Source organism: Crinia signifera, chromosome 1, assembly GCF_055691185.1.
Source record: "Crinia signifera chromosome 1, ASM5569118v1, whole genome shotgun sequence".
NCBI lineage: Eukaryota > Metazoa > Chordata > Amphibia > Anura > Myobatrachidae > Crinia > Crinia signifera.
Genome location: NC_139217.1, coordinates 80577533 through 80649621, shown reverse-complemented (window position 1 = coordinate 80649621; position 72089 = coordinate 80577533). Strand labels below are relative to the sequence as shown.

General features: G+C 44.5%; 2 protein-coding genes across 3 annotated transcripts in view; both read right to left on the bottom strand.

The window, feature by feature from the left end:
* Positions 1-2692, bottom strand: part of SLC10A4 (solute carrier family 10 member 4) — a 21718-nt gene extending 19026 nt beyond the window's left edge. The window contains exon 1 of the mRNA XM_083168076.1: positions 2047-2692. Within this exon, the coding sequence (XP_083024202.1) occupies positions 2047-2546 (500 nt within the window). The 5' untranslated portion in view covers positions 2547-2692. The remainder of the gene's footprint in view (positions 1-2046) is intronic.
* A 32390-nt stretch (positions 2693-35082) lies between these two features.
* Positions 35083-71738, bottom strand: SLAIN2 (SLAIN family member 2). Of its 2 annotated transcripts, XM_083168070.1 has the most exons (8): positions 71147-71734; positions 64687-64829; positions 58403-58570; positions 51140-51304; positions 49086-49445; positions 48099-48236; positions 39003-39285; positions 35083-36638 (listed from the first exon to the last, which is right to left on the bottom strand). In XM_083168070.1, exons 1-8 carry the CDS (start codon positions 71545-71547, stop codon positions 36572-36574), a joined length of 1725 nt encoding a protein of 574 aa, XP_083024196.1. In that variant the 5' UTR covers positions 71548-71734; the 3' UTR covers positions 35083-36571. The 2 variants fall into 2 exon arrangements, with proteins under 2 accessions (XP_083024196.1, XP_083024197.1); XM_083168071.1 differs by lacking the exons at positions 35083-36638; positions 39003-39285 and adding an exon at positions 40915-43396 and having other exon boundaries at positions 71147-71738.
* Between the last annotated feature and the right edge of the window lie 351 nt (positions 71739-72089).

Genomic DNA, 72089 nt, shown 5'->3' with positions numbered 1-72089 from the left:
GGAGATAATTCAAGAGACTGGGAGCAGCACAAGCAAAATCTTGGCATCAGGAATGGGAGGAAGTAATCAGTTGGAATCAGGATAAATGGAATCATTTGTAGAGTGAAGAGGGCAGACAGGAGTGTGACTGGAGATAAGGTCAGAGACGTTATCCTTTTATTTATATGACGCCACAAGGTGTCCACAGTGGGACACATATGATATCCCTGACGGCAAAATAACTGATCTTGGCATGACTATACTGACAATACCAACATGGGCTCTGTAAGTAACCTATCCCTCTCCTCCTACCCCATAACCCTCCCTGCTTGTGCCTAACCCTAATCCTCACTCCTGCAACCTGACCCTCACTGCTAAGCATAAACCCTGCACCTGCCACCTAAACCTAACCCCCTCCCCACAGTCTAACCCTAATTCCCCCTTGTAAGTGTCTAAACTTAGCTACCCATCCTCTTGGCTTACCCGCCTGCTGTCCTGGGTGCGTGCAATCTGTTTGTTGTGGGTACATACTAAAACATCAGTCCCGGTGCGAACGTAGCCCTGAATAACCTCCAAGATGTAGTATGGTAGACTGGAAATATATTGTAGTTACTGGTAAAATTTGGACAGTAAAAAAACAACCCCCCCCCCCCCCCCCCCAGCAAGTGGCACCCCTAGGCAAGTGCCTCAGATTCTTATGGGTAATAAACCACTTGTAGCCTAAAGTAAGTTAGATAGATGACTTAGGTGTCTATGTACTAAGCTTTGGAGACAAATAAAGTAGACAGAGATACAGTACCAGCCAATCAGCTCCTAATTGCTGTGTTTGAAATATAACAGTTATGAGCTGATTGGATGGTACTTTTTTCCATCCAACGCTTAGCACATATTGGGGGAGAGTCTCTAACAATCACGGCCCAGCTCCGCCCCCCTTCGCCGCCCATCACATAGATAATTATCGCACATGTTCTAGCATATGCGATAATTATGACAAATGACAGCTCTTGCGTTAAGAGCTGTCCTTTGTGGTGAGAGTAGCCAGGTCCCAGCGGGTCCCGGTGGCTCCCCCTCCCTCCCTTACCCAGCGCTGCTGCTGCTGCGCCGGGCTCTCCTCCTCCCTGCACCCAGAAGAGGATCATAGTGCAGGGAGGAGGTCACAGGTCCGGGCAGCACAGCTCTGTGCTACCCGGACACAGGTGAGGGGGGGTCGGTGTGGGTTGCGGTAGAAGCCCATAGGCTTCTATGGAGCATCACCAGATTTTTCTGGCGATGCCCCCCGTCACGGTAACCCGGCGGGGGATGCTTAGAGCATCCCAAAATGCGGTAAAAACCTTGTTATTTTTTACCACTTTTTAGTTTAGAGAATCTCTCCCATTGTCTTTAATTATCACAACAAATAAATAACAACAGTAATAAATAAGATCTAGTCCAATGACAAAATGTTGAAAAACAGTGATCTTTTTCAATTCATTATAACTAATGTGTACATTCTGCAGAAATATCTGTATGCAGCCATATACCTGTTACACTGACCTGTGCTGTATTCTGTGACAGGCTGCTGTTAGTGTGCACCTACAGTACTATGGAATACCCCTGGCAGTGTATTGCATGCAGTCACACAGCACAGTGAGGTGTGGCACAATACATGAGCACAGCAGCTGCAATGGTGCAGAATACTGAAGGTTAAGCAGTCTGTGAATTGCAGATATTCAGTGGAATATTATCTCAGGAAGTAATAGAATGTCTGAAGACCATTCATAACTTCTCCAAACACAGTAATGCAAACCCTGCCAGTGTATCCATCAATCCGCAATTACAGGGATGCTACTTTTCTCAATGTAACTGCAACAGGGCAAAGGACAGCAATTAATTACTGAGGGGGAGATGTGCTAATCCTTGAAAGCGATAAATTGGAGAAAGATAAAGTAACGCCCAGTTGGTCCCTAACTGTCATGTTACATGGCAGTTAGGAGCTGAATTGTACTTTGTCTCTCTCCACTTTTATCCCTTTTCTGGGTTTAGGTACATCTGGCCCTGAGTTCTTTATATCGACAGTTTCCAATTTACCTGAGGTTCATATCTCCATTCACAAGCAGAGACATGATGTTGGACAGATTCCCCCCTGGACAGCAGCCACACAGCAGTACGGCTATAGCAGCTACTTCATTGAGTTGAAAGATCAGAGCCAGGAGGAAAGCCACCAATGGCATGAGAACAAACTGACAGATGAGGGCTAGGAGAACCCCAATGGGTCTTCTCAGGTGTCCACCTATCTGGCTTACTTCCACTGTGCAGCCCAGACCCAGCATAGTAACACACAGAGCCACCCCAACAAGGACACTCAGGCCATGGTTCAGTGGGCTATCCCAGAATGGGGCAGAGGTAGCCAGCTGTTCAGGTAAAGCCTTCTGAAGCATGACAACCATGCTGCTCAGTTCTGTCCTGTCATCTCCAATAAGATCAGGGTCAGTAGCAGGATCCAGTGGTGGCCTCTGTGTGAAGTTGTCCCCAAAGTCCCATAATTGAGAGTCAGTTGCATCCATTGAGCTGGCACTTGAGTTCTCCATTCTCTGGACTGTGATCAGCTGTCTCTTTCCTTGTTTCTGAATGAACTGCTGCTACCAGTGAGGGGGAAGGAGGTGGAGGCCGGCCGGCTGCCCCTATCTCATCATCAAGCAGCAGCCAGACAGTAATCTGCCCAGGATCCAGCACACTTTCCTCTATCACATCTCATGCAGGCACCCACCTCGCTGTCCTTGCCACACCCCCTCCCAGCAGCTCATGCATACAACCAGTTGATGGTCTGCTTGCACTGTCTGTCATACAAGCCCAATAGCAATTCTGATGGGAGCAGGTCCCTTTCCAGACAAGTGTGATCCCCAACATAAACCATTACCAGCACTGCAAGTACATACAGTATTTATTCTGTGTGCAACAATTATTACAGTGAGATGAAAGTGCTTGAAGGATAGCAGAGCAGCATTCTGTAATAGAATCACAGTAATAAGACTGGAATATGACTTCAGGGCTGTTACAGCTCCTTGTGTACCAGATGTTCAGAGGGTCCTGATGAAGCACAGGGACAGCCTGCCTGCCACAACCCCTCCACCATGTGTACAGTATGTGTATAGTAAGGGAAATGGCAATATTGCAACTTACTTTATTTTTAATTCCTATGTTTTATTAGAAATACATGGATGATTTCCTTATTTAATTTAATATATATTTATATGCACATACACATATATATGCAAACACGCATGTCGCCTTTCAAGGACAACCATATGTATAGTAAAGTGCAGGGTTTTTTTTACCTGTCATTTTAATGCCATCATGATTGGTTCTTGTTCATTATTTGAGAGGGTATTATGTTTTTTTGTTTACATTTGTAGCCATTTAATTGAAAAAAAAAAAAAACCCTGTAAAGAAAATCATGGAGGTGTGTGTGTGTGTGTGTATGTATGTATGTATGTATATATATATATATATATATATATATATATATATATATATATATATATATATATATATATATATATATATATATATATATATATCTCTATATATATATATATATATATATATATCCTATTAATGTTGTTGATTGATATGTTTCTGGCCGCTGACAGCTATTGTATGCTTACTGAATGCTACATACTGTAATACCACAAGTCCGGTTTCCAGACAGACTGTGTTTGTTCTGCTGTAGGGAAAACCAAGCCACAAAACACAGAAAATAAAATACATCATTGTAAATGTAACTTACAGATGGTTTCATGTAGTCATATTTTATATTTCTGTCATATTTTATAGGTTTGTAATGTGCATATACTGTAGTCCATAATAGTAAATGGCTGTCAGGTTCTATTAGGCTATTGTAGTGATTACAGTGTACATATGCAGGCATTTTATGGACTGAAACAATATTAATTATTATTTAGAAGTATTGGAGCCCCATAACCTGAATGACTGGGCCCCTGCCAGAACCTCCCCTCATTCATTCATTCTATAGATACAGTTACAATACGCAGTGCATTATGGTGGTCACTGGTCAGTAGTATACAAGAAATATACACAATTAGTCCAATCCTGTTGGCTATTATATCAATTAGAAGTAATTGGGGCACAAAACAGGATCACACTGATTGCAATTACCATAAGGTTAGATCAATGAGGGAGTCAGATCTGGATGATTAGCCAATTGTTTCGGATAGAATTGGTCCAGGTAGGGCAGGCATGTCCAAACTACGGCCCTCCAGGTGATGTGAAACTACAAGTCCCATCATGCTTTGCCACAGTTTTGCTATTAGGGAATGCTAAAACTATGGCAAGGCATGCTGGGATGTGTAGTTCCACAACAGCTGGAGGGCTGCAATTTGTACATGCCTGAGGTAGGGGCATGCTGATACTATGTTTCCTCTGGGAAGAAGGCTTGACTGGGCAACGACTCTTAGGAACAATGTGATAGAAAACTCAATTAAACCCTGAATAACAGCCCCCAGATACATGCACCCCATTCCTGTGCAATGACCTCTGACAACTCTGCTCACAGCTCTAACTGGCTGCCTATCAGGTCACTCACAGCCTCCTGACAGCTGAGCTCCCCCTAGTGCTCTGCCTGGGCACAGCTCTTTAATACCTCATTGCAGCCACAGCAGTATCTGGGGGCTGCCCACATTTATCAGACCCCCAGAGTGATGGAAATTGGGGTTGGAGCGCTTAGTCGTGCCCCTCCATGAAACATTGCGCCTTACAATGAGGCAACATTATCTTTTGCCACCATGTCATAGGTGTGCGTATTGATTCATGCTGTCACACTGGGTGTCACAAAAGTTAGTGACGCCACTGCCTCAAAGCTCTCACTGGCTGTCTGACAGGACATAGCTCTGTGTTAGGCTGCATCCAGGGGTGTAACTAGATATTCATAGGCCCCATAGCAAGAGTTTGTAAGGGCCTCTTATTTAGCAGCTGATGGTGATACATATATGTAAAACATATTACTTAAACAGCAAAGATGGGCAAACGCAAATCTGGGCCCCATAGCAGCTGCACCCCTTGCACCTATGGTAGTAACACCCTTGGCTGCGTCTACATATTGCATTTTAGCAGGATGTAGTTGAGCAAGATCCTATTAAGCAGGATACAGCTTCTTGTGTCTACTACACATTGTGTTATAGCTGGATGCAGCAGGCTTGTGTATATATCCTCTTGAGTTAGCATCCTGCTAAACAGCTCCTGATCGACTGTATCCTGCAAATATGCAATGTGTAGACACAGCCATAGATTTAAATGTGCAGGCTCCGACCTGTCAAGACACAATAATGTGTAGACACAACCTTATCTCCACTTGCTCTCCCTGACTGTCTGCTAGGACACAGCCTACCTCACAGCTCTCATTGGCTGTTTGAAAGGACATCGCTCCCTGCCATCTCCTCTCCCAACTCTGATTGGCTGTCTGACATGACACAGCTCTCTGCTATCTCCCCTTACAGCTGGATGTCTCAAAAACCAAAGCACCCTGCCACTTATCCTCACTGCTCTCACTGCCGGCCTGAAAGGTCACTACCTCTTACCACGTTCCCTCACAGGAGCATGGTCACACATGAAATCCTGATTCCTACCTGACAGTGGACACACATACCACCTCCCAACTCACACCCAGGGGTGGATTTAGGGGGTGAGGGTACCCCTAGACACGATAATAATGACCGCCCTCCCCCTAATTGTATTATTTTTCATTGATTTCTTATAAGCCCTTATTTGATAATAGCCAATTTAATTGGATTAATAAAAAAGCCACTAATTGAGACTTTGACTTTTTATTATTTATTCATATTTATTTACTAAGTAGGACAGTTTACAGGGGCAGTATCTGCATGTTCTATCCATGTACATTCTATATAAGATGGAATATGATACAGTACAGTGGATATTTTGCAGTTACCGGTACATTTCGGGCTGACAGTACCGTCACAAGCATCCAAGTGCCACTCCCAAACATATGCCGCCCGTAGCTACGTGCCTTACATGCCTAATGGGTAGTTCGTCTCTGCTCACACAGATACCTCCTTGTTTTGCTCTATACATCACAGTCATTAGGCTGACAAGACAGACACAAGTCTTTCTGCAGTGAGTGGAGTCTCTAGAACTCTATGTACTAGTATAGTGATAGACTATAAGGGCGCTGTCATGGCCCGGCCAGGGCCACGGCACTTACCTGTCTGGGTAGCATGATTGCAGGCGGAAGCTGCGGGAGTGTCCGGGCTGCGGTGTCTCTCCTCCTGGCTCCGGTATGCGCACCATGCTAGTGCAGGAAGTTCCCTGCTGTCCGTTGAGCATCACCATTTTCCTGTGGACCACTAATGAGAATTCGGCTGTTAGGCCGTCGGCCAATCAGCACAGGACAGAAAGGATACAGCTAGATCACTGTCTCCAGGCCAACACCAGTGCTTCAGTAGTCATTCCCCTGGAAGGATCAGCATCCTGAGGTCCCATTAAAGCAGTCCAGTATCCTGGTGAATTCTTCCGGTACCAGATTGTGTTTCTTCTGTTATTTTCATCCAAGTCCGGTCCAGTATCCTGATGAATTCTTCCTGAACCAGCTTGTCTTCTTCAAGTATCTTCGTCCAAGTCTGGTCCAGTAACCTGGTGAACTCTTCCATAATCAGATTGTGTTCTTCTTCAGTATTAACTAGGGGGACCAACCATCCCGGTTTGCCCAGGACTGTCCCGGTTTTGATTCGTAAATCCCGCGTCCCGGCCAAACCCATCCCGGGACGCGGAAACTCACGGTTTTAAGTAACTCAAAATGTTGGTGGATTCATGGCAAATGCCTGAATCCACCCCCCCCCCCCCCCCCCCACGTGGCAGACCTGATATAATACAACATGAAAGCAGAAGTTGTGCGGTGCCCAGGTGCCGCTGCGCCGCAGATGCTCAACTGCTCCCGCCCCGCACAGCATTACTGGGACTGGGAGTGTGGGAGGGGAAGCTGTTACGCGGTGGACGCCTCCCCACCATTGGTGTTAGTGCGGCCGCCAGGTGACCGCGCCCGCCCTGCACAGCATTACTGGGAGTGTGGGAGGGGACGCATTGCCGGCCGGCAACGTGACTTTGGACAGTCGGTCGGGCTGCTACTACTGCCCTGGTACCTGCTGCTACGCACCTCCACTGCAGCACAGTCACAGTGGCACACGCAAATGTGCCACTCGGCCACGCGGATGATCCAGGACAGTCCTACTCCTACCGACAGCACTAAACACGCTTCCAGACAATACACTAGACTACATTTGTTTACAAGGTAATGGTAATCTGCTTTTCATTTGATTATACCACCTCAATTTAATTTACTAATGCAATCCATTTTTCATGGGTCTATTATCTTCTGCTATCTGACGGCAGTTTCCATGCACAAATTATAGATCCGTTATTCTTAGAAAACACGGATCTCTGTCATACAGTAAGTAGTATGGTATGAGACCATCTATATATACAGCGGGTGGTCTCAGATGTATACACTATGGGTTTCTGCAGTATATTTCTTTCATGTTATGTACACAGCCTTTGTGTGGTACCTGACTGCAGATATAAAGGGTAAAATTTACCAAGATGGGTAATACACTTCACAGGTCATGTTGCTATGGGCAACCAATCACATCCTGTCTACTTTCTTCTAGAGAGTGGTAAATAAATAAGAAGTAGCTTCTGATTGGTTGCCCAGAGCAACATGACCTGTGAAGTGTATTTAGTAAATTTCACCCAGAGGCCCTTATTCTGGTTGGAGCGGCCGGCCCGTACGCGTACGTCCCGGTGTTTTTCATGATCTGCGCATGTGCAGATACGCTAATGCGCCGGCGCGAACACTCCACAACGCTTACGGCCGGGTCTCAACGTGCGAAAAAACCTGTACGCGAGTGTACGGGTAATGGGGGCGGCGTAGGGGCGTGTTGATGGGAGCGGCCGAAATAATGAGGGAAAATGGGCGTAAATATGGGCGTACACGGGGGTGTGCACCAAAAATGAGCGGTGCTACTACCGCACGATCGACTAAGGCACCGTTCATTTCGGACACAAAACAGGCGGCCGCCAACCGCCAGCTCAAACCACCCCTACAGATACCGCATGCCAGCGTGCGCCTGGGTTTGCTAATTTACGCTGATTACTACTCAAACACATACACCTGAATGTAATAAGCAATGCTGCAGTCTATTAAGTCCAAACCATGATTTCACTACCTGCAAGCCACACACAGCACTCAAACACATTGGAAGCTTATGTTTCTATACTTCTCCACATTTAAAGGTTTGTTTAATTTAAGGTAAGAATCTTTTTATACGCTAAGGTAGGTATTTGCTAAACAGTTAGACACATTCACTACGTGCTTTCATAGACTTTACGCAGTAGCACACTCAATCTACACAAGTCGACATGTGTCAACGTTTTCACTGTAACATCAACATAAGTTGATCTAAAAGTAACAGCAATGTGGGGACACATAGATAGTGATTAAAATTCCACATTAGAACATAACAAATATACATGTAATGAGGGTTAAAATGTTGTTTTATTAGGGTCTTTATTAAGGTAGACAATTGAGTTAATAGAAAACAATAATTGAATAACAAATAGATTAATTAATCAATTGTCAGAATTCTAGTTGAAAGGCAAGATTTGCAGGTCCATATATGTGAAGGGTATGCCAGCGTACACGGACGTACGCTCACTCTCACGAGCGGTGACATAAGCTGAGTTTTCCATTGAAAACAATAGGGAGCCGTCCGTGCAAGCTGGCGTACGCTCAGATCTCCGCAAGAAGTCGTTGGGAAGACGGACGAAAGACGTCCGTAAACGGCGCCGTACGCTCAGTTGTACGCCTGTTGTCGGAGTGCAAGGGCTGGGCCGTCCGCGTACGTTGCCGTACGCTCATTTGTACGGCACTCCCCTTCTACGGTATTTCTGCCCGTACGTAAGCGGCTGATTTGTGGGTGGACCTAACCCTAACGGCCGCGTACGGCTAGCGTGCGTTAATGGCGAACGTACGCACGTTTGGCCGCTCCGATCAGAATAACCTCCAAAGTCTTTCCGAGATGGAGGAGTGTCCAGTAGATATACCAGATATTTCAGTCTTCTGCCATATTTGTGAGTGCAAGAGAAGCCACCATAGGTTTCTATATGGATTGCTATTGAGCTCAAGAAATGGGCAGCTCTTCAGTCGACGTTATACTGTATACAGTATATAATATTCTCTGTAAAGCCCTACAGATTATGTGTGCACTATATAAATAACTGTTAATAATAAGTAATAATACTGTCACCATGAGCTTACAGAAACTTCATACCGGGTGCAAAAGGAACAGGACACTACGGGTGACATTTAATAGGATGAGAGATTCAAAAAGTGAGAGATTTGGTAAGAAATCTCCAGTTTTTTTAAAGTGACAATCATTTACACTGCAAATCAAACTGGTTTTGCTGTGTAAATGATTGCCGCTTTAAAGAAACTGGAGATTTCTTACCAAATCTCTCACTTTTTGAATCTCTCATCCTATTAAATCTCACCCCTCATGTGCAAGAGGCCTAGAGGCTACAAAAGCAGCATATGCAAGAATCATAGAGACTACAAATGTAGCTATGTGCAAGCTGCTTATAGACTACAAAATGAGGCATGTGCAATTGGCCAATAGGCTACAAATGTGGCATGTGCCAGTGGCAAACGCAGGATTTTCAGAAGGGGGTTTCCAGAGGGGCGGAGCAAAGCACGGAGATGGACACTTAGGTGACTCAGTATATGCCGGGTCAGTTAAAGTATTATAGATAGACCAAATGTATATAAATAATAATAATAACAATAATAATACACACACATATATATATACATACATAAATAACAGCAGTGTAGACCCCTGGGCATAGCAATGTATTGGGGCCCCTACCTATCCTCCAGCGGTAGGGGTGGGGGAAGCTTTGATGTCCTGCGGGTGGTAGGGGGTATTATATCAACCGCTCAGCATGTAGGGCCTGGATTAGTAATTTCCACTAATTACCCCTTTACTGCACAGATGGTGGGAGATGGGGTGGGAGAAGGGGGCATTGGGCTGAATGAAGGGGCCCTGATACATAACTTCCAGGGTGATAGAGGATGTTTAATATGAAGAGGAGGGGTGTATAGTGGAGTGGGCTTATTATTCATAATTTTCTGGTGGGAGGACAGCTTGCTTGACTGCAGATATCTCCAGTTCCCAGAAATAGATTTCTTAGCTGGAAGGCTGATATCTCTGGTTCTGGGAACAGTAGAGACAAGCTACTAGTGTCACTCAAAGGGGGAGAGTCCCAGCTTTTGGAATATACCCTGAGAAAAAATTTAAGTCAGACAGAACCTGAAATATCTGACTGGGAAGAGCAATTAACAGGCTTGGATGGGGACAACTATTTTGAAGTCAGATATCTCCGGTTCCCAAGGGCCGATTTTTAAATTTCTTGTACCCATGGAAAGAGGGGACCCTCAGCTTTCAGGCTTGGGCCCCTAGACTCCTGGGGGGGGTTCTGGGTACTCAGAAACCCCCCCTGCGTGCGCTACTGTGTGCAAGTGTCCAATAGGCTACAAATGTGGCATGTGCAATCATCCAATAGGGTACAAATGTGGCATGTGCAAGCTGCAGTTTTTTATAGGATTTTCGGTAAAAATGGCTCCATGAATAAACCTCACACAGTATGTCACTGATGTATAATACAGGACCTTCAATATTTTTGCATTACAGCCGTTATGTGTCAGTGGGCCTGATTCAGATCTGATCGCATGGCTGAGAACAGGCACAGCACCCGACTATCAAACTGCGTATGGATGTGGGCCGCAATATGCATGTGCGATGCCCGGCTGCGATTAATTCCTGCAAATGTTTCTGTTCACTAACTGTTCGCCAGGTGATTGACAGGGTGCCAGCGAGTGGGGTGCCAAGAAAGTTGCAGGACGTGCCATAAAATATAAACACTGGAAAAGTTAGAGAAAACGCAGGCGTGTCAAAGCATGTTAGGGGAAGGGGGGGATGTCAGTAGCAGGCTGGATATACTGTACTGGTATTCATCACACCAGCTGAGTAACTCCCAGGCTACGCGGCGGCTGCGATGAATGGTACCCAGTGTAAAAATCATTTGATGGTGAGCAGCTTCCGGGGAGATTTGGACATTTTCACTCAGGCTCATACGTATTGGAGGTTGTGCAATCAGGTCTGAATTAGGCCCAGCTGTGTGAGCAATAGGCTGCGAACAGTTAATCTAAAACGTTGGTTTATGAAAGGGGACAGGACCCTGTCTGTGCTTCTGTGTCATTTATCACAGCTCTGTGAGCACACATAAAGAGACCGGCTCCAAGGCATCTAATATCTCCTGCTCCCGGAGAACTAAAGGAAAACATAACGTGAAAAATCTGTGTCTGTCCGAGTGAGAGTCAGAACTGATAACACACTGCATATATATATTATACCTAATGCTGCTGAATATCATATGTCCTATCAGAAACTGCTTAGTACCAACATTGCAACATTGTAATGGGGCAGATGTAATAAATGAGGGTTTTCAGAGACAAAAATGATTGGCGGCTTTGACTGATGCACTTAAAAGGACAACTGTAAAGAATGTTAAACAAACCTGATATAGTATTTATTATGCCGCTTACAGACATATTGATGGTAGATCTATCGATATATCGGACGTTCAAATGAAGGGACGATATATTGGCCAGTGTGTACCCAGCTTGGGACACAAGTTTTTAATGGCGTCTGAGACAATGAATGTATGTCGATGTTACGATATTTTATTATGACTGCAGACTTTTTAATTGTGTCTATATTTTGGTTGTCGGCATTTTGACTGTCAACACCTATTAATTTAATGTCAACTTGTCTCAATACAATTGTTGTTCTTTTGATCGTTATACACAGAAAGTTCTCAATTGATGTCATGTCCTTGTAAAACTCAATAAAAATTATATTTGCAAAAAAAAAAAATTTAATGTCAACATTATGACTGTGTTATCTTTACTGGGGGGGCGCTGCCGAAATATGTTAGTTACACCACTGGTTGGAGACGCATTTTTGTTAGTTACGCCACTGGTTGGAGACCCCCCAAAAAAGTACAGGCCATAGAAAAATGGTACTGCACCTGCCAAAAAGGTACAGTTAGAGGGTATAAAATAACTCACCCAAATCTAACTCTCTCTGCACATGTTACATCAGCCCCACCTGCATACCTCCCAACTTCTTGTAAATGCGAAGCAGGACCCTTGTGTGACATAGTCGTGTTCTGTGGCCAAAAGGGGGCATGACCTATGCAAATGAGGGCAGTGACATATGCAAATGATGCCACCGCTGGGCCATGCCCCCTTTTACATCCGCTGTGTTGCTGAATAAACGCTGTGTGCATGCGCACAGAATCTATTCCTTCAGGCTGGGGGGACTCCCAACTGGGCCCTCCCGCCGCGGGACACTTCCGGCCCTGGGCGGGGGATGGGACGTCCCAAAAATCTGGGACAGTCATGCGAAAAACAGGACTGTTGGGAGGTATGCACCTGCAGTGCAGCATGGTTTTCCCATTTTGAGAACAAATTTGTCCTCCGATCCGGGCCCGTAGTACAAATCTGACTGAGCACCATTAGAAACCTACAGTTTAAACATTCAGCACAGTGGTGCCTGATGGGAGCGAACACAATCACAGGCAGGCTGGATAGATGTGTGGATACACTTAAGATTCTGACATGGTTACTGACCTAATACAAATAGTTTGAGATGACATCCAGGCTGCATCCATCTTCCCTTGCAGAGTGGGATTAGACAGCACTGACAGGGTAGTTTGATAGAACAGGGCATGTAAACAGATGCATTCTGTCAGCCTCCTCCACAAAAACATCCCATTAGGAAAGCGTCAGAGATCCCAGAGCCAGGATTAATGAGCATTGATATGAGAATCTCACAGTGGGACACACTAGTCAGTTGATGGAGCCACGTGGTTACCTGGCTATATGTGTGCAATTACAAAGCTGCTTTAGAATATATGGCACCTGTCACTGAGAATCTAGACAAACAGTGTATGTCCAAAGCCATGCCTTATTTCTCTACAGAAACAACATTACTCAATCAATATTCAGGGAGAGTTTGTGATTTGTGGGCACATATGCAGCAGTGAGCCTTAGGCCTGGTCCCCTTTATCCTCTCCATAGAACATGTGGGTAATTCAGGTGTGCTCGCAAAGCACATTTGGTTACAGTTAGATTTGAGTGAGAGTTTCTGTGCAGAGTAAATATTGGCTTTATTTTTAAACTGCAATATACTGTAGTGTAGATATCCGTTTGAAGTACACAGCCCACCCAACTAACTCTCCCTGCACATGTTACATGACATCTGCCCCACCTGCAGTGCACATGGTTTTTGTCCATTAGCAAACCAAATGTGCTTTGCGAGCCAACCTGAATCACCTCCATAGTAATAAGGGATCATCTGATCATCCCGTTTGGATTTATCAGGACATCCCCGCAGGCTATCAGTATTCTCCTTTTCTCTCCTCTCTAAAACCCCAACCGATGCTGGCTGCGGACGATTGTAACAATAGTGGTCTGCCTATTGACCTAATAACCCAGACCGATTTTGATTGCCAGTCTTTCTTTTTGAATAAACGGTTTTATTGGTTTTTAAACTAAGGTAATACAAAGTAGAAAGTGAGGGTAAAATTTGCATGGCAAATCCCTCATACACCAGCAATAAGAAAATACAAGGAAACAACACTGCGATTTGTCATAGTACAGAGTCTGAAAATGAGACCTACTGTAGCAACAATGTTTGTGGACAGGGTCTCTAGGAGACTAAATGTATGGGCAATTTGTACATGGTGACAGTTACATAGTTACAATCACGACCCTCAAGAGCATTTAAACAATTAGACAGCTAATTATGGGAGGGGGGGGGGGGATAACTGTAATCTGGTATCGGAGCAGTCCATAAAAATGAAAAATACCCATCCGGGTACTCCAGTTTCCTCCCACGATCCAAAAATATACTGGTAGGCACATTGGCTCCCATGAAAATTAACCCTAGAATGTCTGTGTGTGCGTGGTAGGGAATATAGATTGTAAGCTCCCCTGGGGCAGGGACTGATGTGAATGTTCATACAGTATATACTCTGTGTGCGCTATATAAGACACTGTTAATAATAAATAAGAACTAGGTCTAGGAGCTTACACGTGGGGGTGGTGGTAAAGACGACCACTTGTTTTATCTAACATCAATGGGGGTGGGATGTAAAGACAATGAAAGTGAGAATTAATATACAGGTATACCTTATTCCAGAAGCGTCTGATTTTGAGACCATCCCAAAAGCAGTTTTAGAGTCAGCCAGGGATCTCCCGCACCTGGAGCAAGATGAGTCAGCAGAGGGATCAAAGTGTGGACGGGGGCATATATGCCCGGTGTATGGATCTTCCTGTAGCTATGCAGAGCTTAAGATTCGTAATGTAGAGGCATAATTACACAGAACCATGTCTGCACAGAGGACTCTTGATATCTTTTTTTCTCATGAGTTAGTGAGTTTATAGGGCTTTGAGGGGAGTTTAGTCCATTTGTTTAGGAGTTCTGTTATAGCAGAAGATGGAGAATATCTGGTTTGCTGCACATAGTCCCCTCACCTTCCATTGAAAAAATAGGTTGTTGGATAATGATGGGGGGAACGAGGGTTTGCCCCAAAAAGTGACACAGTAAGAGGCAGTGTGGTTGCATTTTTGTGTAATTTGACCCAACTGAGGTAAGTATCGTAGAATAAAGGGTGGCGGCGAAGATGTGGGGGAGGTGATGAGAGATTTTTTGGTGCGCAGTAAAGCGTTTAGTAAGTATGGCTGGAACAGATCCGAATATAGAGTATAGTCGGTGTACAGTAGGTGCTATTACCCAGAATCCATTCTGACGTACATCTTGGGAGAATAGACATGAAGTAAGACTAAGAGGAGAAATCTGGGGTGCGGTGCCACTGCTAGATTTGTCCATAACAAGATTGCTGTATGAAATCTTAGTTTTTTTTACCGTGCCATAGAAAATGAGTGATTGCCCGTCTTAGGCGTTTTTATTTGAGAGATGTGATACTGAAAGGGAGGAGTTGCATTACATAAAGGAGTTTGGGGGAAATAATATATTTAACGACTGCTATTCTACCTAGTAAAGACAATGAGAGGTCAAACCACCATTCCAATATTGTGCTCATTTTTGAGATAGTCGACTTAAAATTGAGGTCGTAAAGCAGATCTGCTTTCTCTGGTACCTGAATGTCAGGGTATTTAAAATTGTGATTTTGTGATTTTAAGTGGGAAATAGGCTACTATGGTCGTTAAGGGGGGGGGGGGGGGTTTGTAAAGGTAAAAGTTCAGATTTAGATATATTTATCTTATATCCTGTCACTGCTCCAAACTTTGAAATTAACCGTAATATTTCCTGTATAGTGGGTACGGGGGTCAGACACTAATAAAAGCATATCATCCACAGTGAGACTTTGAGTTCCACCTTCTCAATTTTTATACTCTTATATACGGGAGATATCTGGAGATATTAGGGGTTCCAAGGCTATTGAAAATAATAGAGGGGATAAAGGGTATTCCTGTCTGGTTCCCCTCTCAATAACAAAGGGGGGAGAAAGGAAGCCATTACATCAGGGGTCTTCAACCCATGGCCCGTGGGCCACGAGTGGCCCGCCGAGTAGTTTTAGGTGGCCCGCCAGTGAATTGCGTTTTTTTTTTTATTAAATGCCGTGCTGATTAAAAAAAATAAAAATCCTTTCCGAGCGCTGTCCCCTTAAAATCCTTCCGCACGCTGTCCCATTAGCAGTGGGAAGCGGCGGAGGTGGTTGTGCTGGCTGGGGCGGGTGGGACTGTGGGCGAACATGTGCAATGTGTACTTCCTGACGCCGCGCACCCGTCCCGCCCATGTCCTTTCAGACAGCCGGGAGACTGGAGTGAGTGTGACAACCACTGGCAGCCGTGCACCTGTCCCTGCCTGCTCCTTGGCTGTTAAGACAGCCGACGCCGCCAGCAGCAGCCCTCTGAAGGAGACCTCTGTAAGGGACACTAAGGCAAGTATCTCAGGAGAGGGTGATGCCGGCTAGCTACCGTGGTGCTGACTAGGGGGGAGGGGGGGGGGCTGGCAGTGCAATGTGGCCCTGTGTATGGGGAGGGTGCTGACCATGGGGGAGGGGGGCTGGCAGTGCAATGTGGCCCTGTATAAAGGGAGGGTGCTGACTATGGGGGAGGGGGGGGGGGGGGCTGGCAGTGCAATGTGGCCCTGTGTATGGGTAGGTTGCTGACTATGGGGGAGGGGGGCTGGCAGTGCAATGTGGCCCTGTGTATGGGGAGGGTGCTGACTATGGGGGAGGGGGGCTGGCAGTGCAATGTGGTGCTGACTAAGGGAGGGCTGGCATGCTGCTCAATGCAGTGCTGACTATGGAGGGAAATACTAGGGCATTTTGTGAGGGACACTACTGGTGGCATTTTATGAGGGACACCATTGATGGCATTTTGTGAGAGGCACTGCTGGGGGCATCATATGCATAAGCAGGAGTATTGGGGGCCTTATAGTGCAAGGTGTAATGGGCATCATGGTGTGAGACATAATGTGCAATGGGCATCCCGGTGTGTGGCATAATGTGCAATGGGTATCATGGTGTATGGCATAATGTGCAATGGGCATCACGGTGTGTGGCATAATGTGCAATGGGTATCATGGTGTATGGCATAATGTGCAATGGGCATCACGGTGTGTGGCATATTGTGCAATGGGTATCATGGTGTGTGGCATAATGTGTAATGGGCATCATGGTGTAATGGGCCTTCATGTTTATATGTCACTGTGCGGCCTTTAGACAGCCAACTTAAGCGTGGAAGGACAACAACCATTCCTGCGGTAACCAATGTCTGGTCATGCAGGTTGCAAAAGTGAGATGTCAGGTAATTTTTTTCCTGCTAGTTCACACTCTTATCATTAGACCACGCCCCTTATAATTAGGACACACCCCTTTTGGGAGCTTGCCTGCGGCGCGCACAATTTCTTAAATACCAAAATATGTATGGAGGGCTGCATTTTTATTATGTTCGCACTGGGGCCCTAATTGTTTAGAAATAGCCCTGGTGCAGACTATATATTGGGGGCAGGTTTTATGTGCATGGGCAGCTGTGCCAACTATCTATGTGGGGGCTGTGCTGGCTATCTATTAAGAGCTGTGCTAAATACCACAGTAGAGCTTAGTGGCCCTCGGGCTTTGTTGAATTTTTTAATGTGGCCCACCCTGTCTTAAAGGTTGAAGACCCCTGCATTACATGATATCTGCAATTGGGGGTTGTGATAGAGAACACAAAGTGTGTGGATAAAAGAATCAGGGAAACCAAAATATTTGAGGGTGTGGTATAGATGGGGCCATTCTATAAGGTTGAAAGCCTTTGTGTGGCAATCAGGGACAGCAGTGGAATGGCTTGGAGAAAGGGCAGCAATGACTGTCCAGACATTCACAGCAGAGTGCCGACCAGAGATAAAGTCGGTCTGGTTGGGGTGGATAATGGAAGGGAGAATCAATTTGAGGCGGTCAGTGATTATTTTTGCCAAAATTTTGTCATCTAAATTCAAAAGGAATATTGGGCAGTAAGGAGAGGTCTCACCCCGGGCTTAGGCAACATTTTTAATACAGCAGAGTTAAAGTGTGGTGGAGGGGAGATAGATGCAAGGAGAGCGTTAAAAACCTCGACCAGAACAGGGCTTACATCAGCTATCATTAACTTATAAAATCCTCCACAATAACTGTCAGGTGTAGGGGCTTTGTTGGGTTTTAAAAGTTTGATAACTGATTCTACTTCTTCTATTGTTATTGGGTCAATGAGGTGAGTAGTCATGTCAGGTGAAACAGTGGGGAAAGTCAGAGTTTCCCATAGTAGTGAAGGATGGGAGAGAGGGGAATGTGAGGTTTGGGAAGGGGAGGGGCCAGGAGATGCATCCTGAGCTATCACAGGAGTGAGTGTGTCAGCAGTGTGTGAGGTGGATGAGTGAAGTAATGTAGAATACAGCTCTTTATAGAACAATTGCATAATGTGTGCTATTTCCTTATTATTTTTAGTGAGAGAGCCTTGGGGGGCTTGGAGAGGATGTAATACAGCGGGTTTGACAGTGCATTTCAGTAGGTTAGATAGCAGCTTGCCTGTTTTGTTGACGAATCGGTGGAAGTTATAGTTTACTGAGAAAAAATTTCTCACCCATTTCTGTAATATAGCCTTCTAACTGTGTCTTGGCCACAGGCCTGGTGACAGGGGGGGGGGACTAGGGGGACAACTGTGATGGGCCTCACGATTTTGAGGGGCTACAGAGGCAGACAGGGGTGTAGGGAGGGGAGGGTGGCTCTGGAAGAAGTCTATTATGCACCGCTAGGGCCGGCTGGACAGTAAAGCTCCATCTCCGCAGCCCCCACTAGTTCTAGTCTCATTCCAGGCCAAAGAAATCAGGGAGGAGGAGGGGGGGAGGTAAGTGGGATGAGAGAAAAGTAGATCTAGTGACAGCCCACAGGTGAGGAATAACTTCCTGTGAAGTAAACCATTATTGAAAGTGAGAGAGAAACGGTAACATAAAATGGCTCCACCATCCAACCCTTTCCCTATAGCATGGGTCTTCAACCTATGGCCCTCCAGATGTTGTGAAACTACATGTTCCAACATGCATTGCCACATTTTTTCCTATAAGAGCATGCCAAAACTGTCAGGGCATGCTGGGAAATGTAGTTTCACAACATCTGGAGGGCCACAGGTTGAAGACACGTGACCTATAGCAACATGAGCTATTATAAGTCATCCCCGGTCCCACAGGTCATCAATCTACAGACCTGGGTGGTGGGGTGTAGGAGAGAGATGGAGGGAATACCTGATAACAGGTTAGAATGTGACCCCTAAGTAGTAAGAAAGAAACACTTCAGGTATAGCTACGGGTATACGAGCAATTAGAATATCGGAATGCAACAGAGTAGGCACATAATAGAATTTAAATATCATCAAGGCACTTAAACGGAGACTGGAACAACAAAACAAGTCCTGATTCCAGGAGGGTATGTCCAGAGGGAGACAATGTGAAGTCGGCGAGTAGCTCAGGCAGGGGTTTCGGAGATGTCATCAGAAGCAGAGCAGGAGAGTTCTCTTAAATACACCGATACATGGAAGGGGTTGGAGAAATCTTTAAATGCAGACCCATCGTATATTCTGGGTATAGCCAAATTTTTGGCCCTTGGAGGCCAATGCTGATCAAATAGGAAAGAATGCCTATCTGGCCTTTGACTATTCAGCTGAAAAGTCTAGAAAGATATAGAGCTTATATCTATAGGGCTCCCATAAGCTCTATATCTGATGTTGCTAATCTTGCGTGAAGCAGACCCTATTTCTACTTTATGTAGGTAGTTGAGGCATTTGAATAGAGTGACATGGGGGGGAGGGGTTTGTTTGGGGTCGGTGTAACCTTTCAATAACCATGTCCTGGCAAACCGCTTCTATGCCTAATAGTGAGGGGAAAGTGTTGCGGAAAAAGGGCCTTATTCTGGTTGCTTCGCAACCGCTCTGCATTAGCATGGGAACTGATGGTGGCGCTGTGCACCCAGGACAGAGTGCAGAGGCGGAGAGGGGCGAGGGGTGGCCGGCAACCCCATTAGCATATGGGAATGCCCAGTGTTCCCATGAGAGAGCTGGTTGTTCTCATGCTAATGAGGCCATGACACAGGGGCGGGGGCGGGCAGCTTACATCACCGGATGTCAGCTGCCCACCCATTTCTTTCCCAGCGTGACTTGAGAGTCGCTTTTTTTTTTTTAAATAATAGATTTTTATTAGGTCACCAAAACATAGAACAAAAAGTCACGTTGTACAGATACAAGCCATATGATAAATTTACATATTGCAAACATCCAGAAGTACATGTGATAAACCCGCAACTATCTCTAGGTGAAAGAGCCCCAGAGATGTCAATATCTAAACTAAAGTTGGGGACCTAGGTTATTATAAGTAATAGTTTGATCTAAGGAAAGACAAACATAAGAAGCTTAAAGAAAGAGAAAAAAATGTAAAGAGGGAAGGGAAAAGGGAGAAAAAAAAAAAAAAAGACAGACACATTAGGGGAGAAGATACCAAATAACTCACTAGAAACCATCATATCCATACATGGAGCATATGTTGAGGGGAAAGGAAAAAATTTCAAGTTATGCGTCAGGTGAATGTGGCGGGGAGTTAAGGGCTGACATTCCCCAGACGTTGTCACTAGAAAGGGAAAGGTTGTGGGATTCCCTATATTCAGACCATTTGAACCACTTAAAGTGAATCGATGAGGCCTCAGAAGAGTATTTGACGTTTGCAGTCTCAAAAAGAAAATGGCTATGGACCTTATTAGCCACATGTCCCACTGGCGGTATCGCTGGAGTTTTCCAGGCTTGGCCGATAACAGCTTTAGTGGAAATTAGAATATGTCTTAAAATGTATAGGTCACTGCCCTTCAGCTGCTCAGTATGATGTAGTAATGCTAATATTGGGTTAGGCGGGACAAGTACTCTAAGGACCGTACTAATAAAGGCAAAAATCTCCATCCAAAAGGGACGAATCACTGGGCAATCCCAAAAAATATGATAGATAGAACCCACATCTCCACAGTTTCTCCAGCACAGGTTGGAGGCACTTGGCCATATAGCGTGTAATCTTTTAGGGGTAAAGTACGTCCTATGACAGAGCTTAAAAAACATTTCAGCATGTTGAGTACATTTAGACATCCTAAACCCAGAGTATAGAATAGAGTCCCACACTGCTTCGTCAAAGGTGGTATCGAGGTCCAATTCCCATTTTAACTGAGCAGGTAGCTTGCCCTGTTTAGAGCTATCTGTCAAGTAGTCATACCATCTAGAGATACCGCCTCTATGCGCCTGAGGGGATAATTTGGAGGACAGAATTTTAGGAATAGGCGTTATTAAAGCGAAGTCCCTATGTGCAGCCGAAAGCCAATGCCTAACTTGCAGATACTTGTAAAAATCATTTTTAGATATTCCATACTTCTCCTGAAGAGAAGAAAATTGAAGGAGAGACCCTCCCCGCATCATATGGCCTAGGGAGGTAATACCTGTGGATATCCAACCATCTAAAGATAGATTAGGGATAAGCCTAGAAATAGCATTGAGGGATAGGTCTGCACTAGGTAAAACAACATCTTTGTTGGTAGCGATCGCCCCACCCCACACCTCCAGAGTTGCCTTGATGGCTATACCCAGCCCCTGCCAGCTCGGGACAGCCCGGGGAGGGAGCCATAACAGATCGACAAGTGGTATAATCGGGGAGAGCGAGCGCTCCAACACTACCCAAAGGTTTCGGCACTTTAGGTTCAAACCAATCTCTTGTCTGACTAAGTAGGCAGGCTGTGTGATATCTTTCAATATCCGGATATGCAAGCCCACCCAGACATTTTGGTAGGGCCATAATCGCCCTAGATAGTCTGGGTTTTGATCCCTTCCAGATATATTTTGAGAATAAGGCATTGATTTTACAAATCAAGGATTTGGGAGGTCTACTAGGTATAGCTTGAAAAAGATATAACAGTTTGGGGAGAAGGATCATCTTAGAGGAAGCTAATCTGCCCAACCAGGAAATTGCGTGAATGAACCATTCAGTTATTAATTTTTCAAATGATTTAAGAAGTGGCAGGAAGTTGCATTCAATCAGGTGGGCATCTCTTGCTACATGTACTCCCAGATATTTAATTGACTTAGTTTGCCAAGCGTATCTATATTTGTCTTTGAGACGTACTACCACCTCAGCCGGGATGTTTAATGGGAGGGCCTCCGTCTTGGTAGTATTTAGCTTATAATAAGACACAGAGGCATATTCCTCCAGAACTTCATGTACAGCGGAGAGGGAGCTCTCAGGTTCCAGAAGACACAGGAGTACATCGTCCGCACATAGACAGATTTTATGTGGTATTCCTCCGATGCTCGGACCTTTAATATGTCGAACTGATCTAATTTTTTCAGCGAGTGGCTCCATTGCTAAGACAAATATTAGCGGAGATAGGGGGCACCCTTGCCTAGTTCCATTAGATATGTAAAAGCTAGATGAGAGGCAGCCATTTACAGAGACCCTCGCGGAAGGGCAAGAATATAAGGCAAAAATGGAGTCTAAGATTCTACCTTCAAGGCCAAATCGTAATAACACCTCCCGCAGATACCCCCAGTGCAGCCTGTCAAACGCTTTCTCGGCGTCTAATGAGAGGAGCAGCAAGGGGGTCTCAATACGGTCACAAACCTCCAATATGCCAAAGACCCTTTGTGTATTGTCCGGGGCCTGTCTGCCGGGGACAAACCCCACATGGTCAGCTGCTACCAATGAGGGAAGCAGAGGCGCCAGTCTATTGGCTATCTTGAGAGTCGCTTTTATATGCGTGCACCTTCCACATCTTTTGATGGTCAGTGACCATATGGTCGGCCCCAGATAATTAGAGGCAGCATGTGGCTGTAATTATCAGCGTCCTTAGGTGGCAGAATATCACCCCTGCCTCTCTAAGGTAAGTGTCAGATCCCCCGGTCAGTGGGACCCACCCTGCTCTCTGCACTGGGCTATTCATTCAACATTGCTCAAAATGGCCTGCAGGAGGGCCAGGGGATAATTCCTTTGCTGGTTTGGGCTGCCGTGGGCCCCTTAGTTCTCCTGGGTCCCGGCAATGCACCTGCTGCACCAATGGTAGTTCCGCCTCTGCTTCCCATACTATATTTGCACTTTCTTCCTTTCTTTCTGTCTTTGCAGTTAGTGGCAGATGCTGGGCTAGCAGATCAGTGCCTGGCTTATATGCTGGAACTTCATTTCTTTAGAGTCCGGATATGAAAAGTGAAGCTGGCCAATTGGAGCATGAAGCTGGGAATCTGGAAGAACACAACTGGCCAATGACTCTGACTGTCCTTGACGCTTTGAAATGGTTGTATGTTCCGTTCTGTTTCATTCAGCTTTGTTGGGAAACAACATATTGAGGAAGAATGATAATGATCTCTGCATAGAGAGATTTAATATCCACCTGCCCACAGAGTCTGCCTCAGATGTGCTGCTAGATGAATATAAAACAGGGCATGACGTGATGTCTACACAAGAAAGCAAGAAGATGGCAGGTGATTGCCCAGTTATATACGGTTATATGGACATAAGGTCTAAGGTGATATCTGCATGAAAATTCATCAGCCAAGTACAGTGGTGGGTAAATGTGTGTTCAGTACAATGTTATTTCTGCATCCACTGAAATCCACATTGGCTGTACACTGTTAGGTTAAGGTTAAAGTAGTCAGTTAGACAGAGACCCTAATGTCACTGAGCTTCTAAGCTTGGAATGGGTATGGGTCATAGGGTGGAGAAGAGGAAGGTCAACATGCATTGGTTTGACCACTGAAGGTCAACATGCACAAAGGTCGAAATGAAGGTAAGGTCGACACAACCATTAGGGCAAGGTCGACTGTCAAAATGTCAACATGGGTCTTTCACTTTTTTTATCCTGAATGTCGACACAGCCTACATGGACACTAAAAAGTGCACCGTATCCCCTTGCATGGCTCGGCACACTATTTTTTTCTCCCACCACGCCCTAGTGGATGGTAGGGCATGAAATACTGCCTGTCGGCACATGTTGGCTCCAAAAAAAAGCATTGCGACCTTTTGACTGTGAACCTAGCCCAAGTCGACCTAATGCATGTGTCGACCTAACCCCATGTCAAACTTCATGCATGTCAACCTTCAGTGGTCGACTCAATGCATGTCGACCTATTGACCATATACCGCTTGAAATGTACATGGCCTAATATGGTTCTTTTGAAGAACCTTTTTTTGTATTTTTTTGGAAGTTCTTGATCTGAATATTTAATCTTAAACCCTGTATACACAGAGCGATGGGAGATTTGTGCTGAGCAATCTAGTTAAGCACAGATCACTTAGCACACAGCACTGCACTAGCGATGTGTGCGGAGTGATCTGTCACTGCTCCTGTTCTCAACAGAGAGAACACTGCACACGCTGTCGCCAGGGGCTATACACATGGAGCGATCCGTGCTCCATTTCTAAGCGATTTAATCAGATCACTTAGAAATGGGGCTGGAATCGCCCTGTGTGTATGTCCATTTACATTTACTGCGCATACCTTAACCTAGATCACCACCAGGGGGCCATTGTGCAGACTCTAATGATGCGACGGTTCACTAAACTGCTGGGGGCCACCAAGCAAAGGACAAGGCCTCCATGTACGCTGGGTCCCACCCCGCCATGTGCCCACAAAATTTTCAGGGTACATCACTAAATTGTGAGCTTTACTCTACGGAGTGAAGAGCTTGCACAGTACCGGCTGCCCCCAGGCTGGCAAGCCAGGTGAAGGCCATCCAGGTTCTGGGCTGCATCGGCTGAGTGTGACGTCACGCAGATGCAGTTTCCCTCCTCCAAGTGGTCTGGAGCACTCCCACAAAGCGGTATAGTCTGTCACCCCCTCCCTGTTGCACCTTAAACTGAGGTCACAGCGAGAGGATGGAGGATGGCCTGGTGCCAAGGAGGGCAGCACATGAAACACTTCTCTCCAGGAAAAACATCAGGGACATTCTGCAAAAGTTACAGGGATTGGACTGCTGAGGACTGTTGTAAAGTCATTTTGTCTGGTGAATCCCCTTTCAGATTGTTTGGTGCATCTTGGAAAAAAAATGCATAAGGACAGGTGAGTGCTACCATCAGTCCTGTGCCATGCCAACATTAAAGCATCCTGAGACCATTCATGTGTGGAGTTGCTTTTCAACCAAGGGAGTGGGCTCACTCACAATTTTCCCCCAGAACAGCCATGAAGAAAGAATGGCACCAAAACATCCTCCAAGAGCACATTTCCCAACCATCCAAGAATTTGGTGACACACAATGACTTTTCCATCGTGATGGAGCACCTTGCCATATGACAAAACTGATAACTAAGTGCCTCAGGGAACAAAACATCATCATTTTTGTTCAATGGCCAGGAAACTCTGCAGATCTTAATACCATTGAGAACTTGGAGAACAATCCCCAGGTGGACAAACAAAAACCCACAAATTTCATCAAACTCCAAGCATTGATTAGGCAAGAATGGGCGGTCATCAGTCAGTATGTGGTCCAGAAGTTGATTGACACACATTTTATTTTCAATAAAAGCCAATGTAACGGGCACCGGCGGTACATTCCACTGCCCATCATCATGATGCTCATCGCATATGTACTGACAAATGTGATGAGCAACGCAAAGGGCAGCTCTCTTGATAAGGGTTGCCCTTTGCAATACCCGTGGCTGCCTGGACTTCCTGGTTTTGTAACTGAAAGTGCAAGCGCAGAGACACTGGCGGCTATAGGGCATGCTGGGAGGGATCTTTGTCAGATCCATCACACAACAGCGCTGCAGAGCCCACAATTTCTATGGTGTTGAGCCAGCTATGGCGTATCCCTTCGCAGAGACGCCCCGCTGGAAGGGACTTTAGTACATTTGAAAATGCTATAAAACCACATAAAACATCAGTAATGTTATGGAGTCTACACACAGGGCCACACTGCTGAGCGATCTGAGCAATGTATATGGCGCAGCACACAGCGCTGCACAGCTAAGTATCAGCGATGTGTGCTGAGCGATCTGTCAGAGACAGTGTTCTCTGGTGAGAACACTGGCCCTGACCGGCGATCTAACTAGGCTTATCCTGCATGCAGGATCTTAATCGCTGGGGCGATGCGCGTGACCACTCATCGCTATCGCTATGGCCCCTACACATGGAGTGATGTGGGGTCATTTTCTAAACGATCTAGTCAGATCAGTAAACAAAAGAAATAAGAAAGTCCCAATCTAGAAGTCCTTGCAGCCTCAATATTGATGGAGGATCACTGGAAGGCCTCCTTTTGTAGAACAGGAAAACAATATTGATGGCACTTGACTCTGTAAAGTCGACGTGATGACAGATGGTGATGAATATTTGAAGTGATGTTCATAAAAGACAGCAGCAGCAGCAGCTGTCGAAACGTATTTGCATACAAAGTGACTGATCTTCTTCTAGCCTGGCTATGTGGCCTTGTCCACCCATGGCCACTGCTCAGGTACTTGCTTTTATTTCGTTTTTATTGTTTTTAAACTTTTTGTTAATAAATTTACTGTGATACTGAGATGGTATCCATCTCCTCTATATGGGCCTTATTCTAGTTCACTCTTTCTGACAAAATCATTCTTAGATGGACAAAACCATGTGCACTGCAGGGGGGCAGATGTAAAATGTGCAGAGAGAATTAGATTTGGGTGAGTTATTTTGTTTCTGTGCAGGGTAAATACTGACTGCTTTATTTTTACACTGCAATATAGATCTCACTTTGAAGTAAAACCCCACCCAAATCTCTCTGCACAAGTAACATCTGCCCCACCTGCAGTGCACATGGCTTTGTCCATCTAAGAAGGATTTTGTCAGAAAGAGTGAACTAGAATAAGGCCCTATATCACTCCACACACGAGTAAGCCTACTGGTGATGTTTAAGAGGAACGTCTAACAAAGAAACAGTTATAGGTGGTTCTTTACAAGCCGTGCTGTAAGTACAGTATGTATCTGTTAGACCCAGCTTCCTCATGTGGTGATACCCTAAAGAAACCTTGATAGATATGGTATTTCACGCCTTTCTGTGAGTCGGGTATGCCATTCAGGTTCCCCATTTACTTGTAGTGTCTGGAAGTTGTCGAACCCATAATTTGCATATTCCCTTTTTCTTCCTGCTATGTAAAAATGGCATATGGACCCACACTAATGAAGTTATGAACAATTGATCGGATATAAAAGAAACCATTATAGAAGTCCACATGCCTATCCTTTTGTGAGTACGGTACACTGTTTCCTGACACCTCCCCCTTTTTTTGGTATCTGGCACAGAAGGTGTTCCTGTAAAAGAAACCAATATACACGGGATCTCACTATTTTACTTGTGAGTACGAGACCACTCATTCTCCCCTCTCCCTCACATTTATTGAGCCATTCAGAAAATCTCACACATCGATCTAGTCAGATCGCTTAGAAAATGGGCTGAAATCGTCCTGTGTGCAAGCCAGTGTGTGCAAGCCCCAATAATACACATTTCACATGGCACAAATAATTGCTGAGTTGACCCGGGTCTATGTGCGATGTAAAAGCACCACAATCAATAACCTCAATAACCCGTATTTAAACCCGGGAAAAAAGAAGTGTTATACACAGGTCAGACCCGGGTTGTGCATTTAAAACTGCAGACTCCCATTTTTTCCTTGCTCTGAGCAAAGAGTGCTGATTGGTTTCAGTTTCTAGTCAGCTGAGGCCTTTGGGGTGCAGCATCCCAAAAATCTGAAGAGAGAGCCCCCATATTAATGGTTCTCACTAAACATACCTTAACTAATAGCTACCTGCCCAGAGCAACCCCATAATGCTCCATGTGGCATGTCGGAATAGCATACCCTCCCAATGCTAATACCCTTCTGCCTCTAACAACAGATATATACACTGGGAAATTTAGTTAATTGATATCACGCAGGTGCTTTCAAGGGAGTCTCCACCCACCTCTGTACAGTCACCATCATAATGCATGAACAGAGGCGGATTTAGGCCTCATTGGCCCTAGGCAAGAAAGTGGTTTGGGGCCCTCCTCTCTCAAATAATCCATAGCACTATATTTTTGCTGCTGATTGCATGCACCAAGGTACTCTAACGATGCCATTTGCACAGTCTACCGCGTGAACATTGGTATTGTGTACAATTCTGAATCAGGATGTAGGTCTTTTAGAAGTAAGCTTAATATCTGTGTCACAGTTAAAGTAAACTGACTGCCCACATACAGTGGATGAAACCATTTTGTGTGTCCAAACATTTTTATCCTGACAAAGAGATTTGGGGTGGCCAGCACCATGTGATGTCATGATGTCATGCGGTAGTCACACAATGCTCCTCTGGGAACAATTTGGATGTTCAGCATATTTTTATGGGGCCCATTAGGACCTGTTGGGCCCTAGGCAGGCACGTAGGTTGCCTTGTGGAAAATCCACCTCTGCGCAGAGAGAATCCATCAGCCACTTGCACCTGATGATTTCCCTGCTTCCTGCAATGAACTTTGACCATATAAACCATAGTTGCCTACCCTCCTGCATTCTGCAGGAGACTCCCTGAAATAACAGCAATCTCCCTCTCTCCCTCATTAGTCTAGCAATCTCCCTCATGTCACCTAGCCCACACTACAATGTTACATTTTTGGGGAAAAAAGGATTGAGAGATAGATACGGTTACACTGAATCATCAGCACCATTTCCCAGCACTTTACAAAGGACAGTATCTCTTACTAACTGCTTTGGGGATCATCTACATTTGGATATAAGTCATTTTAAAAGATTCCTCTCAGATGTAGCAGTGCACACCCACGCTTCTAGGTGCCACTTTCACAATCTCTTCACAATCTCTCCATATATGGAACTAGACACGCCCTTTGGGTGGATCATGGCACGCCCCTCAGTAAGGCACTTTGCAAAATTCTATTACCAAATATAATCTCCCTGAAACTAGTTTTCAAAAGTAGGTAAGTATGATATGAACCATATAAACCTTCTAACAATACTTAAAATCACTTTGCTATGCTCTAAATGTTATCAAGTGTACATGGAAAATAGTAACCTGCAGCACCCTCTAGTGGAGATGGGTTTAGGAGACCAATACTGTATAATACTGTTGTCCAAACACAGATAGTGGAGGATGGAGTGAGTAATCATCTCATCTAGGGGCACACATATTCAAGAATCGTTCCCAATAATTATCATTTCTTATTGCTAATTATCACTAAAGGTAGTCATATTTTAATATTTTATTCCCAGGGCCAGAACACATCTGTGTCATTCCGTTGCAGATAACCCTGAATTTCTAGGGACATGGGCAATAATTCAGACCTTATCGCAGGACATATTTGTTCTCAAAATGACCAAAACCTTGTGCACTGCAGGTGGGGCAGATGTAACGTGCAGAGAGAGTTAGAAACGTAAATTGCAGTGTAAAAATAAAGCAGCCAGCATCTACTCTGAACAGAAACAAACATAACTCTGGTGTGGTATAGGGCTCCGACAGTGAGGATACCGACTGCCGGTGCTCCGACAGGGATGCGAGCACAATGAAGCCCCTTGTGGTCTCGCTGTGATTGGCACGGTGGCTCACTACGCTCGCCACAGGTTATATTCTCCCTCTATGGGGGTCGTGGACCCCCACAAGGAAGAATAGCCCCTGTCTGAGCACCGGCAGTCGGGATCCTGACTGTTGGGATCCCCACTCATCTGGCACCCAAATCTAATGCTGTTTCTGCATATGTTACATCAACCCCACCTGCAGTGCAGCACAGAATGGTTTTTGCCTATTTTGAGAACAAATTTGTCCTGCGATCAGGTCTGAGTTAGGCCCTTGGTCCATTAAAAAGAGCCATGACTAGAAGTCGACCAGAATGACACCGCCATTGGAGGGAAGGTGCAATGACATGCTTTGCCAAGCATCTGATGACCTACCTCTCCTTCCACCTTCCTCAGCCTGGATGTGATAACGAGATGATACTTGGAAAAAGTGAAAGGAGACAGGACTGAATTGGGGTGGTATCTCATGTGAATCGACAGCATGGCATATAATCTGAATGGTTATGGTATAGGGCAGGCATGTCCAAACTACGGCCCTCCAGCTGTTGTAAAACTACACATCCCAGCATGCCTTGCAATAATTTCAGCATTCCCTAATAGCTAAACTGGCAAGGCATGATGGGAATTGTAGTTTCACAACAGCTGGAGGGCCACAGTTTGGACATGCCTGGTATAGGGGGTTGACAATGTCTAGGTCACTAGTCAAAAGGTGGACCACTAATGGTCAACAGTGACTAGGTTAACACCTAAAAATTGTCAACATACCATAGGTTGACAGAAGGTTGACACAACCTTCTGTGTTGGTGTCAACCATGTCCATGTCGACCAAGCTTAAGGTTAACAGAAAGACACAGTCAACACCCAAAAGGTTGACACTCATTTTTCATGTTTTTTTCTGTGCCAATTTCGACAGGTGTACCGCGTCCGCTCGCCATGCTTAGGGTACTATAGTATTCTCACTCTGTGCCCACTTGGATAGTAAAGTATGAACCAAGTAGGTCTACCTTTTGAGCGTCGACCCTGTTGATGTTGACCTTAAGATTGTGTCAACCTAAGGTATGTCGTATATTCGTATGTGTCAACCTAGCCCCTGTCGACCAATAGTGGTCAACCTAGACATTGTCGACCCAGGGACCAGGTGAATTGGCAGCAGCTATTCAATTCAAATATCTATCCCTATGTGGCCAGTTAACGTTGTATGCCGCACCGCGCATGCTGCCAACTGACATTATATGCCGCACCGCGCATGCTGCCAACTGACGTTATATGCCGCACCGCGCATGCTGCCAACTGACGTTATATGCCGCACCGCGCATGCTGCCAACTGACGTTATATGCCGCACCGCGCATGCTGCCAACTGACGTTATATGCCGCACCGCGCATGCTGCCGACTGACGTTATATGCCGCACCGCGCATGCTGCCGACTGACGTTATATGCCGCACCGCGCATGCTGCCGACTGATGTTATATGCCACACCGCGCATGCTGCCGACTGATGTTATATGCCACACCGCGCATGCTGCCGACTGACGTTATATGCCGCACCGCGCATGCTGCCAACTGACGTTATATGCCGCACCGCGCATGCTGCCAACTGACGTTATATGCCGCACCGCGCATGCTGCCGACTGACGTTATATGCCGCACTGCGCATGCTGCCGACTGACGTTATATGCCGCACTGCGCATTCTGCCGACTGACGTTATATGCCGCACTGCGCATGCTGCCGACTGACTTTATATGCCGCACTGCGCATGCTGCCGACTGACGTTATATGCCGCACAGCGCATGCTGCCGACTGACATTATATGCCGCACTGCGCATGCTGCCCATTGACATTATATGCCGCATTTTTTCTGTATGAATGATTCAATAATCTAAACTAAAATAATCATCTATTTTATTTGTTACACCCATCATAATAGTCAAGTAAGGCAGCTATTGCAATGGGAGACTGCATATTACATTAACACACATACTACTAATGCCCACCATACAGTCTACCTAAAGATATAAAACATGCATGAGCCACATGCCCAGCACCCATGTAGCATGTGCATGTCAGGTGTGTTCCTGACACCGGCGTGCTGCTCTGCGTAGTGTTATATGGTCAGAGGTCAGGCCACAACAGTCTGCACCACTGCCACCTGCCACTCTCCTGGTCGCACCATCCACCCATGTTATGTGCAGGCGGCCAGTTTGAAGAGGCGCGGGCAGGTTTTTAAAAAAAAATTTTTTAGGGAGGGCAATCCCAGAACTGAACATTTTTCAATCCCAAATCCCGGGATTAAAAAAATGCCCTGGGATTAGCATCCCTAGTTGTAAGCGGTGTGGTAAACAGCAGGACAGCATCCAGTACATTGTACAGGTAGATAGAAGTTGTTGGTTTTCCGGTCAGACCAGTGAGATCTCCATTATGTGCTAGGGCTAACCAGTAATTCTGGCTCAATTTATTGCTAGTAAACAGAGTCTGTAATTAATGATCTTGAATCACACAATGATTGAAGCCGTCATTATGTTTGAGGTTGAAGAAGATAACAATCAGGATAATGTCACTGACTTCCAGTCTGAGCACGTTCATCATATCATTGAAGAATTAGGATGTTAAAAAAAAAACAAAAAAAACCCAAAACCCACCAACCTATAAGGCATCAATTTCCTTTCTATACAGTGAACAATGGCGGTCAGTGAACCTGTTTGTATAACATTATATATGTATGCCAAGGTTATTTATATTGCCAGGACAATTGGCAGCAAGAGTGCAATTACTATACAAGCGAGACCTCTATTCTTTTTTTGGCTAATATGAAGAAAAATAATAAACCTAGAGATAGTATCCCACAGGCTAAATAGAAATAAAGATCAGAGACGCGTCGCTTGTTAAGAATAAATCTGTATTTTTACAATTTGTACACTTCTTTATTAACACACATACAAAAGTCTTTAAATAACTTTGGAAGCAGGAAGTTACACAATCTGCTTGTTTACATACAAACAACATTTCAGAGGCATTGGCACAAAAATAACCCACATTCAAAACATCCTTTTAATACGCAAACATAAATAAATCATAGGCACTATATATCGTATCCACACTTCTGTTAACAATATGATTAAGTACAGAAAGCAAAGCCATTTCCTGATGCAGAAAAGTAGAATTGGTTGAGCTTCTTTAAGGAATATGAACAGAGGTCTGAGTATGTGGAACAAGAGTCTGCACAGAATGACTGAACACTACTACTAATGGGACAGTACTAGCTAAACTGCAGTATATCAACCATACAGCCGCCACGTTCTAAGACTGGGATGGCGAACCTTTGGCCCTCCGGCTGTTGTTGAACTACGCATCCCAGCATGCCCTGCAACAGTTTTGGCATGGTGAAATAGCAAAACTGTAGCAGTGCACGCTGGGATGTGAAGTTCAACAACAACTTTAGGGCCAAAGGTTCCCCAGCCCCGTTCTAAGAGTTTCTAAAACAATGCAAGTAACGTTTGGTTTAGAAGTTCTAGTATTACCAATGAAACTATTCCCTTAAATACCTATGCTGACATTTAAAGGCCAAATTTGCATAGAAAGATTTGTACAATTATGATATAAAGCAAATAATTGCTGAGATTATAAAATGGTCATCTTACAGCAGTTCGCTTGCACCAATTACTGCATAATTTGTACTTTTTTGTGTAAAAAAAACCCCCAATGAACATACTGTACATGCCTGTTTCACATGAAAGATTTTACAGTTGCTGCACCTAAAAAAATTATATAAAAAAGATTTGAAATATGCATACATGGTAAGATGCATGGGATCAAATTTATTTTAAGGCAGGGACAGGTAATTGTTAATATTCAGTCTCCTTTTCCAGCACACCCTACCATGTGCGTGATAATGAAAGGCATCAATGTTCACCAACCGGAGAGCTAAATTAACTCAGGTTTACTGTCCTTTAGTGATAAAAAAAAAAAAAAGAAATGTAAATTTGTAGTTATAGTGCAACTCGTGTGGTACAAATGGTGAAAATCCGATCCCTAGCACGTATAAAATGCCCATTGGCCTTAGGGGATTGTATCCTCTTCTCTACTCTGATTAAAGATCAGAAATGCAAACGTGCCAAGCTGGCTGACTGCTCAATGTTAAACATTACTGGGACCGGGAGTACGTAGCGATTGTTCTCGCTCTTGTTTTGAATGGAAGTATTTAAATGCAGTCCCTGCCTGCACGAAATAGAATATAGAATATATAAAAATGGTAAACTTCAGCCAATGGACGAACTAGCTTTGTTCAGTTAAAACCAACCCCACAGTCTTAAAGGACCATTTCACCTAAAATAAATATTACTGCTTGTCCATATAAGATGAGTGCATTCAGTTTAGGAGCCCCATAATGTAGAGCTCTGTCTATGTGTTATGCACTCAGGCGCCAGTGATGATTGCCATTAGCCACACAAGACAGCAGAAAATGAATAGTAGTAAGCTTCAGCATATAAGAACGCAAGGTAGAGTAACATGGTGGAGGCAGTGATTTTGTGGGGTGACTATTTATCCAATCAATCCACTAGATATAAAGATCACTAATACACTAAGCACCATCTCCATCACCCTGCAGGCTGTAATCTTACAGCTTTGGTTTTCCACAAAATGGCGGTCTCCGCTGTGTGTAGGGCAGGCATGTCCAAACTAGGGCCCTCAAGCTGTTGTGAAACTAAAAGTCCCATGATGCTTTGCCACAGTTTTGCTATTAGGGAATGCTAAAACTATGGCAAGGCATGCTGGGATGTGTAGTTTCACAATTTATATAATGTGTTAGTATTAGAAATGTTAGGGACCCATCTAATGAAGTTCACCTGGACGCGGTGGATGGGCTCACATATTTGCGCAAATGTGTGCTAAGAACTTCAATTATACTCCATGTTAGTTGTAAGAGTAATCAAAATTATTTTTACTATCAGTGTTCTTAGCACCTAGATCAGGCATTCCCAACCACGGTCCCCAAGGCACACCAACAGTGCAGGTTTTAGTGATATCCAGGCTTCAGCACAGATGGTTTAATCAGAATCCCTCAGATACTAATTAAGTCACCTGTGCTCAAGCCTGGATATCTACAAAACCTGCACTGTTGGTGTGCCTTGAGGACCGTGGTTGCCAATGCCCGACCTAGAGTGTGCATCAGTATTGTTCTTTTTTCCTGTATGGTACTACAAGCCTTAACTTGGTAGCACCTCTCATTATGTTTAAAAATATGGTGTGCAGTCCAGTCCCCCCCCTCTTTCCCATGTGTAGTTTCACAACAGCTGGAGGGCCATATGGAAAGCATTCAGTTCACGACAAATATTAACGGCAGAGAAACAGCGGCTGTGTTAATGTAGTACATTAGACCATAGACGATTCAGCTAATATTAATCTCTCACGCAACACATAAAAATGAGTATTTTCATTTGTTGCATAGATGCAAGTCTGAATTGTGCAGTAGCTACTAATAGCTATTCCTGTGCGATATAATCACTATATTGCAGAACAGATGTATAAATAATCCCATCCGCAGTATTAGAGTCTCCTGTAATATCCGTATCTGAGGAAAGACAACAAAATATTAGCTGAAAGTTTCGCTGCAAATGATCGATGTACAGGCCAGGAATGGCCTCAGAAGGGATTTTTGGACTTGAATGGATACATCTGCATTTTGAAATAAGAACAAGTATTCAGGTGTGGGCATGACCCTTGTTAAACTAGTCTGTAAACAGGACGAGCAATGACAAACTTGGCATTGACCATGATAAATATGGAATATGTAAGGCAAGGTATATAATTGCAATACTGAAAGGCGCTCAAGAGGAAATATTATTTACAATTTAAATACATATCTAAAAGTAAAAAACATAAAAAATGGGGGGGGGGGGGGTTGGATAATGATTTATAATAGAGAACACGCAACTTGTCAATGATTTAACGCTATCGGTACAGAGCACAAACCTGTTGGCCGCTTGGCACAGAGGGTATCACTCTACACAGCTTCTGACAGTGAATGTATAGTGTGTATGTAGCAAATCCATCGTTCTATGATCGGACTTGCATGACAAAATACAGACCTTTCCACCTGAGGACATGTGCCAACTACAGCTTTCATTACCTCTCTGGGGTCTGAAGCAGGGATGTACAGCCGGGATGCGGTCATTTGGTCTACAACAACTGGGTCGACTAAAGCATTGGGTCGACATGGGGTTTTTCACTGTTTTTTTGAGCAGACATGTGCCGACGGGCGGTATTTAATGCCCTACCATCCACTAGGGCTTGGTGGGAGAATAAAATAGTGTGCCAAGCATATCGAGGCACCATGCCCCCGAAGCACGGTGCACTTCAAACTGTGTCCATGTCGACATTCGGGTAAAAAAGAAAAACCCCATGTCGACCTTTTTACTGTCGCACTTGCCCATGTCGACATAATGATTGTGTTAACCTAATGACCCTGTCGACCTTGGTGCATGTCGACCCATTGCTTGTCCCTAGTTGTTGTAGACCTAATGATCCACACCTATACAGCCACTAACGCAGAAATACACATCTTAAGTCCAGGTAAAACACATTGTTTTAAAATTATGCCCTTAAATCATCCAATATTATTCCTACACAATGCTTGCTGAATGTTCATTTAGAACGAGGAATCCTCATCTGTACAGTAATGATTTGTACTGTACTTCAACAAATCTGAACATCTTGCTTGGTATTTGGAGTGAGAAACGGAGGGCCTGGTGCAGACCATGTGACTCGTACATATACTCCACCTCACGGTCAGTGGTTCCGGTGAGGAGTTGTTGTGAAAAGGCTCAACAGCTATTACAAACTGTAAAAGGCAACAAACGATTTCTCTCCGTATAAAAAAACCTTGTAAAACCAGTCACCGGAAAATACCAGCCTACCAGATTATATACCTTGGTATATATTTGCAGTGTTGGTGCTAAAACGTATAATAAACGCATATTATATATTATAAAGTTTTCAGGAGTTGATCTTTGGCATTAACCAGGTATTCAACCTAAAATAAATTAAAAAAAGCCATTTCTAGGTGTTTTGTTCTTATTGTGTCTATTTGAGAAACTAAATGTTGTAATTCTTCTGAATTCTAAAAGGTTCAGCCTACAGTACAAAAAAAAAATATATATAAAATAAAGCGGTTGGAAAAGCCATAATAGTGATTGCATGACAAACATCTGATGGTCAATGTCAATAAAGTGCTCTTCTTTGTAACCTCTGCCGCTTGTGCTAGTTACAGACTGAGGATCCTGGGATCGATCGGCAAAATCCCCAAATCTCCCAAGAAAATAGGTTGCCCTGTAGTCACAGTGTGGCTGACATGGAATCCATTGAGTAACGAAGCATTAGGACTGTGTGGGTCAGTAGCAGCCTTCTTTCCAGCTGTCATCTTTCATGGTACCATGTGCTTTGGGAGCTGGCAATGATCTAGAGAAAACATGAAGATATCAAAACATAGCGACCAGTATGGTATGTAGACGCAATCACAGAACATTAATACCTTTAGTGCACGCTGCTCAAGTGCAAAAGCAATCCGGACACTGGTATGCATTATAAGGGGAATGGATTTAAGGGATGCCAATGTGATAGTGCCTCTTTACAAGCATTGGGGAGACCACACTTGGAGTATTGTGTTCAGTTCTGGGAAACGCCCCTTAAGAAGGATATAAATGAATTGGAACAGGTACAGAGAAGGGCGACTAAGCTAGTAAAAGTTCTCGAATCACTAGAATACAAGGATAGGTTAACCAGGCTGAATATGTTTTCACTGGAGAAAGGAGATATGATTATTATGTTCAAATACAGGATTGGGAATCCTATGGAAATGGGAGGTGATTTGATTACTAACAAGCCTATACATAGGACACGCGGGCATGTACTGAGGCTCGAGGAAAATAAATGCCCTACTGAATTAAGAAGAGGATTCTTCACCATTACAGCAGTAAAATTCTGGAACTCATTGGCAGGTATTCAATGCTGTTTGCGAGTGGTGATAGCGAGCAGGGCTTCCTGCGCGCTGTCACCACTCACCTGACAGCATTCAACACAGCCTCCGCATCCGCCAATTCCCCCTCGCTCCGTTTTTTGTGCGAGGGGGAATTGGCGGATGCGGCTCCAGAAGCAGCGAGACCCGCGGCTAAAAACTGAAAGTTTTCTCCAGCAGCCGCAGGTCTCGCTGTTTTGGGGAATTCTCGCCGTCCTGTGAGGGCGAGGATTTCCCCAGTACGTTGAATAGAGCGAGCAGCCGGCGCGGGGGTTAAACAGCGAGGATCGCTGGTTTTTTTAGCAATCCTCGCTCTTTAACCCCCTCGCCGGCCGCTCGCTGCGGCAATGAATACCCCTTAGAGTCTGTGGGGGTGCTTACAGCAACTACTGGCCATTAATGGAATCCTATAGATAGGACTTAAGGTGCGTACACACGTACAGATTTTCTGTCTGATCCATCTAGTGGGAACAAAAACCTGGAAATGTATGGGAGCAACTGACATTAAAAAAAAAAATGTTCCTAAACACTTAAAACAGACAGTGATCAGTCAGACAAATTGTTTAATCGTTCTGATATAACAAATTTATCAAAGCATACAATTTTTTTTTCTGTTTTCCTGCATTTGGGTGGAAATTTTTGATTGTCATATGCTCCCATACATTTCCAGGTTTTTGTTCCCACCAGATAGATCAGACAGAAAATCTGTACGTGTGTACGCACCTTATCTCAAGTCAGTAGTTACAAGTAAGATAGGTTGAACTTGATGGACCAACATCTTTTTTCAACCTTAATTACTAGCTCTGCGGAAGGAGACAGAGGGTATTGCAGGCATAAACATTAGGGCATGTTCTAGAGATTAAGCGTTTAACATCAGAAGCTTAGATGCCTCAACAATGTTTCCAACATTTGGTTTATGCACCATATGAGACAGGTATACATCACCTGCAGTTTTTGGTACTTGTTTAATATCTGGGCGCCCGATTTTTTCATCATATCGCATGCAATATAGTGGCATACAATTCATGCAATGCGATTTTTCATTGTAAAGACCCGATTTTTAATTGTATAGTCATCCATGGGTGATTTCATACCCCCACTATCCAACTACGCATGGAGTTAATCTTATATAGTGTGGCGAGCTCAGCGAGCCACCGAGCCCGAAGCGTGGCGAGCGCAGCGTGCCCCGCGAGGGGATGCAGAATACATTAAAGTAATCCGCTGCGCTTGCCACGCTTCAGGCTAGGTGGGTCGCTGCGCTCGCCACACTATATAAAATCAACTCCATGTGTAGTTGGATAGTGGGGGTATGAAATCACCCATGGGTGACTATACAATTAAAAACCGGGTCTTTACAAAGAAAAAATCGCATTGCATGCCTTAAGTAGTGACATGCGATGAAAAAAAAAAATCGGGTTCCCAGATAATACACAAGTACCCAGTTTTTCTATGTTCCGTGTAGAAACAGTGATGACTTGGTTTGAGAATCTAGTTACATACTCAGGAACATGGCATTTCCAGATGTCCCCTAGTGGGTTATTAGTCTATTGTCCCTAGGGAGTAGCCTAGTTCTTCCCATTATTCCAGTAGAGTTGCCTGTTTAGCTTTCACAAATAAAGGAAAAAGTATTTAGGACTGAGGAAATTGCTATAGCATAAGCCTGTTGTACTCTAAAGATCATGTTGGCAAATCATTCACACAAAAGGCTGCCACAGGGAATATATACATACATACATACATACATACACACACAGTATGCAGCTAAGGAAAGTAATATAAATATGGGTTGTTTGTGGAATAAAGCCTACCTGCGCACAGGCTGTGCAAGCTTGCTACGAGGCACTGGTATGCTTCCACCTGACGGTGTGCCAGGTCTGGGTAAGCCACTTCTCATCGGGGTACCAGCTCGGGGGATTGGACTTGCGGAGCCAGACTGTTGGCCGGGAGGTGGCCCCGCTGGAGGGTTGTTCTGTGCAGCACTGGTTTCTTCTGGTGTGAGTGGAGAGCCATGGTTAGTTAGAGCCTTCACTGGCTGCCGTAGTGCTAATGGAGACGTGGCCGCAGGAGAGCGGAACTTGCATGCAGCAGGTACTTGCAGAGGAAAACAAAAAACATTGGTTATGTCAATGGAACTAGACAGTGCTTACAGTGCTCTTTTTAGATTTTTTTGTTTTAAACTGTAATCATAAAGATACGTGGCAGAAATATCTGTAGTCACACCCTCTGCTTGAGCTAAGAGGATCAGTAGTGACTCTTCTGTACATTAGTGCTACCCAGCAATCCCTAAGTAAAGTCAGGCAGGACACTCAGAATAACCGTTAATATGATTAGGTATTTTTAGGAACCTGTAAGGAATCAGGAAAGTCTTTAAAGTCTACACAGGTTTCAGAAAACCCTAAAACCTGCCATAGCAACAATGCAAATGTGCAGCTATTGATGAAAATGACGTCCTAATAATGCAAGACACACGCAGATACAGCAAAACCACTATTTTACCTACTTACCTTACAATACATGAGGCATTTATTTGACAAGAGCATCAACTAGCTTTTTTTCACTACTAATATACTCTACTACCGTATATATAGGGGAACAGAGGTGAAAGAACAGTTTTACTTATTTATGATCCTTTTGTGTGTTTGAATGAATATCCCAGCTAGTACCCTACAAAAGAAGTGGACTTAGTATAAGCTAAGGATTCCAGGCAAGTAATAGCAATACTTATTTATGCCACCCATGCTCAGAACAGAGCTGATGAGTCTCACAGGATGGCGATGAGCTGTTGCGAATGTCACCAAACAAGTGTATCCTGTGTCATTTGTGGAAGTACCTAAAAAGACAAACTTTTAGCCCATTGAAGATGTGCCTACCTATACCTGCAGGAGTTAAACAACGTCTTTTGATTGGGAGTTTCCATCATGGTAATCTCTTATAGTAGATAATGTGCCATATGCATCCAGAGCAGTAACCGCTGAGGGTACTTGTTTCCTAGCACGGCCACAATCACGGCCATCGTGTACCTTAAAGTTAAAGGTACACGATGGACGCGATTTCCTTTGAAATCAGGTCCATTTTGCCGGCAAAGGCAAAATCGGGGGCATCGCGGCGGTCGCGTGCATTAACATGGCCCCCGACGCGACTGACACGATGCCCCCGATTTTGCCATAGGCTTCAATGTTAAAATATTTTTAACATTGAAATCGGAAGCATCGCATCGGTCTTGTGCCATTATAATGGCACAAGATGAGATGGACTTTATTAAGTCCATTTTACATAGGAAACAATGTGAAATGGGCCAATATGACCCATTTCACATTGTATATGGCCCCGTCATGGGTTCCGCAACCCCATTGTGAGCGTCACCCCACGATTGACGCCAACCCGAAGAGTGGCGAGCGCAGCTAACGCCCGCGAGGGGCGGCGGTGCGCGTCCTCCGACCTTTTCATACCCCTACTATCCACGTCGGCGTGGAGTTGAGAATATGAAGTGTGGCGAGCGCAGCGAGTCACCGAGCCTGAAGCGTATACCTGTGAAGTTATACGCTGCGCTCGCCACACTTTGGGCTCGGTGGCTCGCTGCGCTCGCCACACTTTATATTCTCAACTCCACGCCGACGTGGATAGTAGGGGTATGAAAAGGTCGGAGGACGCGCACCGCCGCCCCTCGCGGGCTCGCTGCGCTCGCCACGCTTCGGGTTGGCGTCAATCGTGGGGTGGCGTTGAGGGGGTAAAATTGGGGGTCTGGGGAATACTTTACATTGAATCCAATGTAAAATAGGGTCCCAGGGGCCCTATTCACATTTGATTCAATGTAAAAATCGGGTCGATCGCATCGCATGCGATTTGGTCGCATGCGATGCGACCAACGCGATTTTTCCGACACGATCACCCCGATGCAAATCGGTGTGGCAGTGCTAGGAAACAAGTACCCTGCTGATTGTTGGAGCTACTTTGTTCTGCTTTTTTTGATGTGTAAACTGGGAAATGAAATGCTAAAGGCAAGCTGCAATGCATATAACAGATCAGCACACTTACTAATTAAAGTCAACAACTATGGACAAACAAAGCTCTGAGCAACTTTTCCAGGAGGGTTTAGTAAACTGAACCCTCCTGAAGAGAGCAAAAAGAAAAAAGGAAGTCCAGCACATCCTCTTCTACAGCACATGGCCAGTTCTAGCTGCACTCTGATACCCCTTTTACACCAATGCAAAAACCCGGGTTTTTGCCTCATGGACCCGGGTCAGCGTCATAAACATGGGTCCATTTCCCTGCAATTCCTACCCTGGTCCTGACTACAGTGGAACACAGGGAAGACCCGGGTGGTCGGGCAGTGTAAACGGGTATGCCAGATCATTTGACCCGGCTCCCATTTACAGCAATGGCGGAGCCCAACCTCCATAGTGACCGCAGGATGCTGTAGTTGGGTGGCGGGCGCACACAGCCTATGCTGCTGTCTGCTGCACTGTGCAGACATCAGCTGAGCCAGGGAGGAGGTGACTGAATGCCTGTGTGCAGCATTTATTTAACTCGGGGGACTAGGTACTTAGTGCTCAGCTTGCCCCAGCGTGGAGATCCTGGTGTGGCGATTCCAGCGCTTGGAGAGGTCATCTCCAAGTCAATTTGGACTTTCTAGTATCTGCTAGTTACTGGATTAAATGGATTTTCCTTTTCAATTGTAGCCGTTTTCATCCGTTTAGAGGTCATCTCCAAGCGCTGCATATCTGTGCAGTGTAAACGGAGCCAGCCCGGGAATATTCCAGGTTTGCAGTGCAGTGTAAATTGGGAAAATCTCAGATTGGACCGTGTTCTAAAAACTGGGTCGGATCCGGGATTTGGATGTAAAAGCAGTATTACTAGGTCCAATAGCAGTCAGATTGCCGTGCCATGCTATGTCATGTATAGCCAATATAGATGGAGGAAAGTAGAAAAGGTCTTGACCCAAGATGGCACAGTGGATGGCTGCCTCAGTGCTGTTCTTTCATGTATTCTATCTGTTCTGGCTGGTGCGCCCTGTGTCTGTGCTTATAAGCTGTAGCAGCAAGGAACAGTGAGGCATTTTTGAGCTTGCGGGGATAGGGTCTTGTATAATCAGGCTAGAAATACCCTGAGGAGGGAGATAAAGGATACAAGAGTGTTTTTCTGACAAGCTGATAAATAATTTTTCAGATAAAGGATCCTGTGTCAGTGTGGAGAGGCATGCAGACCATAACTTACTATAGGAAACCACCCGCCACTGCTGCTAAGACAAGGAAACTGGCAGACGAGCTGAATAACTTGAAAATGTTCAGCCTATTTTGGTTGTTAAGGTGCGTACACACTGGGTGATTTTGCTCAGCTTGTATGGACAACAACAATGATGAAAATCACTGAGCGAGTTTCACCCCTCTGAGCGATATTCCCAGGGGTGGACGACTTTCCATAGCAGGGCACTATGGAAATTGGTCCAACCATTTGTTCTTTTTTAAAAGGATCTTTAATAAATCATAGGAGTTGTGTATAGTCGTCCTCTTGTTTAAGTGCTCCACAAAAAGAAATCTACCGTTTTGGGTTTAAAGGACTACAGACCGATAGATTTGGCATCTGTAGTCATGAAAACGTTTGAACAATTGGTGCTGAACCATCTGAAATAATTTGGACTTTCTAGTATCTGCTAGTTACTGGATTAAATGGATTTTCCTTTTCAATTGTAGCCGTTTTCATCTGGTTTGTAGACATGTTTTGCAGATGCAGTTCCACTGGTTTTTTTTTCCTTTAAAAAGTCAAACAACATCCATGAAATGGGACTAGAAAATAGTCGAAAACGGCCAGTTTAGACAAAAACATATGGATCGGCGAGTAATTCGAACCATGCCTTTTTTTTCCCACAGTCAAAAAATCATTTTAAATTGAATATGAATGTAGAATCAAGCTAAAATGATGAAAAGTGCCAATCTGTCGACTGTAAAAATCCAGCACGTAATTAAACTCAGGGCTCCCTACAGTGGCTATAACTATGGCAAGTCAACGCACAACTGGATGCCATTTTCCCTGTCACCAATGCCAGTACTACACATGGCCAGGGCAGTGCAGTAATCACAGCTGTTTCTGAGATACACTAAGTATATCCGGGGAGGAGATGACTAAACATTACCTCCTTTAGGGGCGGCAACAACCTGTTTTGTTTTCTGGGCTGAGCGTGGCATATTTATCTGCCTTTTTGATGCTGTTGAAACATAAGGAAACGTTACATTTTTCTAAACAAAAAATTGGTCGGAGAGTTAATTAGGGAGATAGAAAAGTGGACAGATAATGGGTTAACAAAAAGTTCAGAATACATAACGTAAAACCGTTATGTTTCATAGCGTGGGGTGAAAAAGCCGGGACAGCCTAAAATAAAGGGGCGTGCACAAAGCGTGGTGGGAATAAAAAGGATTTCTTTGTTAAATTCAGGCTTGGAACTGTAAAGTAGATGTTCTCTGTCTACTAATCAATAAAGCTAGGTTTAGACATCTAATTACTACAGAATCCGTGCAGCCAGGCCCACCCTAGTGTCATAATGCAAAAGGGAAGGTTTGCTGAGTGATTCCTATAGCGCTGCCTATCTAAATGTTTGATGACAAATAGATGAGATCATTTGGTTTTTTTTGCTAAACAATGTCAGTCTGTGGCTGTGCCACCATTTCTCTGTGAGCTTGGTGGCTATAGTGATGCTGCAGTATTCTCTCCATGGAATACATCTCTTCATTCCAGCAACAAGACTCACTGACATGCAACAAACAATGAAAACCCAGGTCATGCGCAGAGCTGATCAGTGACCATACTTGGGTGCAAAATGGTCTGCCTCAATAAATGGGGACAGTCCATATGGTGCTGAGGAAGAGTAATCAGGACACCAGGGTTTCATATTTCCCTGTAGTGGAGGCACACCTTTATATCCTCACAGTAAACTACTTTACAAAGCATGTAAAAATCTTTACCGCAGACACTAATTCCTATTCTGTCATCACCCAAAAGTCAGAATAGAAATCAATGTATCCGGCCCGGACAGGTTAAGCAGGACTTACAATGTTTCAGAGAACTTACATTTATTAGCAGGACACTGTGGGCTCTCCAATGTCTCTCTAGTTTGCTTTCTGCTTACATAAGACTGATATCTCAATTCCGGTCTCTCTCTCTCCATGCCTCCTACTTATCCCAAATCTTATTCTCACATCATGGTGCCGCCTGCCACATGCAGCTCTGTTCGCACGAACAATCACATACCTCACATAAAGATCACAACCTAAAGATCACAACCTCCTGAATACCGGTTCTGCCATCCTGGCACATAGGAGATGATGGTTACCAATAAAGTACTCTGACCTTTCATCAAATACACCCATACAACAGCAGCTTAGTGCTTCAGCTGAACCAGTCAGAAATCTCATCATTACATGTTATCCAATCAAAACCGCTGTTTGATGGGAAACAAAACGCAACCTTTCATTTCCTTTTATCGTATTATTAAAATAAAAGCCTATATATTATGCATATTACCCAGTGGGATGAGATAAATTGCATTGCGGGTGAATTCCATAATTATATTTTCTGCAAACCTGAACTTACAACTGTTAGATATTTATTCTGGTACATGGGGCCTGATTCAGACATGTTCCCAGCATAGCGAATAGGTAAACGCTGCCCGCACTACACCTAACCAAATGCCCCCCCGCGAGAATCCCTGCATTTGCATTGGAGCAGATGTGTAAGCTTACACATCCCATTGCATGCGGCTGAATGGTGGAGAAATTATTTGATGGTCAATGATCATCGAATGATTTCTGCAGCTTCGGTCTGAAAAAGATGGCTGCCGACCTCCGAATTCTGAGCAGGCATTGACATGCTTGTGTCCCGTCCCCTCCCTGCCTGCCCCTCCCACAGTGCGAACGCCTTGGCTAATGTTATACTCACCGAAGGCGTCCGTACTTGGGGTGTGCACATGCACATATTCACGCACGACCCCTAAGTTTGGAAACGGGGCCAAATTTGGCCCCATGTGAATGGGTCTGAATTAGGCCCATAATCTGCTAAGAGTTATGTTTTATTATACTGTATTTTTGATACATCCATTGCACAATACACAATGAGAGGCTGCAGGATATTATAGAGATGCAGCTCATCACTACGACGTGTGAGCGACAGCTACAATTTAGCTTTTGGTGACTAAACCATACACAAAGAAATACAGTATTCATTGCATATAGTCCTAGAACCCTACAATCACCAAACGGTGGTGTGTTTGTGTAGTGCTTTCATCAGGGTCCTGTATAGATGATCAGCAGGGAGTGCAACAGCAGAACCTGAGGTACTTGTTTCCTAGCACGGCGCCCACTATGCTATTTTCTTAGTGGGCTATTCTGCGTAGTGAAATTGCATCGCATGGTCCATTTTAGGGCCATGCGATGCAATGCTATTTTCCTATGTAATTTATTCACTGCTCTCTCAGCCCTGGGCCATCGCATCTGCCGCAAAATCGCACGCGATCGCATGTGATTTTATGGGGTGTGATTAGGTATACAACAATATGATTGTATGTCCCAAAAATAGGTTTAACGCCCCCCCCACTATCCACGCCACCCCGAAGGAATACATGTAAAGTAGTCTGCGTGCGCTCGCCACGCTTCGGGCTCTGTGGCTCTCCACACTATATAAGGATAGTGGGGGTGGGTGCGTTAAATCTATTTTTGGGACATACAATCATATTATTGTATACCGAATGTCATGGCATCGCACACCCTATAAAATCGCATGCGATTTTGCGGGACATGCGATGCAATGCAATATAGTGGTGTACAATGGAAAAAAAAAATACATGAAAAAAAAAAATCGCATGCCGCTATAATGGCCCATGTGATGCGATTTCCCTACAGTGCCGTACGTAGAAAATCTGGGCGCCATTCTAGGAAATAAGTACCGAACCTGAGACTTTCCCGCCATCAGCCATGGCCTGTGAATGTTATATGATATCGCTATACTGGCACGGCCTGTGAATGTTATGGAATATCGCTACACTGGCACGGCCTGTGAATGTTATATGATAATGCTATACTGGCACGGCCTGTGAATGTTATATGATATCGCTATACTGGCACGGCCTGTGAATGTTATATGATATCGCTATACTGGCATGGCCTGTGAATGTTATGGGATATCGCTATACTGGCACGGCCTGTGAATGTTATGGGATATCGCTATACTGGCACGGCCTGTGAATGTTATAGGATATTGCTATGCTGGCATGGCCTGTGAATGTTATAGGATATTGCTATACTTGCACGGCCTGTGAATGTTATAGGATATTGCTATACTGGCACGGCCTGTGAATGTTATAGGATATTGCTATACTGGCATGGCCTGTGAATGTTATAGGATAATGCTATACTGGCACGGCTTGTGAATGTTATAGGATATTGCTATACTGGCATGGCCTGTGAATGTTATAGGATATTGCTATACTGGCATGGCCTGTGAATGTTATGGGATATCGCTATACTGGCATGGCCTGTGAATGTTATATGATATTGCTATACTGGCATGGCCTGTGAATGTTATATGATATTGCTATACTGGCACGGCCTGTGAATGTTATGGGATATTGCTATACTGGCATGGCCTGTGAATGTTATAGGATATTGCTATACTGGCACGGCTTGTGAATGTTATAGGATAATGCTATACTGGCACGGCCTGTGAATGTTATAGGATATTGCTATGCTGGCATGGCCTGTGAATGTTATAGGATATTGCTATACTTGCACGGCCTGTGAATGTTATAGGATATTGCTATACTGGCACGGCCTGTGAATGTTATAGGATATTGCTATACTGGCACGGCCTGTGAATGTTATAGGATATTGCTATACTGGCATGGCCTGTGAATGTTATAGGATAATGCTATACTGGCACGGCTTGTGAATGTTATAGGATATTGCTATACTGGCATGGCCTGTGAATGTTATAGGATATTGCTATACTGGCATGGCCTGTGAATGTTATGGGATATCGCTATACTGGCATGGCCTGTGAATGTTATATGATATTGCTATACTGGCATGGCCTGTGAATGTTATATGATATTGCTATACTGGCACGGCCTGTGAATGTTATGGGATAATGCTATACTGGCATGGCCTGTGAATGTTATATGATAATGCTATACTGGCATGGCCTGTGAATGTTATATGATATTGCTATACTGGCATGGCCTGTGAATGTTATATGATATTGCTATACTGGCACGGCCTGTGAATGTTATGGGATAATGCTATACTGGCACGGCCTGTGAATGTTATGGGATATTGCTATACTGGCACGGCCTGTGAATGTTATGGGATATTGCTATACTGGCACGGCCTGTGAATGTTATAGGATATTGCTATACTGGCATGGCCTGTGAATGTTATAGGATATTGCTATACTGGCATGGCCTGTGAATGTTATATGATATTGCTATACCTAAGCTTCATTTTCATCTCAAACAGATACATGCATAATATAATTAGAGGCTTAGCATTTTCCTTACATCATAAAGCTGCCTGTTGCCAAAGTCCTCTCATTTGTAACACAAAAATAGAATGCATTTTGCCCATGCAAGGAATCATGCATAAGGAACACAATGAATGCACTTTAATACAAACTCCCCATGCATTGTTCATGCAGCTTCTATGCAGTCAAGGCCAGGATTCAAAGGGGTAAAGTGACTAAAGCTTATAAACATAAAGAGATGTTGCACACAGCAAGATTCTGTCTATTTTGTAGGATGCAATAGACAAATGATAGACAGAATGTGATTGGTTGTATTGGCAACATCACCTCTTTAATTTTAGAAGCATTAGTAAATTTACCCCTGTAGCTACCTCAGTGACCCACACATAGGGGCAACTTACTGGAAGTGCTCGGTACCCGAGAGGTTCCGCCATTTGGCACTTGCAAGTTTGACTCGTAACTCCTGCTGTTTTTGACAGCCTCCACCGTCTGAGCGCCTGTTGCCCTGGAGAGGTTTGGAAGACTCCGCCTCAATTTCTCTGTGGGATCAAATAAAGTGAGAATTGCTGTGAAATGCGCTGTAAATATCACAAATGAGATTTCTTTATAGGGTAGAGGGATAACCGCGAGAACATACAAACAATTACAGATGTAGCCGCACTCATCCATCTGCGATTGCCACCGCTCGCTCCTGTTTGGTGTGCCTAATTCACAGCGGCGGCTCGGAATCGCCACACGGCAATATCGCTGCCCAATGCGTTTCTATGAGCCATGGGAACAAATTAGACGCGCAAGCATGGCAAAGTGATGTCGCCAGTGGCCATTGGGGTCGCACTTTGCGATTGGTGCGGGAAAGAGGACCGCGGCTACATCTGTATATTATAAGGAAACTCATGTTTATACTGTAAGCTATGTCGGTTTCTTACTACCCACTTTGTTTCATCACTGTTTCCAATTGCAAAGCGCAACGGAATATCCTGCGCTATTATAAGCAACTTGCAACCTATAGATATCTTAGTGTGACCTGGAATACTGATGAGACCCTCCGTCAATCAACTGTATTTTGCGCATGATCTGTTCTGGCAGCCCCAGAGTCCCGCTCAGGAAGTTACTGAACCATATGAAAGGTGGGAGAGGGAGTCTATATCCCAGGAGACGGCAGATCCGGAGGGGCTGCCCTCAGCTAGCAGAAGATCAAGCTCTTCCAAGACAGTGCTGCTGCCAGCTTACAGAATTGCTATTCCTTTGCTACTGTAACTTTAGAAAAGGAAAATTGATGCCGTTGAGCTGTCTTTATATGACAGCACCTTACTTCGTCACTTGATTGACCAACTCATTAGTTCCTGGACACTGAAGGAAGTTTCATTCATATAGTTGCAATAATTTACCTTCATTCTTTACCACATTTGTCTGCATGTCAGTGGCGTGACCCTGAAGCGATAGACGGGGCTGCTGCAGGCGGCTGAGTATAGGCTGTGGAGAGGCTCCCCTGTACTCCAGGCTGCGAGCTGGAGATCTGGAGCGTGGAGAGTTTCTGGGAGATTGTCTAGGCGAAGGCCGAGGAGATTGACGTGGAGAGGGGGAGAACCTGCTCACAGACAGGTGGGCTGAGTGGTGAATCCCGTCCTCTTCATCCTCCAAGCTTTGAGCATCGAGCTCCTGGTCGCTATACGTCCCTCTCCTCATGGAGTTACAGGATGAGCCAGAGCTGCGGCGGGAGGCAGAAGCTGCATATTCTTGCCGAAGACCTTTGCAGGGTTAGGACAGAGAAAGGACACCTGAATCATACTACAAATACCATGTGGCTTCTACAGATTACATGTTATATACCAGTAACAGCAAACTCGTCTCCCCCAAATAAATCAGTCTGGTTCGCTTTACACAAATAACATGTATGTTTAAGTTATACAGTCAGAATAATTAAAATAACCCAACAAAGCAATTTGCGATTACCTTACTGGCATACTGCATCTGTTTATTAGATTACAGCAACTAGCAGAGAGCAGATAATTATTTATTAGCTTTTCAAACTATATGCACCATACTTCAGAAAGGACTCTCCCTGCTGATAAGGAACAGATTATGGCCCTGGTTCACTTGCAAAAGCAAATTCTCTAATGGGCAAAACCATGTGCACTGCAGGTGGGCCTGATGTAACGCGCAGAGAGTTAGGAGTTAAGAGAACTGATATCTACATTGCAGTGCAAAAATAAAGCAACAGTATTTACCCTGCACAGAAACAAAACACCACCCAAATCTAAAGCTGGCCATACATCTACAGATTGATTGTCAGATTGGGCTGGTTGGAACTAAAACCTGGTAATATCTGAATGACCGTTTTTGGCAGTTTTCCAGCAATTCAAAGCAAATGGTCAACTGTCAATCGATCTGTAGATGTATGGCCAGCTTAACTCTGCACATGTTACATCTGCCCCACCTGCAGTGCACATGGTTTTGTCCATTAAAGTGTGAATTTGCTTTTGTGAACCAGAATCAGGCCCTACATGTAATGTCCCATAGTGTACTTAAACACAGTATATAATGAAAAAAAAAGTCATCATTTAAAATTAAAATATAAAAGGCACAAGTAATTGCCAGCAACCCCAGAAGCAGGAAGAGTCTAGCGTACTCCACAGAGTGGTGCTCGCATATACTCTGCACATAAGCGCCTACATGTAGGTACTTATACACAGCAGAGGCAACTGGTTTCCAGCTAAAATAAGTATCTGGGTGATAGCAGCCCATCAATGCACTAACTACTAAAGTTGGCATAGAGTGGTCCAAATGGCTAGACTCCCCTTAGACATTACCCAGTGTATAGATACTTATATAATGGTGTGATGCATTACATGTACATACATTTTCTGTGCTTGTAAACGGTAATTATGAGACACTGCTTGATAATAATTTGTTTGCTTTACTTTTTATTCTGTTTTGTTTTTTTTATATGTATGTCTGTTATTGGAAAACTCAATCAAAATTATTACATAAAAAAAAAACTAAAAAAAAAAAGAAGAAAATGGCATAGACTGATACAATAGGAAGCAGTGACTTACGCCCAGGACTCCAGCCAGCTATGGTCTTTGCATTCTCCCAAGTAGGACACTCCCGTCAGCTCACCAAAAATGAACCAAGTGGGGCATATTTATTATTATTATTATCGGATATGAGACCCAATAACGATCATTTCTTATTGCAGCAGGTTGTGGTTCCTGGCTACACACATTTGGGGGATACTTATTTACAGTTAACCAGTAACATGGGGATTTGCGAGGGGATATTGCACAAATACTACTTGATAAATAGGCCCACATGTTACTGCACACACATCTCTCACTTCAGTATTCACAGACTACAATAATCTTCTACAAAGCATTTGTTTCTGTGGAACAGTAGAATGACAAGTGTTAGACAGATTTATGCTGATGGATTCCATACTCACTATCCTCTTGCATCCGGGCTAGAATCTGGACATCCGTTACATCATTTAGCTTGTAGCCTGACCCCACGGAGTCTTCGTCCATCTCAGACGTACTTAGCTCGCTGTCTACAGAAGACTGTGGGCTGACAGGAGGGGGGTTTCTCTCCGTAGAGTTTTTGTAGTGCGCTAGAGAAAGCACAAATACACGCAATTATGTGTACAGTATATGTAATTAGGAGTATGCACAGATTATTAATTAGAAAATACTGGGTAATAGATAAATTTAAAGTCTACTATATTTCACTTCATTACTATGACAAACAAGACAAAGGGTCAGATGTATCAAGCTTCAAAAAGTGATAACATGGAGAGTGATAAACAGCCAGCCAATCAGCTCGTAACTGACATGTTACAGAACGGGTTTGAAAAATGTCATATAGGAGCTGATTGGCTGGTTGTTTATCACTCTCCATTTGATCACTTTTTGAAGCTGGATACATCTGGCCCTTAATGACAAAATGTTGACGTTTAGGAGGAACTCAATTCACACGGAGAATAATTAATGTTAATTAGTATGGTCACAATGTTTACAGAAATATTAATGTAAGCATATGCACAAACTTAGTGTTATATACACAGTGCATGTCTTACTGTAGGTGTCTGCAAGAGGAACACTTACTAGAACACTTATGATCACAGTTTATTTAGCTGCTGGATCAGTAGCACTCACACAGATGCCAGCACAGGATACAAAATATGTTCTATATTCCAGTTCATTCAGATGACTCAGGCAGGGTGTTCTACTGCATACTGTTCATACATCGTCATCTGATTACTTTATAGATGAAATTATCACCCCTCCTCCAACTCCCATAGTGAATAATAAATGTTTAAATAGCACATTATACTGCAGTTGCTCTTATTTGGGTCATTGTCAAGTACAATCTCAACTTGTAACACTGGTAACATGATATTAAAGGACATGAGTGGAGCCAAAAATATTCTTTTGTTTAGGAAACAGTGTCCGGAGACTCCTTATTGTACATATAGGGAGTGCCAAACACTATGCACGTGCCCAGAGGAGACTTAACAATCCTGAAGAGGCTACATTAATGGACTCCAAATCCACACTGCAAGTGCCGCTATTTTCTGGTCAGTCATTAGCCGAGCTGCTTTATAGCAAATGGATGTTCAATAATAACGGCTCCTGCATCTCTGTTGGCAGCAAAATGGTTAATTTAGCAGACTTAAGTTATTTACAAATGTCTAAAATTATTCAGGTAAAAAACTAAATAATCAGACATAGCTGAGAACTACCTATTTAGCAGCGATACCTATCTCAATATATGTATACAGTATGTGACTTTCTACATATTTATGTAAACATACTCATAGTGCACGCAGTTTATGTTAGACCGCACTTTTTCTAACTTATCCGACTACTTTAGGCACAGGCAGACATAACAAATGTGCATAGTGCCCTCAGTTTATGTTAGACCGTTCCGCCTTTATCCCATCCCACTAATTTAGGCACAGACAGATATGACAAATGCACACAGTGCCCTCCACTTATGACAGAAAACACCTCCTTATCACATCCCCCTACTTTAGGCAAAGGTGGACATGACTATTGAACACTGCACAGGCAGACATGCACTCTCTGTCCTGCCCCCTAGAGCTGGCTATATAAGCCTGCTCGAGCCAGGAGGCAGGCAGTCCGACGGTGGAGTAGGAGCAGAGAAGAGCTCCTGAAGAAACTGTCCTGGGAGACGGCGGCCATGCAAAAGAGCTGCAAAGGCTTCCCCAGGTGAAGAACACAGATGAAGAGGCTGAAGCCCTAGGATGCAGCAGCCTTGTAAAAGAGCTTAAAAGGCTGCTTCCCCAGATGAAGACTCTGCAGGAGCCCCCTGGGTTATTACAAGATGCAGTTTAATAAAATATTTAAAAACCTGTTTGTGTTTTTATTTCAATATTTCCTTTACAGGAGGGCTATAGGTACCGGCGGGCCTTTAATGCCCCACATGTTGGTACCTGTGCTTCTCCCAAGTATAAGCATGCGGGGCAGGCTTGCTGGGCCCTGTAGTCCTACTGTAAAAGACAATATTACTGTTTAAACAAGCTATCAACCCTGCACCCGCTTCAGCCCAGGCCTGGGACCCCTTCATTATGGGGGAGTCTCCACCTCCCCAAAATCTCCTGGCCTGGGTTGACTAGTCAGGGTGGGTAATGCTTTGGCCAGGGGACCCCATCAAGTATGTCCCCTGGCTCTGGCATTACAACCCCTTGCTAGTGGAGCCTGGTGCTGGTCCCCAAAATATGGGGGACCCCCACTCACTTTGTCCTCCGTATTTTGTGAACCAGGACCACTCAGAGCCTGGGGCTGGTCATGCTTGTGAGGGGGGGGGGACCCCACGCCATTATTTTTTTAAAATTATTCTTCTATTATAGAAGATGACACTCCACCAGGCTCTATTCCAATAAACCAGGTCAAATCGTCGTTAGTGCATCGACTGCCCTGCCTGAGGGTCCCTGGACCTGGAGCATACTTGTCCACCTTTTTGTTGATCCTGGATGCCATGAGGTCCATCTGTGGTAATCCCCATCAATCTACAATCTGCGCAAACACCTGGTGACTGAGACTACACTCTCCTGGGTGCAACTCCTGACGACTGAGGAAGTCCGCCTCTCGGTTGTCCACAACCGGAATGAATATGGCCGACAAGGCCATGGTGTGAGCCTCTGCCCAAACCAAGATCTTGGATACCTCCCTCATGCAGGACTTGCTTTTTGTCCCCCCTGCCGGTTGATGTATGCAACCGTCGTTGCGTTGTCCGACTGAACCTGGATTGCCAGGCTCTGCAACAAGGGGGCTGCCTGCAGGAGCGCATAATAGACAGCTCGGGGTTCCAAACAGTTGATGTAAAGTTTGGACTCCCACAGAGACCATTTTCCCTGAAAACGTCTTCCGTGTGTCACTGCTCCCCAGCTGAGGAGACTGGCATCTGTCATCAGAAGGACCCAATCCCGGGTCCCAAAACGTCAGCCCACCAAGAGGTTTTGCGGGTGAAGCCACCATTGCAAGGACAGCCTTGCCTGAGCAGACAGACGTATCTGCCTGTGCATCTGCAGGTGAGAACCCGACCATTTGGCCAAAAGATCCAATTCGAAAGTCTGGGAGTGGAACCTCCCGAACTGGAGCGCCTCAAAGGAGGCCACCATTTTTCCCAGTAGTTGGATGCACTGATGGGCTGACACCAGAACTGGTGTAAGGACTGCCACTACCAGCAGTTGAATGGCTATCATCTTTTCCTCCGGCAGGAACACCTCCTGTTCCACTGTATCCAGAATCATCCCCAAGAACTGGAGATGCCTGGATGGGGTCAGTGAGGACTTTAGCAGGTTCAAAATCCAACCATGCAAAGACAGTACCAGCATTGTGGTGGTGGTGGTGGTATCTGCTCTCAACAGTTCCTCTCTTCTCACCTTTATCAGCAGATCGTCCAGGTATGGGATAACAGGACATAATTTCTGCCATTACCTTGGTAAAGATGTGCAGAGCCGTGGCAAGGCTTGGAAATGGAAATGCTCATTTCCGATTGCGAACCTGAGGTAAGCCTGGTGCGGATGCCATATGGGAATGTGAAGGTATGCATCCTTCACGTCCAAGGAAGCTAGGAACTCCCCTCCTTTGAGGCCGGCCACAACCAACCTCAGAGACTCCATCCTGAACTTGAACACCCTCAAAAAGGGGTTCAAGGATTTCAAGTCATCTAGTTCCTTACCAAACAGGCGTTCTCCCGTGAATGGAAGGTTCTCCACGCTACGCTTGGAGTCAGCAACCCACTGACGCAGCCACAGAGCCCTGCAGGCGGAAACCGCCATGGCTGAGTTACGCACATTAATAGCGCCCACCTCCTTTTGTGAGTCACAAAGCACCTCAGCCACATCTTGTATGTGACGGAGTGAACCAGCCACCTGGGCCGTTGACATATTACCCAGCAATCCCTCTTGGATTTGGGTCGCCCAGGTATGAATGGACTTTGTCATCCAGCAACTAACAAGTACCGGGCGCAAAGCCGCCCCACTGGCCGTGACTTGAGGGTACCATCTAGTTTTTTATCCACTGAATCCTTAAGTGTGGAAGTCCCAGGCACTGGGAGTACCATCTTTTTTGAAAAACGGGACATGGAAGCATCTACAACTGGAGGCTCATCCCACACCCGATTTGAAAGCATCTTCCAAATCAGCCTGTTCAGAGAATACCACATCCTGCCTTTTTTGAGACACAAAAAAGGGATCACCTTCTACAGGTGCAGCCAGAGGGAGATCAAGGACTTCTCTGATGGCTAAAATTAAAGACTCAGACCCCTGAGAATCGGTTAGGGGATCATCCACATCCTCCCCTTCTTCTATAGCCGCCTCCTCCTCAGAGTCAGGCATAATTGCAGCTAAATCCCACTTGCATGAAAAGCCACCCACGGGAGTGACAATGTCCACCCTGGCAGTAAGGACTGTAAATCCTGCTGCACTTTCTTATTCTGCAGGGTATTTGCAGTCAGCTGCGTGGACACAGCTTCCAGCATATTCTTAATGCTGCTAGCCCAGGCTGTTTCCTGGGGCTCCCCCTATGATCCTCCACACAGTGGTGTAGGAATACCACTAAGCTGTGGAGACTCCCCACTAGTCTGGGGTCAGTGTTCACAAGTGACTTGTGAAGTAGATGCAGGGTCAAAGTGCTGCAAATCATACAGGTTAACTTTATAACTATCTTATCAATGTGATCACCCCACAACACACAGACAGGAAACACCTAACAATCAGAGTCAGTGTGAAGTGTATAGAAGCTATGTGTAGTCTCTAAACGTGCCCACACACTAGAAAGATCTGCGATCGTAAGATGTGCGCATAAATTAGCCTTGAAATCTTTTTTCCGTCCTTGACAAAAGATTTCAGGCAAGCGCACATCTTTACCAAAGATTTTTCTTAAGATCCTGTGTGCTTTCCTATGGATCTCTTGTTAAATCTTCTGATCTTTTGTGCAGCACGTAAGATCAGAAGATTCAGCTAAAGATCCACGGGAGCGAGCATCGGACCAAAATCGTCCGATTTTCGACCGATTATCGGTAAACATCGGATGATATATCGGCCCAAAAATCGTTCTAGTGTGTGGGCACCTTTACACTTATAACAAGCAAGTGGGGAAAGGACTCAGATATTGGGGGAACCAACACACCCTTAACCTGAGCTCCCAGATTGAGGAGCTGGTTAGCAGTAATAGATATAAATAGACAGAGTAAATATCTATACAAGTATGTGCAAGGCTATAAACACTGTAATGAGCGTTTTATAAGCTCAATTTCACTTGCTGTCTCTGCTCAAGTTCTCTTCCACCCAGACTGGAGCTGCCAGCACCACGAGGAGTGTCTGCTGCTGTATAATGGTGCCCAAAGCATGCAGAGAGAAGCAGGAAATTGGTGCCAGAGAGCTGTGTCCCCGCTCTGAGTTAAGTCCCGCCCCTTGCATTGGTGCTGGTGCTTTTACTAATCTTTATACTGGCGCTGTAGCTAGTCATAGCAAACACATTAACACCTGCCCTGATGGTCCAGAGGCAGTGTAAAGCATCCAGGGTGGACAGGGGGCTGTGCGGTTCCCGTGCAGGGACACCGCCATTGTCGCCATCATCATCATGCCTCACATCAACCGGGGTACCCTACTAGAGGGGACACCGGGTAATACTCACCGCAGACATCTTCGGAATGAGCCAGGGTGTGTGGCAAGCTGGGGTTGTGAAGCGCTGCAGCGTAATGCCCGCCACGATAAATCAACCAAACAGGACAGTGGTCCTGCAGCAGGGACAGTTCGGTACCTTGAAAGGCCAGAAACTGTAACCCTCCCCTGGTTTCCCACGAAGTAGGGAGCTGTTTAGTCCAAACCAGCTCCCCCAAAAACAATATTAAATGAAGAAAAACTCTCTTCAGGAGCTCTGTAAGTGCAGCCTCTCTGAGGGCACATTTTTCTAAACTGAGGATGTGGAGGAGGAAGTAGATGGGAGGAGCCAGTACACCAACTGTAAAGAGTTTATGTGCCTGTCTCCTGCGGAGGACCTATCCTTCCCCAATGTATTGAGAACCATATGATAGTGAAAAATAAATAAACCCGCGTCGACCTTCTGCATTGTCGACCGTCCTCCCCGGACGACCCAAGGACACTGTCGACCTTCCTTGGGCCAACCTAACGACCGTATCCCCTTCCAAGAATAATGTATTTTACCAACATTACAGACAGATAGGGCCACACAGCTGGAGAAGCACAAAAAGACAACCACATTGAACAGCTCACAAGTTCAGTCCTGTATACAGAAAGGCTTCCTGAAGGAGTTCAGAGCTCGGAACTCCTTCACCTGTTCTCTTTCTACAGGAAGCCTTTCTGTATACAGGACTGAACTTGTGATTTGTACGACCCCCCTGCTGGCATAACTGAACTAAGGACTAACCTTTATTGTCTATTAATACCTCGTTAATTCAAAAATACACTGCACCTTACTGAGAAATTTGTTTTATTAATACATGTGGTCGGAAATATGGATTGTAAGCTCCACTGGAGCAGGGACTGATGTGAATGTTCAACTATACTCTGTAAAGTGCTCTGGAATATGTATGAGCTATTTAAGAAACTGTTAATAAATTAATAAAATTCTATTGTATTTTATCTTAATTATTTGTCCTAATATTACTGAATTATTTATCCATCATCCACTTTTCTACACTGCTTCGCATCTCCTATTCCTGGTAACAGAAACAGGGCAGGAATTGGGAATACAGGCGCTAACCAGGTAGTGCATGTTTCAGTGAATGGAAGTTTCAGTACTGTATGGTACCTGGATGAAGGAGTCTACTACATCTATTGGATGACATGACCCAAGCGGAGACAGGGCTGTAACCTATATATATCCTGTACTATGTAGTTTCTGTTCCGGAAACTAACAAAGTCTTCCTGCATTCCTTGGAGCAGCAAATTGTAATTCTGACACGTGGAGGAAACCCCTAACTACAACACACCCACAATAAACATTACTTTCATTTTAATAAACAATACCTTAAAAGTACAGAGTTTTGCTTGGGTAGACATAAATCTGATTGTGCAGAAACAGAGTTGCATATAAGGACTACTGTAACAATGATCATCATCGCCACCATTTCCAATCTAAGGTTACACTGCAGAAAAGCCTTGCTAACAGCCAGCTATTTACTCTTCCCAACCATGTCATTCAGATTATTTACTCACCTGTGCTGCTAGGCAGGACCAGCTGCCTCACTACTGGAGTCCTCCCAGGGGTGGAGGTTGGGGAGGAGAAGCCGCTGTTATATGGACTTCCACTAGGATTTGGACTGTAAGGGCTGACAAAGTTGGATGAATTGTAGGGAACGCTGTACATACTCTGACGCTTGCTGGCTGAAAAACAAACACACAGTTGCACACTTCATTATCAGGCTCGGGAGAAGGATTCCTGCAGTGCTTATTTTAGTGTGGAAGCTACAAGAAACAACTAGTTGCGCCAATGACCATTACAATGCAGGCACATATATTATCTATGCTGCTCTGTACATGTAAACCAGGGACGGGGAATGACCCTCCAGCTGCTGTTGAACTACATATCCCAGCATGCCCTGCTTCAGTTTTGCTATTTAGCCATGTTAAAACTGTTGCAGGGCATGTTGGGATGTGTAGTTTAACAACTGTAGTGTTTCTATCCTCAGATCTCCATATATTTCATGCGTGTATTATATGGAAAAGGAGGAAGAACACTCCCATAGTGCATTAAAAATGATTGAATTAAAATCACATAACATACAGTTAAAAATGAGGGTAACCTCGTACCAGATGTTCACCTTCCCTCGGCTCTTGTATTTTGTCTACATTCGGCTTTTAAAGAATACCCGGGTTCCATCTTTCTTTCTGGCTGTTTTCTGACCTGAACATCTGGTACGAGGTTACCCTCATTTTTAACTGTATGTTATGTGATTTTAATTAAATGATTTTTAATGCACTATGGGAGTGTTCTTCCTCCTTTTCCATATAATACACTCATGAAATATATGGAGATCTGAGGAAATACACACTACAAAGATACCTTGATGCAAGTGACACCGAGCCTTTATATGTAAGCAGAAGTGTAAAGTATATTACAAGAGTTGGGGTTAAATGTGGCAATTTATTCCTTTTTTCACATGTAATACTTGTCCTCGGGAGGATTTGATGAACACTGTGATCATCCACTATTTTGGAAAAAACTGAATGTGAAACTTTTAGACATTTTGCGCAAAGTTGTCACTCACTCACCTTTCTTGCTAGATGTATATCTTTTGATAGTGTTTGTAGCACTGTTTTGTGTCGATTTGCAGCAATAAGCAGCGCCAGTTCTCAAACACATTTCTATTGTTCTAGCCACAAATGTAGCAACTGAGGTGAGGGTCCTCATACATACTGTCATATGTACATTAGATGATGCAGTGGATTTGCATTAGATCTGACAGGATTAGATGTTGCTTCTAAAATAAGTGTTTCCTGCACAGCTGCCTCAGCCCTGTCTGGTAGACATTATAAAGCTACTTTTCCAGTTATGAATATACCCAGGGATACAAAGAGACAGTAGTTTGTTTAGATTAAAGATGCTATTTGGGTGTTGGGTAGTGTACTCTAGGATTACAGGTTGGATTTAGGTTTGGATGTAATTACACCTAGCCTCAAAGCTTGGGAGTGGATTCTGCAATTGGACTTAAGCTGTGTAACAGGATTAGGAGCACCGGATTTATTTTATAGACTATACCACGCAGGCTCTGCAAGTGCACAACTGCTATGCAAAGTCATATAGAAGGTGCCACACAATACACAATCATAGAATGCAGTGCGACATCCCAGTAGAAAGTCCTCTCTGAACAGCAGTATTTTTTTCAGCAAGTCTTTTTCTTGGATGGACTTAGTATAAAAGAGATCATAATATCCACAGAAATGATAGAAACACTCTTGGATTAGTATTGCTTATAATTATATACATCTCAATTTGTAGATGATCTACTCAGTTACCTCCCTATTTGATTGCATTTCCTTTTGTGTAAAGCCGGAAAAAAAAATCATTTCCGTTGTTGCCGTCCATCTTTCCTCCATTCTCTATAGTTAGACAAGCTGTAATCAGCGGTCGGAGATGGGATAGCTCAAGTGTGTGTGTGGTGGGGGTAGAGAGCAAGAAAAGGATGCCTCATTCACTTCTTTGACTAGGTTAAAACATTTTGCCAACGTCATTACAAGCACAATATTTCATATTAAACATTAAAAAATAGCTGGAAAGTGATGCAAGTCACCCAGCCAGAATGATAGTGATCACAGGACAGCTATCTGAATTCACTGAAAGCTGATTAATTTCCTGCGGTTGTACTCTTCTTTGTCATGGACCCAAAACTAGCAGAGGATAGCTCTTACTGTACCTCCGAAAGATCGCCTGCTGATGCATTTTAACCAGATGGAGTTTTTCCCCAAGGCAGTACGGTGATAACATGTTGTAGGATACCTTTATTGCTTGTTTTGAATAAAATATTGCAACTGCTTTGCAAGAAGTTTCCAAAAATGTTACCCAAACCAAAGGCGATAAAACGAGACAGATTGGTATCCTTTTCTTACTCTATATTCCCTATGGATTACTGCTTCTGATAAATAAAAAAATAATAATTCTGCATTCGTAACCAAGGCTTACGTCATTCTTTTTGGAGAAAACGGGTAACACACATCAATCTCTACAAAGATATAAAATTAATTCCATTGTTGTGATAGACCAGGGGGGGGAATATAATAGGATGAGAGATTCAGAAAGTGAGAGATTTGGTAAGAAATCTCCAGGTTTTTTGAATACGGCAATCCAAATCTCTCATCCTATTACATTTCGCCCCATTATTTTTACATGACCTGCTTTATTAAAATAGTCACCGTTTGGCTCCCTTTTGTCACAGATTAAGGTTATACACACACACACAAACCTTCATCTACAAAAGCTGCATGGAATTGGAAAACCTGCATCAAAATGCATCCAGTGGTTCTTGAGATTAGCCTGAGGACTTTATTTTATACTATATAAAGGTTACCGACCAAACATTGTTAGCTTCTTCTGTCTTGTCCCTTCTTCCCATCTGTCATACCCTTTAACCTATGTCTCTCTCAACCCCCACCCCTTTTACACCTGTTCCTATGTCTCTCCCTGTCACCCAGTCCTTCCAGGAATCTGGAAATTGCAAGACTGGATATTCGGTTGCGAATGAAAATAAATGAGGATGTTCAAATGAACGTGTCCACAAAGATAGTGGAGATATTACACATTTCTGTACTTTCTCAGCAGGACTCAAGCAAGAGTGAGCAAGATGGACAGATCTGTTCTCCAAACCGGCATACTAGCCAGCTCCCTGCTGTCAGCAAGAAGACCACAGGAAGCTGCTGCCAACAATGGGTCAATGTATGCCCAACATTAACATGCAATTCTCCGAGAACTAGTAAATGAGGGTTATTAATCTGTGTTAGGAGTGGGAGACCAGTAATATCCGTGAAGTCAGGAAGACCGTGGCTGAGCCAGAGTCATTTAACCAACTTCTGTGGACTGAGATGCGCAAGCTGCATTTGCATCAATTAGCTGATAAGTGGCTTGCATCATCAGGAACAAACATCCGCACTACAGCTTATACAAAAAACAGAGTGCTTGTTACAGGCAAGAAGACGTGGGTGGGGCTGAGCTAATGGCTTAGGGGAAAACTGCACTCTTGGTATGGCCAAGTAGGTGGCGGTCCCTGTTGCTATCACTTTGTTCCTGATACAAGTGAGAACCATCATGGGGCACTGTAAAACTCCTATCAGTGCCCGGGTGGGTGTGCGTCTGGGCATACCTGAGGGTAGGGGAGGTGCCTGTCCTATTCTCACTGCAGATGTCAGAGTCCTATCTTTTAGATTATTACATAATAGCTACTTTTACTATAAGATGTGCAGGCATATAACAGTGCCACTGACACGATATGCAGTAGCACAACAAACATGTGAATGTTAGAGCTGGTTGCTAGGCCTCTCACATACACAATCACATAACACACTAGGACTACAGCTCCAGCATAAGGGATGCAGTTTTTTCCACTGGGATCTGATTTCTATCTTTGAACATTTTATTGTACAAAGAGCCACACTGTCAATATGAAATGCCTATTGTGTTATGTGGCTGAAGGGCAATTAGTACAGAGTGTTCAAAGCAGCCTGATGATCTGGAAGAGAAAAGCTTCATATAACAGATGCCACATTCTCACAGCCTACAGATCTCTTCAGTCTGGTCATGTGTGGAGAAATGCTGCAATGCAAATCATTACTTTTGCATGCAGGATATACACGGGCTGTTTCTGCATGCAGCCCACACTTTATTTTTTACACTGTGATTTAGACTTGAGCTAGGCCATACCTTCCGTAAATCTAAATCTCTAACATGTAACATCTGCTCCTATTGCAGTGCAACAGCTTTTACCCCAGGTGTAAAGTTATTGTTCTATTCTGCTTCTACTCAGAAGCAGCCCCATTATGTGAAGCGGTGTACACACAATTAAGACTATGCAATTTGGTACCTATGTATTATCTGGGCTCCCATGTTAAATGCACCCCATTTTTTCATACCCCTACTATCCAACTACGCATGGAGTTGATTTTATATAGTGTGGCGAGCGCAGCGAGGGGACGCGGTCTCATAAGAAAAACGGGAGCCCAGATATTACATAAGTACCTGCAATTTCCATTAACACCCCACAACCATACAATCTTGACTATCACTTGAGATTTTGACTATGCGCTATTTGGTCTACGGCCAAATGAACAAGCAACATCTTTTACCATGCGATACCGACCACGCAGGGCTGTGATCGTTATCACAAGCAGGGTTAATGCTGTGCGATCTTTGCTAACTTTCTATATGTTTTTGATTATATAGTGAAAATTGTAAGCCAAAATCACACAGTGTGTACACACCTTTAGCGTGAGTGAATAAATGTATTTTATGTCCTGTAAGTTGCCAGCACATCCCACAGATGGCTCAAACGGAAAGATCTCTGACCAAGTCCACACCTTGAACGCTATGTAATATTCCTCTAATAGGTCATCTCTGCAGTGTGACAGTGACAGAGATTCATCAGTCCAGACCACCACCTGACATTGCTCCATGGGTTCAGTTCTTACACTCACATGCCCAATTCTAAGCACTCTCAGTGGTGGTCAGCATGTGCACTCTGACCAGTCTGTATTACGCTGCTTCAGTGTACTGCGAGTTCTGTCACCTTTCTATCAGCACTAACTTTAGCAATTTAGCAACTGTAGCTACAGTAGCTCATCTGTAGGAACGGATCAGACATGCTAGCCTTCCCTTCTCACGTGCACCAATCAGCCTTGGGCGCCCATGACACTGTTGCCGGTTGGTCCTTCCTTGTACCACTTTTGGCAGGTACTAACCACTGTATACCAAGAGCATCCCATGAGACCTGCCACTTTTAGAGATGCTCTGACCCAGTCACCTAGCCATCACAATCTGGTCCTTGCCAAAGTCACTCAGGGGTAGATTTTTTTATAGTGGCGCTAAAAGCACCACTATAACACTTCCTGCTTCGCCTCATTAGCGAGGTGAAGCAGGAGGGGACTCAGACAAGATCTACTAACATCTTGCCCGCCGAAGCAGGGGAGCGCTAACCCCCCCTCCGGCGATGCCTCCTCCAGCTGACAGCGCATCAGTTAACACTGACGCGCTGTCTGCTTTTACCCGGCCGGCTGGACTGGGCATGCGTGGGATCTCGCTACTCACACGAGATCCCCAGCGCAGCTCAGAGCCAGCAGCAGGGTCAGCGCTGTCCCTGCTGTAGGCATAGGGCATCGCCGCCTGCAGCTGTCGAAGTCGATAGCTGCAGGCGGTGGAACGGTCAGCGATGCTGACCGTTCATAAATTAGGTATGCCTGTTGAGCGCTGTACTTAAAATAGTACATGCGGTACCCCGCCCCCACACCACCGCTGTTACAGCACCCGCACAGCGGGTTTAATAGATGAGGGGGAAGCGCTGTCCCAGCGCATATACCCCACAAGAACGAATAATAAGTCTACCCCTCAGATCCTTACGCTAGCCCATTTTTCCTGCTTTCATCTAAGCCTGGACCACTAATTAGAGAAAACACATAATCGATCGATCACGGCCAACAGCGTACACGCAGCGGTCACATTGCACATGCGCAACCTCATACTATAATTGACACTGAGAGCAATCGCAATCCATTCACAGTTTGACTGACAGATCGCTTGTGTTTGGGGGTGGAAACATGGTGTTTTCTGGGTGCGTTTCTCTATATTCATTCCACATTAGTCCTCTTTACCCATTCATCCGAAACTATTATATAACATATGAGTTTACATGACACATGCATTTTATTAGCTAGAAATCATGTATTTTGCAGAGCGATTCATCTACGTATGGTTACTTGCAGAGCCTGTTCTGTTCACTGACCAGACTGGATGTACTCACCTGACATGGTTTGCTCAAGCCTGTGGATAAGTGACTTTTTTGCACATTCCACATCAGGAGTGGGACTATCAAAAACTTGCCGACACCAAACCAGGGGACTCATCGATTTGTGCGATGACGTTTTCTTTGGTGAAGAATACAACCTATAAATGAGAACAAAACAATTCACTATCCACCCAGCCATAATAACACACCTACTCCAAGATCATGTTCCTTTATCCTGATGATACAGTACAATGCCAAGGTCACATCTAAGCTTCCATGGGGTGCAGCATATACAATGTAAATATAAGGTGCCGACTGAGCGATAATTATTGGAGATACTCACTCCATAATTATTGGAAAAGATCACCACCTCACAGACCTTTACATACTCGGCTGCAGAATTAAGGAGGGACCTTGCATTGCCTAATGAGCACCTCTGTTCTTACTTCTCACGACAATAAAAGTTAAATATTTACACAATAAGACAGCAGCAAGACAGGTGTGAATAGACAGGAGCTTTTTACTGATGATCTGTATACAAAAAATGTCACTTTTACAGCACCCTTACATTATATGTACAGTTCACACTTATTAGTGACAGAACGCACAGTTTCAAAGGGTACATGGTATGTGAATCGCACTTTCGGCTATATTGTTAAAAGTGCTGAAGAACGTGTTTTTATTACTTACATATTGCCATTTCCTAACCTGAGCTTTGAAGGTGTAATTGTGCTGTCTGAGGTCTTTTCTGTTACAGTGGGATTTGAGATCAAATCATGTGATATCAATCTAATAAAGAAACAAAATAACACCATACTGTATATAGGAAACACATGCTTTTTTTATGGTGTTTTTAGGGTTTTCAAAAACATACTGTAGTTATATGGATGAGCTGTATGCATTTTTGAGGTGTGTTCAAAATTTAAACTTTAGATCCTTCCAAATGTGAATAGACTTACAGTACAATACCATTATGTATTCTGCATAAAGTTGTATAGGTAGAAAACCATTACGCTCATCAGAATGCATGTGAAATAGGAGATCACTGCTTACCAAGACGCATAAATAGAAGTGTATTTCTGAGAAAGCAATTATGTGAGGTCATATTCTTATATATTAATATTATGTAGGAGACTTGGAGGGATGTAACGCATATTATATATATTATAGTGATCATACTAGCACCCTGCACCTGTCACAACCCATGCAGTGCCTCTTTCTTGCTGTGGGTGTTGCTCCGTGTTATGATTCTTCTAGTACAGTCTCTTCTATATATCAGTGCTGAGATACAGACCAGAGCAGCGTTGCCATGGATGGCAATAGTGCAACTGGCCTTCGATAGTGTCATACTATGGTTTTTACCTATCAATGGTCATCCATTTTCCATGACTGATTGGCCTGTGGGCCAATCAACACATGGAGGCAGGGCTTCACAGGTGCTTGACACCGATGGGCGATCACTAGGTGCAGGGTGCTAGAATGAACACTAAACTACATATAAACACAATGCAAACGGGTTTATTATGTGTATACCTCCTGCTGGAGAAAAAGCACTATATAACATGATTATTAAATATAATAATAACTGAAGACATAACTTTGCGACTCAGCATAATCAGCAGGCATTCCCCAGTTATGGGCCTCATTTGGTAAATACATTTTACAGATTACATCCCCATATAAAATGATAGATGCGATACATTTTTAACGGTCACTAGGAGCGAAGTTGCTAAATAACTGGTTAGTGCAAATGAAGAAAGTTGTATATTAAAGTACACTTGTAAACTACCCCAGTGGTAACCTACCCTGGTCCTCATGGCTCCCTCAGTCCAGGTTTCAAGGATATCCATTCTAAAGCACAAATGGCTAAATAAGTACCTCAACCACTTGGATTAAACCATGTGTGCACAGCAATGGATTATCCTTAAAACTAGAACTTTTTGGGAAAATCAAACCTAGTATTATTTCTAGCACCGTTCACATTCCAATGCCCATGCAGTTCCTCTTTGCTGCCTGAGGTGTCACTCTTTGCTGCAGCACTTCTAGAACACTCTGGTCTATACCTCGGGATCACTAAAGCACAGGGCTTAGGTTGATTTACGAACCAGGAATTTAGACCGGATTAGCCACTATTCACAGCTAAACCAGGTCTATTTGGGTGCCTAAGTAAGTAAAGGGCATCAGATTACTTTAGGTGCCCAAAGAAATCATTTGAATTGCCACCCAGGAGTCTATATTTGGCGTAAGGTCTATTTTTAGACCTACAACCAGTATTCTAACGTGTTATAGTATCAAGTCAGGTATAAAGTGCTCCTTTATCTACAATTGTCTAGTCCAGGGATGGAGAACCTTCGACCCTCCAGGTGTTGTTGAACTACACATCCCAAAATGCTTTGCTACAGTTTTAGCGTGGCAAAATAGCAAAACTGTAGCAGTGCATGCAGGGATGTGTAGTTCAGCAACAGCTGGAGGCCCAAAGGTTCCCCATCCCTGGTCTAGTCTTTCCTCAGAGAGGGACAGCCAATTTCCATTGAAGTTGCTCTACACCTGACTGCATTTGGTCTGTGGAATTACTCCTTTATTTGTTCTTTTTCCCATTTTTGTTGCAAAATCTGACAGTTGTTATCACTCAATATTAATGCCCGACTTCACTAATGTTATTATGGCTGTATAGATGGATGAAAATCCCAACAGCATATACAATTACCTGTGGGAATTTGGGGTCCTTCTGAAGCCACCCAGACTGTGGTAAGGGACTGGGGTGGACAGAGGGTTCACACACTTGATAGGGGATCTCCCCCATTGAGTACACAAGCTGACACACTGATCTCACACGCAGTAACCTCACCAGAGGACTTCAGAGGAAGACATCCACTTCTGCATGTCAAGGACGCTCTTTCGGATGACAGTGCTGCCAAGGAGTAATTACTGGGCTAATTATGCTGAGTTGAAACTGCAGATTGTTTAATTAGTCATTAGAGGGTGTTGCAGGGGTTCCAGATAAAGCCTTAACAATTATTGTACTAAAAATTACAATTGTAAGAAAAATCTTGCATTGGGGCTGCGAGAAAAAACAAAAAAGTGGCGATTTCTACAGAAATCACAGCGGCTCATTTTCTCTTTGATTAAATAGGAATTCATCTCACAATTGAATAAACGCTTAAAGACCACCATACACTACATATCCAATCACATTGCGTCCTATCAAGCTTGAGCTGCCCGGGACCGGGAGCACATGCGATCCCCATTCCCTGCCACTGAGAGGGGGTCAGACCCGGAGAACTTATCTCTGGCTCTGATCCGTTGCGCATGGGACTGCGCATCAGATGGGATGTCACATACATGCTATTTGATCTGACTTCACCTGATTTCTCTGCCCGATTCACCAGAAGTCGGGGCCAAATCGCATAGGGCAGTGGTTCCCAACCCTGGTCCTCAAGTACTCCCAACAGTGCACATTTTCCAGGTCTCCACACAGAATCACAGACAAAATAAATTAGCTCCACCTGTGGATATTTTAAAATGTGTCTGAATAATGAGTGCACCTGCTGGGTGACCTGGAAAACGTGCACTGTTGGGGGTACTTGAGGACCGAGGTTGGGAACCACTGGCATAGGGTATCTGAGCTACAGGTCTGGAATCCAGAGGAAAGCTGCTTGAGAAGAGTTGAAGCACAGGGGAAACCAACTCCTTATTAATGCCCATTAATTTGAAATGTTATGTCCAATAATCATATGTGGGTGTTTTATTCAGGTATTTATTTATTTAATTTCAGTCACATATTGTATATTAAAGAACACCTGCCACTGATACATAGTGATAGATTCCAGCAACAACTAAATAAGGAGAGCATACACTTAGCAGATGCGTAATAGATATAAAGAATGACTATGAAAAAAACACTCCACTGTTCAGTAACTCGGAACATGACCTCTCCAAGGAATGGCAACGCTCTGTCTGTTTGCATCTTCCACAGTATCCAGAGTCCGTAAAATCACTGCCTGGAGCTCTCCTCTATCATACTGTGTAATGCACATTATAAACAACTCAAAGAACCAAAATCAACCCCCTACTCCGAGCTTCTGTCATCGGTTCTGAGCTGTACTCCCACATGCTGCTCGAGATTAGATTCAAAATTAATTCCACATTAAAAAAAAATTGCAAGATGTGGAAAATAACAACAGACCCCTGTGAATTGATGTCCGATACATCTAAGGAGAATTGGATTAGAAGTCTTGAGTTTATTTAGTAGGCTGTGCCAACATTTATTTTATGTATGCAAATGGCTGTGTGGACAATTTCCATACAACGTCATGATGCAATGTTGTTAGATAGTATCACCGGTAGAATCATAGGACATTAGCCCAATATGCACCGAACACACACACACACCATTCTTCAGTATACTCCTATGAATGTTGGAGGTTGATACTCCAGTATCCAAAATACTGACACTTGCTTTGTGATGGTTCAGTGTACACAAACTTTGTTTCATGCACAAAATGATTTAAAATAAATAAATGGTATGAAACTACAATCAGGCTATGGGGGATATTCAATCTTCCACCGCTATTCCCGAAAGGGGAAATAGCGGATGGCCCTATTCAACACGGTCTTCCCCAACAGCATTGAACAGGGATCTCAGAGAACGGCCGGGAATTGACGAGCTCCAGGCCGCAGCTCGCCAATTTCTGGCCGCTTCTCACAGCCACGCCCCCTTCTCAGTGCTCGGCAGGCAGGACATAGTCCCACATGCAAAATCACTGTCGAGCCGGCTGAAAGGGTCACGTATGTTGAATACCCCCCTATGTATATAGTGTGTCCAGGCTAGCACACTGCATCTTTCAAAACCTGTGCAGTTCCTTTTCCCTGCCTGGGTGTCACTCTATGGTGCTTCTAACACAGTGTGGTCTGTATTTCATCACCGATTTGCTGACCAGACCTGTGCTAGATCTGCCAGAGCAGAGATCGACACCCCAGACAGGAAAGAGGAACTGCATGGGTTTTGAAAGGTGCAGGGTGCTTGAATAAAAACTATGTTTATAGGTTAGTGGTTCCCAAACTGTGTGCCGTGGCACCCTGGGAGACAAAACCAGTGCTGATGAATGGCAATCATAAACTCTATGGACAAACAGAAGCAAATCCTGTCCCTCACCATGTAAATGACCCTAAGAATGACATATAAACACAATCTTCATTTTATATATTTTTTTCTACATTTATTTAGGCCTAGGTGTGCCACGAAAATATTCTGATACTCTAGGGTTTTGTGATTTGAAAAAGTATGGGAACCACTGGTATAGGATGTATATGAGGCTTAAATTCTTTCTCTGTTTAGACTTGGGACCTATCCCCAAGATCTCTCATTATAGTAAACAATGCAAATATTTCAAGGTACAGAAAGCTCAGATATCCAAACTCCTTCAGATCTCAAGCATGTTCGATATGGGAGACTCAACCTGTAATGTAAATAAACTAATCTTGGTTGTGTCAGATTTGTCCAGTCAAACATATGAGCATTTTATCTGTCGCAAAAGCAGATTCTGACCAACCTCTACTGTACAAATGATGCATTTACCTTTCACTCAGTACATCCATGATATACAGCACAGTGACTGAAGAACGTGCAACTTTTTCACCTTTACTTGTTCATTCCATATGGAGGAACGGTAAAGACAGAAAAAAAAAACAGGCCTGTACATATACACTATTACTAGCAACTGAACAATGAAGGGAACCCAATATAGTGAAAGCATGATTTGGATGACTTAATGGTAAGCATTAGGAAGAAGAGTCAACAGCTATTTTTAAAGAGAGGGTGTGTCCAACTCGCCATCATCCTCAGAGACCCAATAATACCTACAGCAATTATATTCACAGAAATGCAGTGTAAAGCCTGGCACAGGTGGGGTAGGGGGGTGAGAACAGCACGGCACAGGTGGGGTAATGAAGGGGGACGGAGCAGCCCCTTCACAGGTGGGAAACGAGAATAGCCCGACACAGGTGGGGTAAAGTAGGGGAATGGGGCAAGAACCGCCTAAAGGTGTCCATACACATGCTGCACATACTTTTTGTACTAGATCTCATCGCAAAACCGAGATGCGATATTGTATACAATAATTGTAACGTGTATGGGCACCTTGAGACAGATGGCGGAAGGGACAGCCTGGTGCGGGTGGAGAGAAGGGAGCAGCCTGACAGAGGTGGGCTTTACGGTGGTGGGGGGCATGATAGCCTGGCGCAGGTGGGGGGGGGGGGGGGAATTGCCTGGTGCGGGGGGGTGTTCAGTCTGGCACCGGTGGGGAGGAGGGGGTGGGCAGTCTGCCGGAGTTGGTGGTGGGCAGTCTGGTGCAGGTATGTGGGGGGGGGGGGGGGGGGGGGAAATAGCCTGGCACAGGTGAGGGGGCGGCCTGGCACAGGTAGTGGCAGATAAGCCTAGCACAGGTAGCTTATGAAAGTAAATGTAGTCAGTTACCAGCTCTCCTCCTCCTCGAAGTCCACCATCCTGTCCATGTCCTCCAGTCGCAGTGGGAGCACCTGGTCCAGCAGGAGACCGCAGTCCTGTCTCCTCTCCTCAGACACTGCCTCCATGAACTCTTCCCAGGCGGCCCCATCTCCTCGCACACCACCCTTCTCCTGGAACGCAGGCCCCGAGCTCAGATTACGCCCGCCGAGGAGCAGTGGGGAGATGGGGGCAGCGGTGTGCGCGGAGGGCTGAGGCCGGAGCAGCTGGGGCAGGGTGGGAGTTTTGGGGGAGTTCGGGGCAGCAGTGGATCGTGAGCGGAGCTGCTCGTTCTGCTTTTCCAGCTTCTTCACCAGCTCCTGTAGCTTCCTCACCTCTTGGTCGGCGTTGACATTGGAGTTGACGTCCTCCATGGCAGCCGGTATGATCCCTCTGTCACCCCGTACCGGCTCAGCCCCGGCCGGAGCTCAGAACTCGGTTACTTTCGCAAACTGCCACTCGCTGCCAGGTAGCCACGCCCAGACGCGACCGGCCGCTGACATCACTGGGCCCCATCACACCTCCCAAAGCTTCTTCCCACCAATCACCACCTTCACAGCACGCACCTCTCAGTTGATGTCAGCGCGTATCGCTGGTACGTGGCAATAGCCTTGCCCATACCGCTTCTATCCTTGCCCTTACAGGCCGGGAAGATCCATTGCAGCCATGTTTGATGTGGGCAAAGGAACGGGATTAATGAATACTGAAAGTTGTGGCACTTTTCGTACAGTACGCAATCATCAGCGAGTTTTCGGAAGTGTACACGATGGGGCTCATTCAGAGTTATTAGAGTTCTGTGCAAAAGTGTGGAAATCAAATCGCCATTTGTTGATCGTGTGCGCCGAATTACACACGCGCAAGACCTGAAATTGCATTTCACTGCTAACTGGGGGCAGCGACTGAACATTTTGTAGGA

What these genes read in the sequence shown, in the direction of transcription:
- SLAIN2 (XM_083168070.1), bottom strand. Translation starts at nt 71,547, where the DNA reads ATGGAGGACGTCAACTCCAATGTCAACGCCGACCAAGAGGTGAGGAAG. An exon ending in AGCCCGGATGCAAGAGGATA is followed by an intron (nt 49,446 to 51,139) that starts GTGAGTATGGAA and finishes AACCCTGCAAAG; the next exon opens with GTCTTCGGCAAGAATATGCA. An exon ending in CTTGCACAGCCTGTGCGCAG is followed by an intron (nt 36,639 to 39,002) that starts GTAGGCTTTATT and finishes TGTTTTCTCTAG; the next exon opens with ATCATTGCCAGCTCCCAAAG.